This window comes from Polyodon spathula, chromosome 7 (genome assembly GCF_017654505.1).
Source record: "Polyodon spathula isolate WHYD16114869_AA chromosome 7, ASM1765450v1, whole genome shotgun sequence".
Taxonomy (NCBI): Eukaryota; Metazoa; Chordata; class Actinopteri; order Acipenseriformes; family Polyodontidae; genus Polyodon; species Polyodon spathula.
The window spans coordinates 32,849,588-32,921,676 of NC_054540.1; the positions used below are offsets into that span (position 1 = coordinate 32,849,588).

At 39.3% G+C, this 72,089-nt stretch overlaps 3 protein-coding genes across 8 annotated transcripts; all 3 read left to right on the forward strand.

The window, feature by feature from the left end:
- Nucleotides 1-7,565: 7,565 nt before the first annotated feature.
- Nucleotides 7,566-24,525, forward strand: LOC121318549 (troponin I, slow skeletal muscle-like). 6 transcript variants are annotated; one of them, XM_041255336.1, is made up of 10 exons: nucleotides 7,566-7,706; nucleotides 8,570-8,625; nucleotides 15,010-15,013; nucleotides 16,691-16,819; nucleotides 18,415-18,456; nucleotides 19,313-19,444; nucleotides 20,863-20,952; nucleotides 22,092-22,268; nucleotides 23,209-23,306; nucleotides 24,202-24,525. In XM_041255336.1, exons 2-10 carry the CDS (start codon nucleotides 8,612-8,614, stop codon nucleotides 24,203-24,205), a joined length of 690 nt encoding a protein of 229 aa, XP_041111270.1. In that variant the 5' UTR covers nucleotides 7,566-7,706; nucleotides 8,570-8,611; the 3' UTR covers nucleotides 24,206-24,525. The 6 variants fall into 6 exon arrangements, with proteins under 6 accessions (XP_041111270.1, XP_041111268.1, XP_041111269.1 ...); XM_041255334.1 differs by having other exon boundaries at nucleotides 8,593-8,625; XM_041255335.1 differs by having other exon boundaries at nucleotides 8,596-8,625.
- A 5,526-nt stretch (nucleotides 24,526-30,051) lies between these two features.
- On the forward strand, nucleotides 30,052-43,963 carry LOC121318551 (troponin I, slow skeletal muscle-like). The gene is made up of 9 exons (XM_041255337.1): nucleotides 30,052-30,111; nucleotides 31,881-31,912; nucleotides 32,051-32,057; nucleotides 37,041-37,082; nucleotides 37,559-37,690; nucleotides 38,397-38,486; nucleotides 40,792-40,965; nucleotides 41,821-41,919; nucleotides 42,882-43,963. Exons 2-8 carry the CDS (start codon nucleotides 31,902-31,904, stop codon nucleotides 41,914-41,916), a joined length of 552 nt encoding a protein of 183 aa, XP_041111271.1. The 5' UTR covers nucleotides 30,052-30,111; nucleotides 31,881-31,901; the 3' UTR covers nucleotides 41,917-41,919; nucleotides 42,882-43,963.
- A 938-nt stretch (nucleotides 43,964-44,901) lies between these two features.
- Nucleotides 44,902-56,994, forward strand: LOC121318552 (bisphosphoglycerate mutase-like). The gene is made up of 3 exons (XM_041255338.1): nucleotides 44,902-45,058; nucleotides 46,590-47,203; nucleotides 55,171-56,994. Exons 2-3 carry the CDS (start codon nucleotides 46,603-46,605, stop codon nucleotides 55,347-55,349), a joined length of 780 nt encoding a protein of 259 aa, XP_041111272.1. The 5' UTR covers nucleotides 44,902-45,058; nucleotides 46,590-46,602; the 3' UTR covers nucleotides 55,350-56,994.
- The last annotated feature ends 15,095 nt before the right edge of the window (nucleotides 56,995-72,089 follow it).

Below are 72,089 nucleotides of genomic sequence, written 5' to 3' on the forward strand. Positions count from 1 at the left end.
GCTGCCAGGCGAGGCATTGTGCTGAGGGCAGAGTCTGGAATATCCGCTTACTGAAGCAATGTGGCATTGTGCTGTACAGTGATATCATTTAGGCTTTACAAACTTGAGATTATTTATTTATTTATTTATTTTTTTGTAAAAACTACTACGATCCATTCCCTTACCTCTTATCAGCATCCTTGTAAAAGTTTACCACGGTACTTTTGCACAGTATTTTTGCACTTTTTCCATGCTTTTCTCATGGTTTATACTATGCATTGATTACCCTGATTTGCTTTGTTATTTTAATATGCTTTACCATACTTCTTTATTCTTTATAATGCTCGCCTATGCTTAACCAAGCTTTCACTGTGCTTTATTACAGTTCGCTGTGCTTTTACTATCGGGAAACATTTATAAAGGTCAGTTTACCAAGGTTTGTTTTTCAATATGCTTTACCATACCTCTCAGTGCTTTACGATTCTTGCCTGTGCTTTACCAGGCTTTCACTGTGCTTTATTAGCGGGAAACATACCTTTACCATACCTCTCAGTGCTTTACAATGCTTGCCTGTGCTTTACCAGGCTTTCACTGTGCTTTATTACACTTTACTGTGCTTTACTAGCGGGAGACAAACCTTTACCATACCTCTCAGTGCTTTACAATGCTGGCCTGTGCTTTACCAGCCAGTCAGCGTGCTTTATTAAACTTTTATAAGGGCACTAGCAACATGATCACTAACCCCCCCCCCCCCATGAAATGAGAGCGCTAACCAAGAATTTAAAATCTATTTTCTTACCACCTCTTTGTAGTTATACTAACCAGCATTTGTTTTTTTCTTTTGAAGAGTTTTCTATATTTAAAACCTGCATATATGTATTAAAGGAAACGTAACAGGCAAAGAACAAAGAGAAGATAATGTGGCTGGAAATTCAAAACACTTACCGAGTTTACCAGACAGACAGACAGAGTGTAAGGGTCAGATCCTGTTAATGCTCGTTTGTGCAAAGGTTGCTGGGAAACGGAATTCCCAAGAACATCATTCTTCTAACCGCTGTGTCTCTGATTCTAGCCAGCAGGAACTCAAGCAGGTGAAGCACGGGTGAAGCCGAAAGCAGTTCCTCCTTGATTTTGTTTTTTTGGAATTTTCTTGTTGCTAGGAAAAGCTTTGAGAAGACAGGAAGACAGACATTTGTTTTTTTGTCAAAAAGTTTGTTCACTTTTTTTTAAAGTCACACCCTTGATGGTTCAGACTGTAGAGAACATGTTCAGCGGTATTGCACCTTGAGTTTGCATGGACGCTGTGGACAGGACTGACTGTCTTGTGTTTGCTGTATTGCACTGTGAGTTTGCGTGGACAGTGTGGACAGGACTGACTGTCTCCTGTTTGCTGTTTTGCACTGTGAGTTCGCGTGGACGCTGTGGACAGAACTAACTGTCTCGTGTTTGCATGGACGCTGTGGACATGACTGACTGTCTCGTGTTTACTGTATTGCACTGTGAGTTTGCGTGGACGCTGTGGACAGGACTGGCTGTGTCGTGTTTGCTGTATTGCACTGTGAGTTTGCATGGACACTGTGGACAGGACTGTCTCGTGTTTGCTGTATTGCACCGTGAGTTCGCTTGGACGCTGTGGACAGAACTAACTGTCTCGTGTTTGCATGGATGCTGTGGACACGACTGACTGTCTCGTGTTTGCATGGATGATGTGGACAGGGCTGAGTGTCTTGTGTTTGCTGTATTGCACTGTGAGTTTGCATGGACGCTGTGGACAGGACTGACTGTCTCGTGTTTGCGTGGACACTGTGAACAAGACTGGCTGTCTCGTAATGTTCCAGTAACATAACGCATTACAAACCACTTCCATTTCCCTAACAAAAAATTATTTCAAAATCTATCATGAACTATTGTACTACTGTTGTGACTTCCAGTAGAACTTTGTGGTTTTGTCATTTTGTAGTTTCTTTGACTAAATTATGTCAAATAAAATATCTAAATTATGTTCATATATATATATATATATATATATATATATATATATATATATATATATATATATATATATATATATATTGTGACAGAGCTTATGTGTCAAACCAGAGTTTACAGGCTTTAGGGCACTGGGTTTGAGGAACATAGACTACATCTGGTAGAAGTTTTTAAAGTGGGCAATTAAAGGGTTAATGGCATAGTTAATTGTTTAAATGTGTAGCAGGGCGGTAGAAAAGCCCTGCTGTTTAATCGTATTGTTTGTTTATTTGTAGAACGGGGTCTCCCCCTCCGCCCCTGTGTTATTTTGTATTTGTTTATTGTGTGTGTATATAGATATAGATGACGGTGAACCGCCGTGCGTTTTGTTTTGTATTGTTTTGCAACGTGGATGGGAAGCCCCATCCATATCAAAAACTCGTGCAGAAGGTGGCCATCTCCCGAATTAATTAAGTGATTAATTTGTTGCTAATCAGGAGATGGTCACCTGTATAAATACCTGCAGCTCTCTGCACTCCGGGTGGGGTGTTCGAGAGGCGGAACGAGAGCAGAGAAAGAAGAGAAAGAACTAAGGATCAGTGAAGGCGATCGCTCAGCCTGACCTTAGCGTTTAGTGTTCGTGATTATTTTTGTTTGATTATTTATTTTTATGCTCTGTGAGCAGTGTTTATTTTTGTTTAAATATTTTAATAAATGGCGCACGCCGCATCTTTTTGAAAGTGCAGTTACCTGTGTGTTTAGTGCCTTCTTCTGGTCTGACGTCACCCCTCAGCCATAGCCTGCCACACGTGGTGTACAGAGGGGGATCACCAGCGCCTCCTGGACTCAGGCCAGAAGAGGTACTGCAGAAGGGTACTGCAGTTTTGTTTTTTTATTATTATAATTTTTTTTTGGAGTGAGGAAGAGGAGGAAGGATGGGAGGAAAGAGGAAGAGCTGCAAAAAGCAGCAGCAGAGGCAACAGCAGCAGCCACAGCCTAAGTGGTGGTGGTCCCAGGTTCCAACACCATGGGGACCCCCGGACTGGGCAGCTGAACAGGAGCAGTGGAGGATGGAAGGGGCTCCTATGTGCTGTGCCTGTGGCGAGTTTAGGCACGTCTGGGAAGTCTGCCCTTATGGAAAGCCCCAGTATAAAAAGGCGTGAAACCAGGGTCTGGTGGGGGATGCTGCCGAGTGGTTCTGGGCAGTGGCCCAGACACTACATCTTCAGCGCCCAAGAGGGAGGAGCCCAAACATCCTGCGCCTGAGTGGGAGGAGCCTGAATGTCCACAGCCCAAGAGGGGGGAGTCAATGCATCCACAGCCCAGGTACCCACCAGCAGAGGGAGAATACTTGCTGGTTCCACCTCCACCTCTGTGGAAGGACTGCTTGTCAGTCCCCTCCACCAGCAGAGGGAGAATACCTGCTGGTTCCACCTCCACCGCTAGGGGAAGACTGCTTCTCACTCTCACCACCAGAGGGAGAATACCTGCTGGTTCCGCCTCCACCACCGTGGGAGGACTACGTGCCACTCCCACCTCCGCCAGCAGAGGGAGCATGCCTGCTGGTTTTCCCACTGCCACCAGAAGCAAAAGAGTGCCGCCTTCGCCGCCAGAAGGGGAGAAGTCCCTGCCGCTTTCGCCGCGGCCCGGCCACAGTGGCTGCGAAGAGGGCCAAACCCCGCACCACAGCTAGGCCTGTCTCTCCTTCCACCATCGTCTCCTGAGGGTCCGCTGCTGCCCTGCCTCGCACCGCCCAAGGATGCCACGTCTGTTTAAATATTTTTGTTTAAATATTTTATTTATTTTTGTTATTAATAACCAGCGAACGCAGCGTCTTTTTGAAACTGCAGTTACCTTGCCTGTGTGTTCAGTTCCTTCTTCTGGTCTGATGTCACCGCTCAGCCATAGCCTGCCACAAAATGATTGGGGGATCATTGAATAAGAAGATATGAGTGTTGAAGATATAAGGGCTGTTAATACCAACGGGAAGTGTGGAGAGAAGGAGTAAGTGACTAAGTGTATTGCTAGAGGAAGGTTGAACTGAAAAAAAAACATTGGTAACTGTGGCAAAGTGGCTAGTGGAGTGACAGGCAGACAACAGTTTCCAGTGAAAAGGTACTTTTATTTATAATCCAGGTCTGGTGACCGTTAAATAATAAATCCCCGGCTTTACACAACAATGTGTAAAGCACGGGGATAGCAATAATAGGGCACAGTCCCGAACAAAACGAACACACGGTCACCAGTCCTGGGTGAGTGCAGACGTGCTTGTGGTGGGTGAAGACACTGTATTTCGTGACGGTTCCGTGCAGTGGTGATCCGGATTGTGCTGACCCTGGTCGACAGCTCCGGATAGGTGAGTTAACTGTCTGGTGGTGCAAAACGCAGACAATTACAAAACAAACACAACACGCAATTCCTCTTTACAACGAGAGCTCCTCTCTCGATCCTTCTCTCTCCAAGCGTTTAACCCAAACGAAGGAGAAGACCAGCGTTACCCTGGCCCCTATATGTAATCCCGCATGATATCGAGATAAACGGTTGCAGCTGCCTTATTACTTGCAGCTGCCTCTCGTTTACCTCTCAAATCAATACGGTCTTACAACAGAGTCGCGCTTCCCTCCAGGCTGACCCGCTTCCCTGACCCGGAAACGAACTGTCAGGCCAGCCCTTCCAGATACTTCTCCTCTCGTTCTTTAGCGCCCTCACAGGTTGGGAGGAAGATTCATCACCAGAACTCATCTTTCCGTCACAGTAACCCAAACTGTAGATAAGGTATTTGGACTGTGGATTGTGATTCCATTTTGGTAACAGGGGAACAGGCTTTATTGTGGCCTGGATTTAGTTAATAGAAAAAGTGTGTGTTTAAATTAGGGCCCGAGAAGGGTTAAGTTTAGTTTGTTTACTTTTGTTTTCCTGGTTAATAAAAGTATACAACAGCTTGAATCATTTGACTTTCTGGTCGGCTGCTTTTTTATTAAAGAAAATGAAAAAAGAAAAAATGGCTTCATAAGGACGATTGTGGCAAAGTAGTTGATTGTGTGCAGGCACAGGTGATTAAATAACAGACAGTCAATTGTAATCCAGGTGAAAAGGTACAAAACACGTACACAAGTCCGTTAGTGCCTGAATTAGTGTTAGTGGTGCAAATACAGTTTTATTTGTGGCAAAGGTGCAGTGTTGTCTGATTTCGTGCTGGCCCCTGGAGACAGCTCCAGAACTGTGTTAACTGTCTGGTAACGTACAAAACAAGATGAGACAATTACAAACAAACAAAAACACAACACTCACGGTTTTCAATAACAACACACTGTTACTGTCCTTCTGGCTTTAACTCACTACAAACTAATGCAAAGGAACTGATTACGATTCTCCACCCCCCTTATATGCTCTCATGAATGACCTGTTGGTAAGCGAATGCAGTTGCCTTTACAATCTGCACTTGCTACATTGTTTCCCTTCCAGGTCAATACGTTCTTGCAACGGAGGCTCGCCTTTTTCCAGACTGATCGACTTCCCAACCCGGGGAAAGAATTGTCACGTCAGCCCGTCAAAAAAACTCTGTTTAGTACTTAGTACCCACACAGGTCGGGAGGGAGATTTATAGTCAAGGTTCATTGTTTTTCTGTCACAATGATATACACACACACACATATATATATATATATATATATATATATATATATATATATATATATATATATATATATATACACACACACACACACACACACACACACACACACACACGCTGTTGTACAAAAGTCTTAGACATGCATTTTTCCACTCTGATGCATTATGAGCATCAATAATTTACTCAAAGCTTCCACTAGTGTTTTCTACTATTATAACAACACTTGCATAAAGAATGAGACATTGAGTAAAATAACTTGCATCACTTGATTTTCAAGGTGTGGTATCCAATGCATAATCAAGAAGTACAGAGAAACATCATCTGTAATTAAAAACAGGAATGAAAGACCCAAAAAGCTGTCTAACAAGGATGAGGAATACCTGAAGATAATATCCTTAAAGAATAGAAAGAAGACAAGCATTTAATTGACAACAGTACTAGCAGAAGGCACAGGTGTCGTTGTCCATCCATCAAGTTGAGTTTATTGCATGGTATACCGCTTCTGTACTGAGTATGTATATCATAATCTATACCGACTAGGAATCCCTATAGAAGTGTTGTAATAACTCTTCTCAACACTTTGGCTGGCTTGTCTTTGATCAGGTCCCATTATCTCACTCTGACACCTCCAAAAAGCAATGCTATGGTAATTCCATGGTTAGAACAAATATCGCACTTGACTGTAACATTATGTAACAGTCCTGTTGTTCTCCGTAAATGTTCACATTTAAAGCACTGTTGCTGGCTGGTTAATTAACACACCCATTATGGTTTGTTCCCATTTAAAAACAATGTTGCAGTTCCTATTTAAAAGCACTCAGACAATGCATGCAGCCACTATTTCTGGCTGTACATACCTTTCCAAGTAGATCACAGGATATTTTCAGAGTCAGACAGGGAGATCCCTTAAAATATACTGTGAAATCTATTAAAACACACAGTAAAAGTCTACTGAAATGCAGTAAGGTTTATTCAAATATAAATACACATCTAACAATATATACAGTCAAATTGAATCAAGTACACAGTAAAAACAAACAAAAAAACTATTCAGCTACACAGTACAAATCTAGTGATATACACAGTATAATCTAGTAAAATAGATGGTATAAACCTATTCAAATATACAATAAACATCTATTAGAATATACAGCAGGAGTGCCAGAGCCAGGGAGGGCCATGGCACCCACTTTTTGACAAAAGAAACATGCGCAGCTGGAAAAAAGGTGCTTGCACAGCGCGCAATGTTTCATTGCAGTTCTGCTCTGCCTAGACTTTTAGTTTGTCAGATGTTTGTTCAACATAATAGTGCATTCTCAAAATAATATCGTCATTTATTCCTGAAAACTGTTTTTTCATGCATGCTGTGGAAGACATTTTTTTGGCATTGATATAAACAATATATAAAGTGAAGCCTGTAAGTATTGGTGATCTGTTCAGTATGCAGTGCAAGACTTCACTAAACACTGTTTATCTGATTAAAGTGTGTATTATAGACCATAGCATGTAACTATTATCGCACACAATTATAATACACTTACTTCCATGGCTGGGTGCTACCTGTGGGATCAGTTTCCCAAGTATCCCAACATGGATCACAATCTGTGAAAAGAGAGGTGCCACACCCTAATAATAGTTCAGAGATCAAATTTCCACTCTTAATTATTTAATAAAGAAACTTGACAATTGTAACTTCTGTTACAGACATTTATAAATAACCCATGTTACTATACTATCTTGATATATATATATATATATATATATATATATATATATATATATATATATATATATATATATATATATATAGATAGATAGATATATATATACACACACACACTCAATTTATATTAACTATATTGCTAGGAATAGCTTTTCCTTATTCATCAGAGTGATGTGTTCACAGTGCTGTGCATTGTCACACATTGTCACATGGTTAGGGTAAGATTTCATTCACTGAATACCACTGCCCAAAATATTTCGTTTCCGTAGCACAGGTTCTATATTTATTGTCCAGTTGCTTGGCCGATGTATGTGACATTCAGAGATAAATACTGCACTGTGTATCGCGCTTCCTCATCAGAAACTACAGATATCTGAGAGAACTTGAATTCTCCATTGACAGGTAAGAGCAATCTGCTGCGCATTTACATACGTTAGGGAAAAAAAAAAAAAACAGTCTGCAGCATCTACTGTACCATGAATAGACTTAATGTTTCGTTTTTTTATAATTGAATCGTAATTTGACTGTATGTAAATATAGAAGAATTTTGTTGCTGGTATGTAAAAATAATGTCTAATATTTCTGTTTCATTAAGGTGTTAACATTAGGTTATGGGTGTTAACTTTCCATATGACCAATAAATTAAAAAAAATATATAAAAAAATAAATGTGAAATATGATGCAGATTATAAAAAAGGGATATACGCTTAAAGAATATACACAGTGGTTTGCAAATGTTTTAGAACACCTCAAGATTTGTAATTCATATCCTTTATACACCTACCTGCATTTCAATTAATGATCAGTGATATAGAAACAGTAGTCACTTATGTGTGAAAATGTTAGACCACTTTGTGCTTTAGTCAGGCATCTTAAACAACTGCTAAGTCGTTTCATGCATTTTACCGTTTGTGGCTCTCTGTTCCTTTACTATTTTAAATGAATTGCATGTGTGGCCTATTCACGTCATCAATTAAATGAGACTATTACCAATTATCCTATTTTGACAGTGTTTTCAGTTCCAGTGGTTTGATTTCGTGTGCACAACAAATCAAAACTACAGAAGCAATGGGGTGTTGTAACATATGTGCACACTGCTGTGTGTGTGTGTGTGTGTGTGTGTGTGTGTGTGTGTATGTGTATGTGTATATGATGAAATGATCATTGTGTAAGTGAATGGAAACAGTTTGCAAGCTTCAGTAAATGAATTGTACTGCTTGCTATTTGTTGTATTTGTGTGTTTTATTTATCATATACAACCCCAGAAACCATCCCTTACTGTATCTAGCAGGTGAACCAGTCCTACGATGGCCGACCAAGAGTAAGTAGCGTATTAATTTCATTACATTTGTTTTTCAGATGTGAAATATGTTTTATATGTGTTTTTAACGCTGTATGTGTGGACTCATATGTGTTAAGAATATAGATTTCTTATATATTTTTTGATATAGTGACTGTGTTGTAAGAGCAAAACAAATAACAATGATGCTTCCCGAACTGCAAATTGTGAAGCAGGTTTCATTAGAGGGCAATTTTACTGTAACTTTGGGGGATTTAAACCAACTGGAATGCAAACGAGGCTTGTCAGTGAAACTATGGAAGAATGTAGTGTACGGACACCAGCATATTCTAAACTCTGTTGGGATTACATTGAAATGCTTTTAAAGAGCTTGTCTTTTAAAGCACATTGCTATGTAAAAAGACTATGTACAATGCTTGTATAATGAGAGCTACAGTGGCTCTCAAAAGTATTCACCCCTCTTGGACTTTTACACATTTTATTGTGTTACAACATGGAATCAGAATGGATTTAATTAGGAGTTTTTGCCATTGATCAACACAGAAAAAGCCCAAAGTGAAAAATAAAATCTACAAATTGTTCTAAATTAATTACAAATACAAAACAGAAAATAATTGATTGCATAAGTATTCACTCCCTTTGCTATGACACATGTAAATAAGCTATGGTGCAACCATTTGTCTGTAGAAATCACAATTAGTTGAATGGAGTCCACCTGTGTGCAATTAAGGTGTTTCACATGATTTCAGGTTAAATACACCTGTTTCTGGGAGGTCCCACAGTTGGTTAGTACATTTCCTAACAAAAGCTACATCGTGAAGACGAAGGAACATTCAAAGCAAATCTGGAATAAGGTTCTTCAAAAGCACCAATCAGGGGTAGGATATAAGAACATTTCCAAGGCATTGAATATCCCCCAGAGCACAGTAAAGTCCATTATTAAGAAATGGAGAGAATATGGCACAACTGTGAATCTGTCTAGAACAGGCCGTCCTCATAAACTGAGTATCTGAGCGAGAAGGGCACTAGTCAGGGAGGCCACCAAGAGGCCTATGGTAACTCTAAAGGAGTTACAGTCTTCCACGGCTGAGCTGGGAGACACTGTGCATACGGCATCAATAGCCCGGGTGATGCACAAAACTGGCCTTTATGGGAGAGTGGCAAAAAGAAAGCCATTGTTGAAAAAAACTCAAATCAAATCTCGGCTAGAGTTTGCCAGAAGGCATGTGTGAGACTCTGAGACCAAGTGGAAGAAGATTCTATGGTCTGATGAGACCAAGATAGAGCTATTTGGCCTCAACGCTAAGCAATATGATTGGCGAAAGCCTAACACCGCACATCATCCTGACAATACCGTGAAGCATGGTGGCAGCATCATGCTATGGGGATGCTTCTCTGTGTCAGGGCCTGGAAAGCTTGTGAAGATAGAGGGCAGAATGGATGCAGCAAATTACAGAGAAATCCTGGAGGAAAACCTGCTGAAGTCTGCAAGACACCTGGTACTTGGGAGAAGATTCATCTTCCAGCAGGACAATGACCCCAAACATACAGCTAAAGCTACACTGGAATGGCTTAAAAACAAAAAAGGCAATGTTCTGGAGTGGCCCAGTCAATGCCCGGACCTCAATCCAATTGAGAATATGTGGAAAGAGTTGAAAATTGCTGTTCACCAAAGGTCCATCCAACTTGACGGAGCTTGAGCAATTTTGCAAAGAAGAATGGGCAAAAATTGTAGTGTCCAGATATGCAAAGCTGGTAGAGACTTATTAAATAGATTCATGGCAGTAATTGCTGCCAAAGGTGCCTCTACCAAATATTGACTCAAGGGGGTGAATACTTATGCAATCCATTATTTTCTGTGTTGTATTTGTAATTAATTTAGAACAATTTGTAGATTTTATTTTTCACTTTGACATTATGGACTTTTTTGTGTTGATCAGTGGCAAAAACTCCTAATTAAATCCATTTTGATTCCATGTTGTAACACAATAAAATGTGGAAAAGTTCAAGGGGGGGTGAATACTTTTGAGAGCCACTGTATTGAAGAACTAGACAAATTCCTACTTCAGTACAGTAATCCGTCACATTTCCACCCGTCACCTATCCGCCCTAGCCATTTATCCGCCATTATCATTCTCTTCAGCAACGTTAGTTTATTATTGAACAGAGAAGATTAGTTCAGAAATTGTAGATCCTACCAAAGTTTTCGTACACTGGGCTCTATACTCAAAACTGTCGGTATTTCAGTGTAGAGGTAAACATTTTACTGAACCATACTTTTTAACACTTCGGTACAGTCAATCAATTTAGGATTCAAACAGTGAAAAGAAAATATCTAATAGATAGGGAGTAAGAGGTAGATGGCATTCGTCCCAGGGAAAACGAAATGAAAACAGATACAATATCAACAAAAGCGATGACCTACAAGGTAACTTTGTTTTTACGAATGACAGGAACCCGTTGAGAACAATTAATTTTTTGCATGTGTCAGGATCTGGGGTAGCATTTATATAAAAAGCGAAGTCGTATATTTGTCTTCAAACCATTAATCCTGTATGAATACAGTTCTAAAATATGCTATCATTCCTGTTGTTCCTTATTACCTTTTCCCCCCATCCCCACTAGTGTAATGATTCACAAAATCTGTAAGTCAGTCGAGGAAGAGCTGTTATTTCGTTTCAGACATTGTTTATCTCAGGTGTAATAAGAGGCATGCATGCCGTATTGTTTAAAAAATATATATCTCAATCTAATATGACTGTAATATTGCACACAGTGGTATGGTATGGAATTTGATATCAAAACACGTGGATGCCATTGCCAGATGTATGGAAGCTCCTATAGCACACTGCCATTGCCATCTGTTGGTTATCCTGCATCTCCCACCCTTGCCCATTACCCCCCTGTTTCAACGAAGTCAGCCCCCCACCCCCTCTTCTTCAGTGATGGCAGTCTCTCATTCTTGCTCTTCCTCAGTGATGTCAGCTACCCCATCCTCCAAAACGGAGCAAACGTTCAACTGCTGGGGAAAAATGTATGGATGACTGTGTAACCTATTAATTGCAGGTTAATGTATTATATAAAATGTGTACAGTATTTTATATTATTTATTTATTTAGTTGGCTGACTTTTTTTATCAAAAGTATTTTTTTTTACATACAAATGCTGCTACCCATTTATACAGTTGGGTTTACTGGAGCAATCTGTAATTATGCTCCAGTAATGAGTAGTTATGCAATTAAACAGATTAGCCACAAAGTGTTTCATGCATATTATGTGTTTGAGGTCAATAAAATTTCTGTTAAAATACAACTCTGGATTGCATTGAGTTTATATCACACATACATATCTTACATACATGTTACATGTCTTAGCACATTACTAATGTGGCTCTATAATAAATAAATAAATAAATTAACAATTGAAAAATGTGCAAAAGGAAAAAAAAAAACATAATACTAAGAGTGAGGGGATGGCTATTTAAATAGCCATTTAAAAAAGCCTATATTTAGCCTATATTAGTCTTATCAATTATTTAACAATGCGTCCTGGTTTTGAGCTTTGAAAATCTGGTCACCCTAATTCACCATCAGAAGGTGTCTCAATGCCACATGTGTGCAATCAATTGCCCCCAACACTGATGGAAATCCACATATGTTATAAAACGTATCTTTCTTCTGACTCTGCTGATGCTGGTCAGTGGGAAAATTGATATAATTACCCACCTTACAAACTAACACATCTGTTGCCTGATGCAAGACACGGGACGTGGCTGGTTGGGTAATGCCAAAACTGTATCCTTTGGCTCTTTGAAATGACCCTGTTACATAAAATCCTAATGTTATTAATATTTTCATGTGCACAGGTAATGCGTGGCTTCTGGCTCTCAGGCTTTCCAATTCATTCTTTAATACCTCACACAAATCGAATGTTGCTGCCCGATCTAATCTGAAGCGTTGCATGATGTCCTCGTAAGGCAGGTTGAATACATTTATGCGTGGCCTATTCTAGCTCGCAAATGTCTTCTCATTTCGTTGTTGTTCACAGTGCAGTGCTGCGGGCTCTTGGCGCAAAGTCTGAACTCGATGCTCCTCGTTTATTACAGCAATAACGACAATGCCAGCAACAGCGGCAGCATTACCCATACATGCTACAAGACCAGCGCACAAATCCATGTTTGCAATACCAATATGCCAGTTCCTTTGGTGAAAGCGAGGCTATTATGCCTTTAGGGCAGACCAGACCTGTCAGTAAACTTTGATGGAAAAATAAAAATTCTTTAAACATTACTAAACCTTTTGTGTATTACTTTGAAATCCCTAATGACCAGTTAATGAGGAGATAACAAGCCACACTGTCCGAATTGTATTATTTCCTCAGTGTTGTGAATACTTGTGGTGTTCCATACTAAACTGTTTTGTTAAATAGTTGGCATGTGGGAAGAAGTATTTTGTGTATCACAAACATTCATTTAACATGCCTTAATCATCCTATATTAAGGCACCGACAGTTTTTGAGTGTAGAGCCCACTGTGTGTTGATATGTAAATAAATCCTGTTAGCCTGCTGGGCTTATCAACTTCAACTTCTGTCTCAATCTCTTGCCTGTCACTCAGCAGCGAATGCATGCACCCACACGGCAGACGGCTACTCTGTCAAGTATTAATACTGTAGCAATCCTGGATGGAGGGGAAGATTCAGGATAGTGTAGAGGGTGTTTGTGTACGTGCAAGGGGTTGCAAGGTGGTATGTGCGTGCAGGGGTTGCATGTTGTGTGTGTGTGTGTGAGTGCAGGGGTTGCATGGTGGGTGTATGTGTGCAGGGGATGTATGTTGTGTGTCAAGGTGTGTGTAAGGGAATTGTGGTGCAGATTTGGCATGATTGGGGGTGGGGGATTTGTAAGGGACGGAGGGAGCGAGGGGATATAAAGGGATGCGTGGAGGTATTTTGGGTGAGACGAGAGTGTGAGAGAAGTTTGGGTTTAGGGGAGATAAAGAGAAAAAGGGTAGGGTTAAGAAAGACAAATACCATTAATCATTTTATTTTCATTTTTGATTCCCAGTTCCCTTCCCTGACAGTGATTTTATTTTACTGATTATTTCTGTCAAAAATAAACGGTTTGAGCCTTCAACTCCATCACAGCCTCGTTCTCATCTTTGTCCCAAGAACCCGAATATGCTACAATAAATACTCTGTATCTTTCTAAACAAGAAATTTAGGGGAACTCCCTAATAAAAGCTGAATCTCAAAACAATAATTGTGTGAATATAGCAATTGTTACAGCTGTGTATAATGGTATTTAAAACAGGATTCATTCATTCGACTTTTTACATACAGATATGAGACGGAATGCTGTACTTAGAAAAACAGTTATGTGGGAGTTTAATATGGTTCTGTGTATATAGTCTGTACACCCTCCACACACATGTGTATAGACTGGGAGGGGGAATCCAACATGCATCTGGCTTCTTTGTATGTCACTGCTATTGTGTTTCTTTTTCTTACGCACGAACCAGCCACCAATCCATTGTAATAACAGTAAATCTAAAACTGCACATAAGAGTTTACTGATTGTGCCCAATGCTTACTAACATCCACACCATGTAATGAGCCAATAAACAACCTACATCACCAGATAGCAGCGAACGTCGTCCATTAATATGCAAGCTTAAATAAAAGGGACACCAGTCAGATGCACAGCGCCATCTAGAAACTTTGACATGCCAGGAGGTCAGCAGTCAGCTTCAATAAAGCGAACACATCAGTAATTTGTACAGGAGGTATTCAACAGTATTAACTGTATATTATATATATATATATATATATATATAAATATAATATATATATATATATATGATATATATATTATATATATGGTTAAGATGTGTGCAGACTTTTTACTGAAACTTCTCATGTCCCACAAAGATACATTTAATTTGAAAGCCACTGATCTAGAGAACCGCTTATCCAATTGCAATTAAACTTTGTTAGGACATGTTTAGCACAAAGTATTGAGAGTATCAGAATATGGGGATATAAGTGTTCATCTGTGTTTAAACTGCGTACCAGTATGTATTTGACACTAACATTTTAACACTATGTCAAAACTCTCTTATCCAGACTTGGTTGGGATTCTTTAACTGGAGTTATTGAGAGTAGCAGAATCTGGGCATGTCTGTCTGTCAATACATCACTCTTACTTTACAAACAGCCTTATTTTACAAATTTTGTGAGCTGGTTCATTTAAAGTATAATTGATTGGTGTCATGTTTCTGCATTCTTCCACAGTTTTGTCTTCTCAAGCCAGGCACACAAGATTTTATAAATGAATAGCCAAATAAGAGATGAAAGAACAAAAATACATTTTTAATTTTCTTTTTTTCTCTCCCATTTCTCTCCTTTTCAGAGAGGTAAGATCATTTGTTTTGATCAATTTATTATTTTTATATGCTGTATTAACTAACTTCAGTTTGGGAAATGTAATGGTAACATTTGGCATAAGTAGTGTCACTTAGGTTTAAAATTATTTGAGTGATAAAGCAAGTGCAGAAATGTACGGAATGAAATATGATAAATGATTACCCACAGTAACCTTGTAAAAGAGATTAGTTAGTGTTTGGTCGCACTTGAATGGAGTAACAGCTAAAGGGCTAAATTCTATTGATAATTAGTAAGATAACAGACAGACTGTGGTCATGTATGTCCTTAGCCCATATTGTGTAAATACTGGGCGTAGTGATGACACAGACAGAGAAGCCTTTAATACCTCCAGGATCATCGTGGACCATCAGTGAATCAGTCTGAGGGTTCTCCAGGGGTTCAGGTAATCCGATCAATTGCCTAACTCTGTTAATACTAGTGGCACGTATTGTAACAATAGCGTTCAATGTAGAACGTAATGTGGATATTTGGAACTAATAAATGGTTCAGATTTGAAACATGGCCTGGTCTCATGCTTATAGCATAACAAAGTAGTTAATTCCATGTTTACCCGAATTCATCAACCTTACATTGGGGGGTTGTTGCTGCACAAGCACAGAAATTGTCCACCTGGTGTTCACCTGGGGTATAGCACTGTTATCTCAGGTTTAGAAGGATGAGAATTACATTCGCAGACTTTGTCCTGGGCCAAATGAAGCAAAATAATCTAACAAAGGCGGTCTGTCAAAAGAGCAGAGAATAGTATTTCACCTTGTGGAGCTGGTGCAGTGGAGATCTTGTTGCACAGTCTAACATGCCTAGCCTTATGTAAAGGACCCCTGGGGGGTTTGGTGGAGCTCTGAAACAGGTGGCATTGGTCAGTATAACAGTAAACCTGTCCTGTCTGCAACACTGCCTCTAGTGGATGGAATGAGTAGCTGCCACTGTTGTATTATTTTTATACAATGCCCTAGTTAGACCCCCACCTAGAATACTGTGTGCAGTTTTGGTCACCTCACTACAAAAATACATAACTGCACTGGGGAAGGTACAGACAAGGACAACTCGTTCACAAACTTTTCTTATGTTCTTATGTTCTTATTTATTTCATGGTAATAATACTGGACTTGGCTTTCGGCCCAGATAAAATGAGATAGTAGTGGTGGGGACCAACCAAGACGTAGCTTTGCTGTCATATATGAGCCTTCAGTGCTTTTCCTCCGCCAGGTAATGTGGATTTCCTATTGGGCTGGTGTTGATGGCTGAAGTGTAGTGCTAGCTCCAGGGATTAACCTATTTGCGTCCTCCTTGGAGCATCAGCACACACAACAGTGGCAATGCTGTCTCCAGGGATCAAGTGCAGCCTCCTTAGCGCCTCATGGGCAGATTGTTGCAGGGAGGCAGGTTGACGGTTACACTCTGGTGTGCAGGATGTACTTATTAATTAGACATGTTTTCGAAGGACTCTGGCCACATTGAGGTTGTAAAGTTGCAAATGTCAAATGACAGAAAGTGAAAATGATTCACAAAGTGAATCTAAACAACTAAATCGAGTCCTGCTGTCTGAGCGGGCAGAGTGCTGGTTTGATAGCAGGGAGTGGGAGTGGAGGAGCAGTTTAAACTGCAGTGATCGGATGGTTCTGTTTTTCTCATTCGCTCTACAGCAGATTGAGGAGATTGAGGAGACTGAAGAGACTGTGCAGGAGGAGACGGATGCTGACCCCGAACCCCCCAAACCATCCCCCCCGAAGCAGGCAAATCCCGTCCCGACTACCAAGGCTGTCCCTCATGCTAAGGTAAAACAGAAACTATAGCACAATACAAGACTCTGCTGCATAACTTATAGAGCACCCTGGCACATCTTTGTACTGGGAAAAGTGTTCATGAAATAGTACTACCGGGACAATTAAACAATTTTACTGGTTCTAACCGGGACAAAAAATTCAAGCTGGGAACCAGGCCAATCCCAGCTTTCCCAGGATGTCTCCCTATACACGGCTGAGGCAACCATGGAAATAATTCTACAATTTGTTTTTTTTATTTTACTGTCTTTCTTTAAAATCTGTTTTTTTGAGAAAAATGGTAAATTAGACTAATGCTTGGAGGTAGTGTGTGATACAAGAATGTAATGCCCGCCAGGTAATGCCCAACTGCCTAAGTATCCCACCCTGAGGATTCATTTCTAATGTTCAGACACTACCCCATGCATTGTTTTTTATAATCTCTGCTGAGAAGCGAGCGACAGCAGCTATGTGAGGATTGGTTGGAATTCCTTTCAGTTTGACAGGAGCTCACACTGGGGTCGCTCTGTTGCTCGTGTTAATGAGCGCGGGTTTCCCGTAATAAATAAGTGAGTATTTCTTACCAGCAAGCATTTCATTTTTTTTACAATATTTCCTGTCTATCTGTCTGTTTTTCTTTCTCCTTATCTACAAACCCTACTATCTGTCTGTCAATACTGTATCTAAATCTATTAGTCCTGATTTAAGTTGACAGCACTATACCCTGGTAACTGTCGAGACAAGATATCGGAGTATCTCTATAATATATCAGCAGTATGTTTTTTACCTGTGTGTGTTGTATTCTTTATCACATGCAGTTATATTACCTGAACCTAGCTTGTGATGTGGAATCTCTAATAAAACTTTCCCAGGGGGCTCCCGAGTGGCACATCCAGTAAATGCACTCTGCGTGGACCCTATAGCCTGGAAATTGCAGGTTTGAATCCAGGTTGTGTCATTGCTGACCACGACCGGGGGTTCCTAGGAGGGGGCGGCGCACAATTGACTGAGAGCTGCTTGGGTATGGAGGGATTAGGTCGGCAGGGAATCCATGGTTCATCACGCACCAGCAACCCATGTGGCTGATAGTGCGCCTGCGGTTCTGCAGTGAAGCCATTCAGATCTGTGTTGTCCTCCGGTACTATAGGTCTGGTGGCCTCGCTGTGGATCCGCAGTTCGTGAATTGATGGATTGGCAGGAGCACGTTTCGGAGGACGCGCGCTCCAGCCTCCATTTCCCAAGTTGGGGGGGGGGGGTTTCAGCGATTAACCGGGATAAAAAATAATAATTGGGCATTCCAAATTGGAGAGAAAACTGGGGTAAAATCCATTGGCGACGACTAAATTTATAATAAATAAACAAATCAAACTTTCCCTTAGTAAAAGCACAGTGAAAGCATGGTAAAGCATAAATAAGTAAAGCTCAAAGAGGTATAGTATTATTAACAAGGCAAAACATGTTAAACTATGATAAATGCAGAGTACAAAAAAAATGGGAAAAGCATGGGGGAAAAATACTGTGCAAAAATGCCAGAGTTAACTTTTCTATGGGGTATTTTATTCTAAAGTCCTTCCTAAGGGCTGCAGTAATTGTGTTCTGTTTCTCTGCAGCCGAAGTCAAAGATTTCAGCATCCCGCAAGCTTTCTCTTAAGGTAAAGTATCATGTTTCATCTCACTAGACAACTAGGCTGATGAGTTTACATTAGAACCAGAAGTGTGTAAATGTGCTCTACTGCAAATCAGCAAGACCCACTTGATCTTTGCTCAGAAGTTCATTTCAAAGGTGTGCTCATATGGTTGGTTACTAGTTATGCAGCATTAGCTGTTTGGTTTTTTTATCAATTAAAATGGTGCATGTTCTACTGTGGTGTAAAGACTAGGGCTGCGCTGGTCTTCAGAGTAATTGTCAGCAGGTTTTAAATAAACCAAAACACACCTATTTATTAATGTGTTGATTTCAAAACAAGAAAAGTTGTCCTTCCCTCGCCTTAACAATACCAATCAATCACAATTAACTTCCACACTAAGTATTTTAAAAGCCGATTGGAAACAAATTCCTCTCAGGGATGAAGCAATTCTAAGGACACTAAGGAATGAAAAAAAAAAGATTTGATATCAAAAGGATAAAAGAAAGGACAAAATAATCACATATAAAATATAAGTGAGTTGTAGTTAGTTTGATCACGACAGCATCTATATTAAACAACAATCAATTAATCAGATTGTTATTGGTTGTTACTCAATAATTGAGCAAGCCAGGGAAACCAAGGGCCCGCATTGTTTTGTGTTGAGTAATTAACATGTTGTATTCCATTTAATTAATACCTAACAATTCAAATTTACTAAAGGCAATTACTCTGAAAGTACAAGCATCGGCACAGCCCTAGTAAAGAGCTTGATGAATCTAGTGCAGTGTAGCCAGAGAGGGGACAGTATCTAATGTTTCCAGTCCAGAGACACTGCTCCTCAGCCCAGGGGCTGACCCTGTCCCATGCCCTGCGCCCTCAGATCTTGCTGCTGACCCGAGCGAAAGAGGCTCTGGACAAGGAGAAGCTGGACCGAGACGAGGAGAAGGTCCGGTACCTGGCAGAGCGAGTGCCACCCCTGCAGCTCGCAGGACTCACTCTGGAGCAGCTGCAGGTGATCACCCCCTGCAGGAATTTCTCAAGCATTACACCCCGCAGTGATTGTAGCTAAAAACCCATATAACAGTCTCCGATAGTAACAGCAAAGTGTAGTGAAAGCATTGTATATCACAGAGAGGTGTGGTAAAGCCTAGGCAAGCATTGCAAATCCCAAAGAGGTGTGGTAAAGCATAGGCGAGCATTGCAAATCACAAAGAGGTGTGGTAAAGCATAGGCAAGGATTGTAAAGCACAGAGAAATGTTTCCCATAAACGGGTTGATTTATAAGCTCAAAGATACTGGATGGTATAATTAAGGAAAAGAGATAGCATTTTTGTTTCTACACCTAATGCTCCGACTTTGATGTTCATGTTAGGATGGCTGCAGTACCGCTTTCATGCACAACATATTGAAAATAGACACATAATAAATATATATTTTTAATTGAACATTTTATCAATTATTTTCCATTGCTTTATATGGGGAACAAATGACATATTCATCAGTGGTGAAGTCCTAAAATATTCATTATCTTAAATGATTATACAAATTTACATTTTATTTGCATATTGAGCTTCTAGTTACACATATAATAGGTAATGCATTTATCTAATTGCTACAAGTATTTCCACAAAGTGTCTTTCTCCATCTTGTCAGAATGCTTTATTTAGATATCTGTGTTTCCGTGGCTTGCTTTGTGCTTGTGTCCGCAGTCATAGTTGATGCACTGTCTGTTGCTGTCTCTTCATCAGCATTTTTAGCTTTCTTAAAGAAGTAGTTGGTAATAGAAGTTCTTAATGCTGTTTGCACTACTGACTGAAAGAGAGTGAGGGAGATGTGAGTCATGTGACTTAGATTGTCTATTATGAAAGTTCCGATGTGTTTTGACTCAACTACACCACTGATTCCAGTATGAGGCTATCATGAATTTGAGTCTTACATATGTCCCCATATAAAAACTAGAAGAGTTTTTTATGCTTCCCCATATGAGGTCACCATGCATGAAAGGGTTAAGATATTAAGATGCCACTGTTTAGATTATTAAAGTAGACGACACAACGGGTAGATTGTCAAAGCTATTTACTCTGTATCGATGTTAGCATTTTTTTTTTTTCTCAAAGGAAAAAAAAAAACAATTAAACAACTAAAACAAATAAGAAACGGCTTAATACTTAATTCTTACTTACTTCTCTGAATTAAAAGTCATAGCTGTTTATTTCTGCTTTGGTAACTCTACTGGGTGCATTTCTAATATCGTTTACCATTTGTAAGAACGTTCAGAATTCAGCCCAATGTTGTGATCTTTCAATTATGCTGGCCCATCCTGTTCTTACTGTAGACCCGGTGGTCACAAAAATAATTACAATGGCTTTGGAAGCTACTTCTCCTGTAAAGCTGCTGGCCTGCCATGAACTTGCTGTGCTCTGATTACAGAAGCTTTGCACCGAGCTTCACGCGAAGACTGAAGTTGTGGACGAAGAGCGCTACGACATTGAATGTAAAGTCGGCAAGAATGCTCGCGAGGTACTGTCATAGAGCAGGGTGCGATTGAACTTCTCACTGCCCTGGCACTGCTGAGGAAACTCAATATCTCACACACTGTCTTAGCATGTACAACACTGCCGAGGAAACTCAATATCTCACACACTGTCTTAGCATGTACAACACTGCCGAGGAAACTCGATACCTCACACACTGTCTTAGCACTGTCGAGGAAACTCAATATCTCACACACTGTCTTAGCACTACTGAGGAAACTCAATACCTCATACACAGCCTTAACACTGCCGAGGAAACTCAATACCTCAAACAATGTCTTAGCACTGCCGAGGAAACTCAATACCTCACACACAGCCTTAGTACTGCCGAGGAAGCTCAGTACCTCGCACACTGTCTTAGCACTGCCGAGGAAACTCAATACCTCACACACAGCCTTAGCACTGCCGAGGAAACTCAGTACCTCGCACACTGTCTTAGCACTGCTGAAGAAACTCAGTACCTCACATATTGCCTTAGCATGACCAACACTGGCCTGAAAACTGAATACCTCACACAGGGCCTTATCATGACTCGAAGGGCTGTATTCACAAAGTTACTTGCTCCAAATCATCAGGCCTGTCATACAAAGAATGCAGGAGAAAGTACACTCTCAACTTGATTAGAGGCAGCCACTGAACACTTAAACATATTAGAAGTCATTAAATCTAAATATAAACTGCTGGAAAGTTAATGCTAACATATTTAATCTGTTTATATATAGCTATGGCCAAAAGTTTAGCATGACCTAGAATTTTAGGATTGAGACATAATTCACTTTATTTAACATCATGCTATCAAATAAACTACTAAACAATATTGCAAAAGTCTACCGGAAGCCATAATAGTAGTGCAGTATTTCATGTCAGATTTATGGAAAACTACAAAGCTGTATGTAATTCAAGCATTCAGCAGGTTTCATTCAACTTTACGAAGCAAAATTAGTTAATTCTACAGGTTGATGTAAAACTTTTGGCCTTAGCTGAAGAACCAGTTGTGGTTTAAACATTTAGAATTTGACATTCTGAGTGTAAGATCTACACTCTCGGTGAAATGACTGTATAACTGTCGATGCTGCTGATAAGTTCCAATGGGGACATGACTTTGAATATCATTTATTTCCCTAGATCCATGATCTGAATTTGAAGATCCTGGACATGCGAGGCAAGTTCAAGAGGCCCAACCTGCGACGAGTGCGCATCTCAGCTGACGCCATCCTGCGCTCGCTGCTGGGCTCCAAGCACAAGGTGTCTCTGGACCTGAGAGCCAACCTCAAGTCAGTGAAGAAGGAGGACACAGAGAAGGTGAGGAGTGCTCTGCATCCAGGATGCTACCAGTCTACTGCTACTAGAAGAGCTGGCAAAGTTAATAAGGAGCTGACAAAGTTAATAAGGAGCTGGCAAAATTAACAGGGAGCTGACAAAGTTAATAGGGAGCTGGCAAAGTTAATAAGGACCCTAACAAATATAAACCAGGACCAGACACAGTGTGGAAATTAAGTGGAGACAGACTTAGGACAGAGGGAAGGAGATATTTCTTTACACAAAGTGTGGTGAGGGAATAGAATGGGATACACTGGGTTACAAGGGTTACCAAGCCCCATTTAAGATTTAAGAATGTCTTTCTGCAAGTGGCAAGTGGCACCACATTCACTGTAACAGGATACCACTATACTTGTGAAAGGGCTTGCACATTAACCTTTTGCATGTATTTGAAAGTGTGCTGCTTTGTGTGTATTGGAGATGCAAGCTCACTGGGCTCTACCTGAGAGCCAACCTCAAGTCTGTTAAGAAGGAAGACAAGGGGGAGGTGAGGAGTGCGCTGCAATTAGTATAGGAGCTGACAAAGTTCACCTTAACCAGCACTTTTCTGTGCAGCACAGAAACCAAGACCAAACGTTATCCATGCATTAATAATGGAAAGCCACTGGTGCCAATCTAACAGGGTAGGTGCGAACCAGCGACCCTGTGCACTGCAAGTGAGCGTCTTAACCACAATGCAAAAGAGCAGGGCTCATCTCCATTCATGCTTTTAGAGCTTTTAACCTCATCTCAACTCACGCTGTCTGTTATACCAAGACAGCTAGCACATTCACTGTGACAGGGTACCAGTGCCTTGTGAGAGGGCTTGCACTTTAAAATCCTTGGCATGTATCTACAGGTAGGTTGTTTTGGCTGTGTTGGAAGTACAAGCTCTATGGCCTCTGCAGGTTTCTCAAGCCCTGTCTCTCTGCTCTGCTCCCAGGTGCTCACCTCAGAGGTGCAGGACTGGCGTAAGAACGTGGAGGCTATGTCTGGCATGGAGGGCAGAAAGAAGATGTTCGACGCTGCGGGCCCTGGCCAGTATGTATTATAGCAGAACTGATACAACCAGCCTTGAGAGAGATCCTGCTCCAAGCACTGCTGAGTTATTCATGAGAGATCTCTAGCACCAAGCACTGTCTGAGTGACTCATGAGAGAGATCCTAGCACCAAGCACTGAGTGATTCATGAGCGAGATCTAGCACCAAGCACTGAGTGATTCATGAGTGAGATCCTAGCACCAAGCATTGAGTGATTCATGAGTGAGATCTAGCACCAAGCACTGCCTGATTGATTCATGAGAGAGCTCTAGCACCAAGCACTGTCTGAGTGATTCATCAGTGAGATGTAGCCCCAAGCACTGAGTTATTCATAAGAGCAATCTAGCACCAAGCACTGTCTGAGTGATTCATGAGTGAGATCCTAGCACCAAGCATTGAGTGATTCATGAGAGAGATCTAGCACCAAGCACTGTGAGTGACTCATGAGAGAGATCCTAGCACCAAGCATTGAATGATTCATGAGTGAGATCTAGCACCAAGCACTGAGTGATTCATGAGTGAGATCCTAGCACCAAGCACTGTCTAAGTGATTCATGAGAGAGATCGAGCACCAAGCATTGAGTGATTCATGAGTGAGATCTAGCACCAAGCACTGTCTGAGTGATTAATGAGAGAAATCTCATTCTGGAAACAGTCTTGAATTCATTCAAATCCAAGGACAGAATGACACCCATATTCTCAGCTCATACGAATATTGGTCTTTGGAAAGTGATTTCTGAATTCAGTTGTTTATAGGTGTTTGGTGGCTGCCTCCCGTCAAGTTGAGTGTATATCGTGCGCTCTTTGCTGTGTCAGGCTGTCATACAAAGAGTATTTGCACTCAAACAATACCCATTCCTCTTCGTTTTTCATCACTGTGTTCTTCTTGTTTTCAGGTAATCTGTGTGAGATACATGAACTGTTCCGGTTGCATCTCCATGCCTCCGTTTGCCTCCATTTCTGTAACTAGAGTCCTCTGTGCTTGAACTGTGCAGAACGAAGCACCGCTTCACATACTGACAGCATCCTAAGTGCAAGCTTGTGTGTGTGTGTGTGTGTGTGTGTGTGTGTGTGTGTGTGTGCGTGTAAGTGTATGTGAGTGTGTGAGCGCCATCCTGTGGACTGACAACAACACACGCGCAACTGGTAAATCAATGCTTTAAAATCCTTTGTTTGTTTTTTTTTTGTTGTTGTTTTTTTTACCAGCATTAGGAACAATATTATTGCCCACCTGCCCTTTAAGGAGTGGTAAGCAAGGTTTTTAAATCAATTTTCGTGCCTCTTGTTAGCATCAGCAACATTACCACTGATCCACTTTAAACAAGTGCTTCCCAAGGTTTTAAAATAAACATTTTCTAATTAAAAACGGATACATTGACATAATAGAACTTTAAAATAAAACAGCTACATTTTACTAATAATTTGTTGATTTCCATTTACTAAAACTATAGGACTTTCGTGCGTGTTTCTGCACAATGCAAGCACCGAGTTTAATAAAGCATGCTTAGTGTGAAACAAAAGCAGCAGTTATTTAACTTCAGTGTTACCTATAGCACTTAACTATATATATATATATATATATATATATATATATATATATATATATATATATATATATATATATATATATATAGTAAAACTGTAACTGTTTTATGTACTTTTTATGTACTTTTTAAATGCTTAATTTGTTCTTGTGTATCAATAAATCTTTACAAAAATGTTGTGGCCTTCCATTCACTATATCTGTCTCAAATGTGCAGCTTCAAGAGAAACACATGTCATAGTAGTATGTTTTTTTTGTTTTTTTCATTTTAAAACAACATACAGTATGCTGCTACACCAGGTTTCATAATTTTGTTTGCAGGCAATGCTTTCAGTTAGTGTTGCACCTCCTTGGCCACCTGGAGAGTGAAACTGTCCTCACCCCATTCAACACCTTTCCTGTCTTAACCAATCATCTGCTTCCCCTGGTGACTGGCATGCTTTGCACCCAGTAACTGGACACCAAAGCTGGAATGACCTAGATCAGTGATTCTTAACCCCCAGTCCTGGGGACCCACTGTTTCTGCTAGCTTTCATTCCAACTGAGCTCTCAATTACTTAACTAGACCCTTCATTGAACTGATAATTTGCTTAATTAGACCTTTTTTAACAGTTGTAGTCTAAGTTACTTATAAAATGTTACAGCTAACTTGAAATATGCAACAGTTAAGAGCTGAAAACAATTTAAAAGGTCTAAATAAGCAAATCATTAGTTAAATTAAAGGTTTTGTTAAGTAATTGAGAGCTCAGTTGGAATGAAAACCAGCAGACACAGTGGGTCCCCAGGACAAGTTTGTAAAACAAGTAAAACAGCAACAGGCTGTCTGAGAATAATGCACGGAAAATGAGAACTTCGTTTAACCTTGTACCAGATATCATGGCATCACACATAAAGTTATGGGCAGCCATAGAGAATCCATAATGTTCAGGCAGTGTGTCGAATTTCAGCCTTCAGAGAAATAAGAGGACTCGGGCCAAACCAGCATAGCGCGCATTCAAACAATGCAGGAACAACACACACGTTGAAGGATAGCGTTAAACTCTACCTTAGATCTGTTCTGCTATCAGCCAGCAGGTGGGCTGACCAAGAAATACGTCTGCATTCTACTGTGTCATCACTAGATGTCACTATTTAACCAGCATTGGGTTTGTACTGGTTCTCTACCCACCCCCTCCACTTTAACAAGCAGAGATTTCGGAGGTGCAGACATGCATATATATTTGAACTGTTTGGACCAAAAAATGGAAATGGGATTTTTGTTGTTGTTGTTGTTGTTGTAAATGTCCACTACCAATAGGACTTATGCAATACGAACCCTGTATAACGAATGAAAGAGCACGTTCCAGTAGTAACTCATCGCGCTTAATTGCCCTTGATTGACCCTGGCAGCATATCAAATACTATTAAGTACTAGTTTTTATGCACGCCATGAATTAAATATTTAAGACGATCTGAGTCTACAGCTGTGGGCAAAGGTTTAGCATCACCTAGAATTTTAGATTCGATTGAGACATAATTTTAAAAAAACAAAACAAAACAAAAAACAACAACAACAAAAAAACAACATATGAACATAATTTAGATAATTTATTTAACATCATGTAATCAAAGAAACTACAAAATGATGAGTGTCACATTTTTCATTTTTAGTCAGTTTTTCAGTATATTGAAAACTACAAAGTTGTATGTAATGCAATATGTTAATGCAACAGTATTCAGCACGTTTCATTCTATACAGTGGTGCAAAACTTTTGACCATAGCTGTGCAGGCATTTAAACCAGAGAACCTCCGAGTGAGTGGGATCAGATTTTGAGCCCACTGTGTGAGGATCTGCTTAAAAATCAAATTGCATTCGTTGTACACAAGCAATCCATTTTAATATAATACACAAGATCGCGTACAGAGAACAGCGGGGCACCGCTGAGTTTATTTTAATCGTATGCAGGCATACTTGATTGATATCGACCTTCCTCGTGCACACTAGCTCCATAAATACATGTGCTTAAAATACAAAGCAGTGATGTGGCAAGGAGTCATTGTTAAAGGCTGCCTGCGTCTTCATTCAGTAGATCTTGCAAATAGTTTATTAAATGAGACTGCTGACTATTACTAGCTTACTGCACGTCTGCTTTATTACAAGTGCAGTATCAAAAGCAGTTCTCCGCCCCGTTTGTTGTGCGCATGTGCTCAGCAATCTTTCTCCTTGTTACAACACGTGCCTGTTCATTTAATCAAAGCGGGTTCCCGGCGATTTTGAATCTTCCACGGGTACGCGCAGAGCTTGTCATTGATGTTACACTCCATACTCTTTTAGTGATTCAGCAGAAATAAACAACGTGACATAAAAAGAGCGTTTTTTAAGTCGAAATGTAATATCTACGTTTTCTAAATAAACAGCTCCTATAAACACTGCGTTGCCCATAATTTGACTATTATATTAAGAAAACAAGGGAAACCGTATTTGCTGAGGAGCTGAATTTGATACTACACCTGGCTTACCTGTATGTAAACCAACAAGGAGACTTATTCCGAATTTAAATTATTACCCATTCTCAGCACATTCAAATACATCGTCTTAGAGTCCCAGCCAAGTGCCAGTCCGAGTGGACCCGTTTGTGCGTCTGAGTTTATTAACAATTTTAACTTGCATAATACTTAAAAGGATGCCGCGTACCGAATAAAATATGAACTGTAAAACATGAACTGCTTGCTGTGTGAGTGTGTGTGTGTGCTTATGTTGATATGGTTAAATAAATAGCATTACACTCGCCATTTCAATGGAAGTCCATACGCTGTTGAGCTTTTTAACACTGACTGAAACATCTTTCTGCAGTTGCACCTGCAACAGGTATCGTGGCCAAACGCACCAGTAGGTGGAATACAGCAGGATACAACAGTCCCGGGTCGTGTTCTTTACAGACCTTCGTGAGTGCTGGCAGACATTGCATTCGCCGATTGCCGAGCGTTAAAAATAGGCTCAATGTGGTGTTCAAATAAATCGTACTGCATTTCAGGAACTCTGCATTGAAATTCTTGATTCAGCTTCACACGTGCTTTCCCTTTAATATATTAACAGTTTTCAACATAGGACGCGGCTTCGAGTATTTATGTACTTTTCTGATTAAATTGTCTGTCGAGCTCACTTATTACAGCATCAAGCGCAGGAAAAAAAACAAACAAAAAACAACTTTATATTTCTCTTGCAAAGGTTAAAGAACATAGGATTGTTCCAATGTTTTTGCCTGGCGCCTTTTCCTGAATGTTGTCATTTGCAGATTCAATTCATTAGCAAGACATTTACTGCACTGGCTAAATCAAACAAGTGCTAGCATAAACAGCATCATTTACTAATTGTGCTGCAGCTGGACACAAACATTAAGGGGACACATGCGCCAGTCCTTAACTGCACGTTATGGGGGGAGCGTATGCAAACCGAGTACACGCACGTCCATAACTGCACGTTATGAGGAGGTACGTTCAGTTTGTGAGTGTCAGCGACAGAAAGTGCAAACACAATACATTGATAAGCAGATATCAATATTTTGGAGATGATTATTGGTGGGACCAGTGCCCCTGCTTGCGCCCCCCCCCCCCCCCCCCCCCCCCCCCCTTGTGTACAGCCCTGTACCTGTGTATATGACAAATGTTCTCTGTTGTTATCTAGTGCTGTTTCTACATAGGTCATTTACCAGACCTACTATTCCAGCAAAGATATCCTGCTTATGAAAACACTTTGTAAGCGCAGCTGTAATTTTTGTCCTGACATTATCCTTTTAATAATTACAGGGAACAGTTGCTTGCCACTGTTACAGAAATTCTGGTATTTTTTTAAGACGACACACAAGCCCCTAAAAAGTTTTATGTAAATCTGGAGTAAAGGCCTTTGAAGATTTAGCCCAATGTCCTTTTGAACATGGGAGAGTGGTATAACTGTCTGAATCACTTTGCAATAAGCTCCGACTGACGTAGTGTTCTTGTCATTCTAGGGTGTTGATCTTGAATTCTGTAGCTAAGTGGCATGGCTATATGGGCACACACTCCAGGCCACAGTACTTGAGTTACAATAGCGATGTCTTATTCATCCATGTAATACATCACAGCACAATCTGCTGAGCAATGAGATCAAACCAGGTGATCAACTTTAATAGACAAATAATTAGTGCCACATTGTCAGCAGGGTCTAGTGCCACCATGAGCTGGCACTGCAGGGCAGCGCTGGTTTGACGTGGCTGCTGCAAGGGGATTAGAGAGTAAGAAACTGATTCCATAACTCTTGCCTGTCGTGCTCTTCCATTTGTTATATAGGATTTGTTCTGTAGAAGCTGTCTTGGGAGTGGATCTTTACTCAACATTCCCATGTCCATTCTTTTGTCCAACCCTGGTGAGTATGGTGTGACACACTGGGTTCAGTTTTCAAAACTTTTTACATTAGCACAATTTGCATCTGAAAGAAAAAAATATAACCACATGGTTAACACTTTACATTAAATGTCTCTAATTACTTTGTTTTTACATAGTAACTACATGTGTACTTACACATAATTACAATCCTAACCCTAACCTTAGCTAGATCAGTCAAAGTATCTTTATGAAGACAAGAGCCATCGTCATATAGTGACCTGCCACTTTGGATCAGGTTTGGTTTTGCTGGCAATACACCAGCTGTGCACTAGATGGCACTGGTGCTTACTAATATAAAGACACTGATCTAGCCCACATAAAGCTAATCTATGGCAGGCAACTAGACCTGAAGATCAGTTATAATGATAGTCAAAACACCTTAACACAGACTCATCAAGAAATAAAAAAAAATCACATTATTCCACTCTGAATGGTTTCGAGCATCATAAAAACATGAAATGTGAAAGGTGACCATGTAATGTGAAGCTCAAGTAGTTACTCCGGACCTGTCTTTAAAGTTTGACCATGTGATTGATAGATACAGTAAGCCTGGTGTTTCGCATGATAGAAGTGCAGTTCAGGTTGTGTTTTCCACTGTCCCACGCCAGCTCTAATAGACACCAACTCCCATATTAGGGAAGTCAATGTTGAGCTGGCAATGGAGGCAAGTAGTGTAGGGGTTACAGTAGTGTGGATGTTATGTACTCAATGTCAGGGCAAGGCTTGTCATAGGCAGGAGCTATTTTAGTGAACCATTCACGTGAGAGGCACAAGGGGAAGCGAAACAATAAATTTAAGTGACCCCCCCTTCCTCCAACCTCACTGCAACAGGCTCTTTCATCGTCCTTTCCTCATCAAAAGGTAAGCCACAGTAAACAACGAGCAAACTAACAAGGATTCTTTAGCACTGGTAGGGTTAATCTGCCTGTTTTCAGTGTCTTGAAATTTTGTTCAGCAAGTTTAAAATATCACAATATTCCTTCTTATACGTTTCTTATTTTTGTATTGATATTATATTGTTCGCAATATGCTTTCCCTTATTATTGTATTTTTGTGATCCAATATTTTTTTTTTCGTTTTCTGATGGTAGAACATTTAAAAATTGTGTTTTTGTCATTTTGATATTCAGCAGTTGATAATAAATAAGGGTAGAAAGCTAACAATTAGGGGTGGGCAGAATTAAAAATCAATGAAGGCATTTCGTTTGGCAATGCAGACTGCAACTGTCAGGTTTTATTGAAGTCCAAGCATGACTTGGACACATTTATATAATTAAGGTAAGTTAGAAACCAACTGTTTCTTTTTTATGAATGGCTCAATGGCTCAACACCTGGTGGGTGCTGTTTCATCAGTGTATAGGCACGACTGATACTGCGTGGATCAACTTGTAAAACTACATCGAACCAGATGGGTAAGGTGTGGTGCTACCCACCTCCCAGGCCATTGAGCGCAGCGATAATCTGAGGAACAACTACAGAAACACTCAAGTACAGATCCACCAGTTTGAGGGGAATGCCAGCATCCTAGCAAAGCCTAGTCCAGCGTATGAGAGCTTTGAGAGGCAGCCATACGAACGCAGCCTGTCTGATGTACAGGAGCCCCTTTCTAGCATTCTCCTGCTCTACAGCAGTAAAGTCACGGTAGAGGTCATGAGATCACTGTGACTGTGTTATACAGCAATGAACCTAAGCAGAACACTTTACAGGGGTATTGAGATTTAGATGCGATTCCTTAGGAAGATACGGTTTTATTTATTTTGGTCACTTTTTATTTTAAGAGGGCCACAGTTTTTAATTTATTAACTGTTAATAAACATCTTACTAGCATGTTAACAAATGTTGTAAATTGGTTGGTTAATATAAAAAATATTAATATAATATTTGTATATCAGTATAAACAAAAACAAAGGCCATAAATCATTAAAGCCATGAAATTATTGCACTTTTAAAGATGTTATCATTGTAATATGAGATCAGGATTTATTTGATTATGTTTTTTCAATAGTTAATAAATATGTGTTATATATTAATTATCTGTTAACACCATTTGCTAAAGTGTTAGTAAACTGGTAATTAACAATAAACTAAACAAATTATCTATTGAATTATCAATAAATAACAGTTTGAGAGTAAGAGATATATTTTCACAAGCTTTGATGCAGTTAAAGCCTATTTTTCCTGCCACAATCTGTAAGTTCACTTCCTTCCTGTGTAACAACTACTATGTCCCCCCTGAGACTTGCAGTGCTGTTTTATAGACTACACAGCCCAGAAGAAACTAGGGGAGGTCAGGGAGGTCCCCATTACCTGTGACACAGGAGGTGAACTTATGTGAGTGGGCTTTCTCTGAGTCAAAGTAGAATCTGGATTTTAACCAAAATATTGCGAAAGAAACAAACACATTTTAGGAAGAGGGAGATATTTCACCTCCAAGTATTGTTGGGTAAAGTACATTTCTAGTTTTGTCATTTTGGTTTTAGAAATAAAAGATTCTGTTTATGTTTAGGTGTACTGTAGAATGATTGATAGCAGAGTACACTTATATAAAAATGCAGTACTAGTATTTAAAATAACAGACAATTCAAAATTGTATTTATATTTTATTAATAGGAATCTTTTTTTCTCTTTTAGTGCTCCAAGCACAACACAACCATGTCTGAAAGGTAAGTTGAATGTCTTTTCATTCTAGAAGTATTTATTTACTCATGTTATATAGGGTTATACTTTAATAATCTTTCCCTGCATAGTAAACTTTTCTTTTTCACTGTTTTTTTTGTCTCTTTTTCCATGTTGTGTAACAGCGGAGAGGTAAGTGAACTGAATGTTTCCTACAGTAAATATGGGATTTCAATACAGTTTGAAATGTGTATTAAAAAAAAAAAAAAAAAAGATTGTTAGACTGTCAACACACATATTGCTAAGCAATGAAGGAAATGAACATTCAGCTAGGAAGTATATTTCAGTGTGATAAGGAACCTGACTGTGGGACACAAAGACTTTAGTCCTACAGTACAGTATTTGAAAGCCCAGTCAATCCACTGTTCTAACCCAAAGCACAAAGACAGTAACTGACTTTTAAGCAGACAAAGCCAAAAGTTTTCTTTTGTTTTTGTTCGTTTGCTTGTTTTTAATTGCCCATGGTCATAACATTACAATAATAGTATCCATGTAACGTAAAAAGCATAGCATACTGATTTTGGAGGACAGAAGACAATACATTAAATCATGTTTAAAATGAGGATCATTGGTATGCTTGACCTAATGTTATGAAATTGATAATTTATGGAAAAAAAACTCAAAAACAGAAATGGCATAAACACAGTTTATAGTCTATAGCAAGGATGTCAAACTCTAGTCCTGAAGGGCAGCAGGGTCCTTTAGTTTTCATTTCAACTTAAGTGCTCAATTAACATAACTGATCTAATTATTTGTTCAATTCGACTTATTTAATATTATTCAAGTTTTTTTTTTTTTTTTTTTTTTTTTTTTTTTTTACAGTTGATGGTTTTAAAAATGCACTTGATTTAAGGTACACGACCTATGAAACATTAAGGCCTGAAGAGAAGTGTTAAATGTGTCCAGTTAATTGAATAATTAGATCAGTTAAGTAAGTGAGAGCACAGGTGGAAGGTAAACCAGAAGACACTGCAGCCCTCCCGGAACTCAGATTGACACCCCTGGTCAATAGCTGTGAACAAAAGTATATAATTAACTAGCTATTTTTCAAAAATTAAACCTGGTGATAATGTTCCGTTAACATATTGAATTGCATATACTTAACAAAAAACTGACAAAATTGAAAAATGTGACATTTTAAAATCTTAAATGAACTACTGTACTACTGTTATGGCTTCTGGTAGAGTTTTGCGATATCATTTTGGAGTTTCTTTGATTAGGCCTACACGAGGTTAAATAAAAGATCTATATTAAGTTTTTGTTTGTTTTTTTTACACCTCAACCCTACAATTCTAGATGATGAAAAATGTTTTGCCATAGATGTACAATACCTGCAAAATATTATACATCGTCTAATTAACAAAATCTAATTGCATTGGAACACAGCCCTAATTATCTCAATCAGCGCGTTCAGAATCCTCTCTGACAACTGCTAATTGACATTGCATGTCCGCTACAATCCAAAGACAACACATTAAAAATATACCCGGCGTTAAGCCTAATAATAGCGACAGGATCACATGACAAATAGCTTAACAAGTTATCATCTGTTGCTAATGTTCGTGGTATTTACGATACTTGATTAACAGCCTGCCGCGGTACTAAGAACACAGGTTTCGTTCACGAAGATCATTCTGCGCAGATTCTGTGCAGAATCTGACCAGTTTAGACAATTATGTGCTAAGAATGATCTCCGTGAACGCACCCATTGGCTAAATCGGTCAGATTCTGCGCAGAATTTTCTCCGAATTACTGCGCCAAGATTGTAAAATACTTGTTCTTACCCCTTATTAGCACGAGCAACATTATCACAGCCCCCGTTCAAATGAATGCTGAGCAAGGCTTTACAATATAGCTCCTACCTATATCCTCATTCAGTCACGAACTTTGTATTCAATGTGTCGAAGTTTTAAAACAGTTTGTGTGAACTCTATAGAGTTCGAGAAGCTGCCCTGATATAACTTAAAAACAAAACAAAACAAAAAACAACAACAACAAAAAACAACAACAACAACAACAACAAAAAAACCACATATAAGCATGAAAAAATAGAAAAATAGATAGGAAATGTAACATGTTGCTACTTTCTGGTACCTAACCACTTCCTCTGCTGCAGGTCATTTAACACCAATGGAGAAATCAGGTTTTTTTTTTTTTTTAAATAACCTAATACTGTACAGATGAAAGGAGAAATCCCCCAAACCGAGGCCCGCTGAGGAAATTATAGACAGAGAGGGAGATAGATGCCATACTGTTAATAGCATACTGTTCATACTTTAGTTATTCTGACAAGTCAATTAATTGCTCATTATTAAAAGCACTCCCCACGTTAATAGGCTCTGGTTCCAAATTTACCAGAAGGACAGCATGCTTCTCAGTCTCTCATGCGTTTACTGCCGTCAGTTTCTGACGCAAGTCAGGCACATTTGTCACATGCTTTGAATTGGCGCGAGGATTCGGCTCACAGCTTTCAAGAATGCGCTATCATAGTCCATGTCACATTTCATGACACTGGCCTCTATATTCAGAAGTGTCGGTACCAATATGTTTTAATATGGAACGTTTATGGCTCGTTTAAAGAATATTTGCGATACTCAAAACACTCCTTCCCACATTCCAACCATTTATGGAAACAAATACCGCTGTTTTTCACAATTCCGACAATTGCAAAAATTCCCACACTTTGGCTTGTTATCTGCTCATTAACTGGTCATGTAGGAGTTCGAAGTGATACACAAAAGTTTTAGTCATGTTTAAGGAGACTTTTTTTCTGTAAAAATTTACCAACTGGTTTGGTCAACACTAAAAAGCATATTACCCATATTACCCTAGCGTTCTCCATAGGAACTAGTATTTTGTCCCGGTAAACAAGAATTTGTGCTGTTGTACGCTCGTGTTGTAGCATGTATATGGGCAATGCTGCCACTTTTGCTGTCCTTAAAGGGCCAAGCAATGTAGTTGCTGTCTGGAAAATGATTATTACTATGTTATGTGTACTTATTTACTGCATTTACTTGTTTGAATGACTCGCAAAGCCAAGCATTACTGAAGTATGAAAATAATAATGATTTTGGGGGATTTTATACAACAGCAGGGTTTTTTCAAATAGCCAAAGGAGAGATTTGTTTGTCATTCCCCGTGTCCTTCATCAAGTAACAGTTACTTCATAAGGCAGTTAATTCTATAAATATTCTCTTCACTGACATCAGCGTCAAAAGAAATAATGCGTTATAATATTGGCGAATTTCCATCATTGCTAGGATTGCTCATAGCCACATGGACACCTTCTGATGGGGCCGCAGTGTGAATAGAAAGGGAACACAACTCTGAGATGTATTTATTGTATATGGATATCAATGTATGAATAAAATACCATGAAGGTCTATGTTAAAAAAAATAAAAAATAAAAATATTGTATTCACTTAAAAATCACCCTTAAATTAAACATGTTGGTGATTTTGCTGTCAATACGCCCCAGAAAGTACCCACTGCGCAGTCTTCATTATTCTACCACCAGCGGATGGAAATATAAAAATTTTATATCAGGCAAATGAAGTTTTTAAATTATTTAAAAAAAATGTATTTTATTTTCAAGATGTTTTTTTTTTTTTTTTTTTTTTTTTTTTTCCATTCTAGCAACCTTTATTTGTGTACATTGTAGTAGTTCAACATATTCTAATATATAATTGTTTGTATAACAATACGAACCATGGACGTACGTGCTTCTATTAAACTTAAGATAAAAAGCCCTATCTGGATGTACCTACTGGCTTAAACCATTGCACTGGTGGAGATGGTGGAAAAAGGTGCGCAATGCATAACATGGGATGACAGGAATTAGCAATTCCAAAGTTTAGATGGAATATCAGAGTATGAAGCTGAATCGTAGTACATCGCTTTTGCTGATCTGTTTTCGTCTTGTTTTCCTGGGAGGAAGGCAATCTACCTGTCAATATACATTTTGTTTTCACGGATTGAATTCTGAATTGCGTGATTGTACCAAAGGATATAAGAGTGATCGTGTGCTCACCGAATTCCCTTATTTTAGGGGATTTTGTTGAGTATCGCTTCGATTTTACACAGTGCAAAAAAAAAAAAAAAAAAAAAATGCGTTCGGAAAAATGTTTACCACAACACTGAAATACCGACACCTTCGAGTACAGAGCGGAGCCCATAAGAAGAGACTATAAGGATTTCAGCAGTGTCAAACTGTAGTGTATTCATTAACCCATTAAGTTCCATTATGCTCATTCATTTGAGTACAGGCTACTTTGGGCGTTTTTAACTGGCATCTATCCCACCTGTCATTTTCTAATTTCTAATCCACTCTAATTTTGTTGACCCACAAAAGTTAAATCTAAATGTAATGTATCAGGTTACATAAATACAGCTTGTGTTGATTTTTCAAAGAAAAAAATATTTGGGACTTAATGGGTTAAAGCAGATTTTGTGTGTGTGTGTGTGTGTGTGTGTGTGTTTTGTTTTTTTAATAGCCAGCAGTAGTTTTCACGTGTGGTTCTTGCAGTCGAAAGTGTTTTCAGAAATTGACTCACACACTATTGTAGAGGTTGTTGAGGTTGTCCAAGATTCATTAACAGATTGATATGGCATAAAGGCTATAGCCTATAACCAGGTCCATTATCTGTAACACGGGGAATGGAGCTGCAGCATGCTGGCATGATACATTTGCTTCACATCAACCAGTAAATGTTGTACCAGTCTTGCCAATCACAATGGCTGAAGCATTTATTTAAAGCAGTGAGCATGCTTGACCACTAGATGGCTGTATAAATACACATAGTACTTGGACCAATAAAACATACACGTTCTGTATAGCACATAGCAGACTAGAATGGATAGAATGCAAGATGACTTTAAAGTATAATCAGTGGCACTGGAACCATTTTTAATGTGGGGGTGCTGAAAGCCATTGAACAAAACTGTAACCCCTGTATATGATGGAAGCCATGCAAAGCCAGGGGGTGCTACTACACCCCCAGCTCCCCTAGTTCCAACGCCCTTGAGTATAATCAAAATGTATGTAACACAGCAAAAAGGATATAACCCATGACAAACTGAACACTATCTCTCTTTAACCATCTTTCCTTTCCACAGAAAAAACCTAAAATCAACGCGTCTCGCAGGCTGATACTGAAGGTAAGTTACAACCCTCTCCATTCAAGGAGGCAATTTCAGACTTCAAATGCTTTTCCCTCCAGGGCAACATATTGCAAAGAAATGACCCTTTGGTAAATACCGGGAGACGAATAATTCTGCACTCAATTAAAAAAAACAAAAAAAACATATGGTACGGTAGTACAGCTATGGCCAAAAGGTTTAGATTTTGAAAGCTACAAAGCGATGTGTAACTCAATATGTTAATGTAACATTATTCAGCACATTTCATTCGACTTTATGATCAAAATGAGGTCATTCTATAGAGTGATGCAAAACTTTTGGCCATAGCTGTATGCTTGGTAAATCTTTGATTTCTTTCAAAATAACACATTTAAGACACACACAGTGAGGGAATGGGCAGGAAAGGGAGTTATTGTTAAGGGAGCCTCTATAAACACTGTTTCTGAAGCTCTCTCTGATTCGCTGTACCTGCAAATGTCTGAACCTCCCCCCAGTCACTCATGTTGGCGAAGGCAGCCGTCATGCTGGAGAATGAGACAAAAGAGAAGAAAGATGAGAAGGTGAGGATCATGGCAGAGCGGGTCCCTCCTCTGGACTGTGGGAGGATGTCTCTACAGGAACTGCAGGTAAACTTGACTCCTGAAGTGCTCCGCACCATCCCTCTCAAACACAGCTTTAAGCACCATCCCAATCACTGGCTATTAAAACACAGCTCTCAGCATCATCCTTCTCAAACATAGCTCTCAGCTCCATCCTTCTCAAACATAGCTCTCAGCTCCATCCTTCTCAAACATAGCTCTCAGCTCCATCCCAATTACTGGCTATCAAACATAGCTCTCAGCACCATCCCTCTAAAACACAGCTCTCAACTCCATCCTTCTCAAACATAGCTCTCAGCTCCATCCTTCTCAAACATAGCTCTCAGCTCCATCCCAATCACTGGCTATCAAACACAGCTCTCAGCACCATCCCTCCAAAACACAGTTCTCAGCACCATCCCTCTAAAACACAGCTCTCCGCTCCATCCCAATCACTGGCAATCAAACACAACTCTCAGCACAATCCCAATCACTGGCTATCAAACACAGCTCTCAGCTGCATCCCTCTCAAACACAGATCTCAGCTCCATGTTTGTACATTTTAAACCCTGTTTCGTGCAGCTGATTGCAAAAATTAGAAAGTTAGCATCATTGTTATTTGTGAGACACACATGTGCCTTCTAAGGGGTTAATACTTTTTCACTTTCCCCTGAATGCCTTGCTCAGCACAGTCCTGTGAATCTACAGCGCTCCTGTATGCTACATGTTGTATCACTGCTTGTGTTTCGTGCAGGAGCTGTGCAAACAGATGCACCATAAAATCGATGTGGTTGATGAGGAGCGTTACGACCTTGAGGTTAAAGTCGTCAAAAACAACAAGGAGGTAATTAGAATCATAATCATAATCATAAACTTAACTGTAAAGTTAATAACCCATTGAGGAAAATGACACCCTTATTATGTAATGTGTATACTACTACTACTACTACTACTACTACTAATAATAATAATAATAATAATAATATTATAATTAATAATAATATTATTATTATTATTATTATTATTATTATTATTTTTATTATTAAAGGAATACAGTATGCACATCTGTACACTATATGGGGGTTAAGTTCATCAAGGGGTTTCAGTGATGGAGTAAACCCACAATAACTCAATTGGATGATCCTTGTCACCAGAACCCCAAGATGTCATTTCAATACATACTACATCATATAGAGTACCAATACTACAGTGTGCACATGTATTTGAACACCTCAAGGTGTGTCATTGACATCCTTTGTATACCAACCTGCAGAAAAAAAAAACTCAGGGTGTGAGAATTTCAGTTTCCGCTCAGTAATCAGTGATATAGAACAACTTCTAAAAAGTCTCATGCGTTTTACCATTTGTGGCTACTCTATGTGTTCCTTTTCTCTTACTATTTGAAATGAATTGCATGTGTGGCCTATTACAGTCAATCAGATAAATTAGAAAAATTTGACAATTTTCCAAGATTTTCAGTTCAGTGGTTTGATTTCATATGCATATCAAATCAAAACTACAGAAGCAATGGGGTGTTCTAATATATGTGGACACTACTGTATACTAAAGTGTATGTATGTGTAACATTGTCTTTGGTACAACAAATGGTAAACTTGTAGAAAAGGAGAAAGAAGAATCTTCTCATATTATGTTATTTTTATTTTCCACCTTGTCTTTTTATGACAAGTGGTCCAGTTGCTCCACTATTGGACTGGAGTCTGTTTCCTCGGTATCAGAATCCATGAGCACGGAACAAGAAAACACCCTAACTTCTCACCAACATCAACCTCAATCATTACTAACTGACACTTGTGATCACCCTATTTATACACCAGTGGCTGGAGCCATTATTTAATCACTTACTCAATTCATGGCTCCATCCACATTGCCATGCCACTCAATATCCCTCCCCCCAAACACACAGAACAGTGAACCCTCCTGAAAACGAGACGGTGTGACGGTCTTTCCCACTGCCATGATTATGATACTAATACTTTATACAGGCATGTAAAAATGTCCGTAATTTACACTGTAAAAAATGTCCGTAAATTCAACGGTAAAATTATGGTAAACAGTGAAGGTAAATTGCCTTCTCTTATAAAATGACAATTTACCTTAAATTTAACAGCAAATTACCTTCATACTAAAAACAAGAAAAGATGTTTATTTTTATAGAACATTTCCTTTAAAAAAAAAAAAAAAACGGGGGGGGGGGGGGGTTTACATTAAAAAAGTAAAAACAGATATTTTCCGTTGTTTTAACAGACCACATTTATTTAAAAAAAACATGGGCAGCGATGACGGTTAAATAGACTCTGAGGCGCGATTGATCGTTGAAACTTGCTGCGGCGGCGGCGGCATTGTAACGCATATAAACTTTTTTTTTTTTATTAAGAGTTAATTTGCTGAACTTTACCAATCGTGTGTTTTTATGGTATTTTATTATAAATGTATGTTTTTTAAATCTCTAAAAAAGATTACCCCAATGTATGTGAAAACATGAATTATGATACTATTTTTACACGGTTTTACCGTAATAACATTATTTATACGGCAATTCGCTCACGAGATAACATTTTTTTTTACAAATGTACAAATGTACAAATGATGGTTATCAAGAAAGTCTTACCGTAATATGATGTACTGTGATACTGTTTTTTATACGGTATATTACTGGCAACCCAGCTGCCAGTTTTTTTTTTTTATTTTTTTTTTTTTACCGTAAAATCAACAGTTTTTTTTTTTTTTTTTTTTTTTTTTTTTACAGTGTATGCTTAGAAACACTGAACTGGAACCCCAGACCCCCTGTCATGTTTGAAATAACTAAGGCTGTAATTTGTTTTACGGTTACAATAGATTTCAAATGTAGTTCCCGGTAAAAAAAGATTATGTAAATGTACATAATTTTTACCACTTAAAAATAAATACAGCAAACATTTGCCTCACTGACGCACTACCTGTTACACTGCATTTAGGAACCTGGCAGCCAGTTTAGTTTACTTCTGGTAATCGTGAACTGTCTTAAAAATTATATTTTTAGATTGTTGAAATGCAATGAAACATGCCATTTTAACGTGCAAAGAAATCTATCTCCAGTTCTACCCTCATTTGTACAGTCCTGTACTCATTTTTCGTCTCTTTGGTGCTAGATCGAGGGTTTGTCTCAGAAGGTTTTTGACCTGAAAGGGAAGTTCAAGAGGCCCAACCTGAAGCGAGTGCGTGTCTCAGCCGACGCCATGCTGGGGGCCCTGCTGGGGTCCACACAAAAGGCCTCTCTGGATCTGAGGGCCAACCTTAAGTCTGTGAAGAAGGAAGAAGAAAAGGTACAGCCCTGAGCAGCACCAATAGAGAACACCTGTACTTTACTATCGAAGCCATGTCCCTGCTAGAGCCTAGCAAGAGCTGCTACACTATTAGGATCGCAGATTACATAATAAATCGCATATCAGAAATATTAGCCAATCATAGTGAAGTATTTGAAACTATTGGCGCAGCCACATAGGCACCAAATTTCATCAACTGGAATGCTCGTCCAGACTATATGCTGGGGAGTTTCCTTGAGAAAAGGACACTGATTAATCTGACCTAAATTATTAAAATGACATTTTGAATCAATAAAAGAAAGAGAAAACAACATTGGTTAATTTAAAATGATCTAATTTACAGCTTGAATTAAGAACCCATCAATGAATGAGTGTACATACAATCACATGCTGATAACGACAAACCTTAGTTTTTTTACAAACCCATACAATTATCTTATCAGTTTTATACAATGACTTTGTACGTGGGCCTAGAGGTTTTAATGTCAATTAAAAAATCTGCAGTTTTAATTGGTAGCATGATTTATAACAATGATTATATCGTATTCATTTATATTCATATTAACCACCCGTTTCACTTTCTCTAAACTTAAAGTCAATAAAATAGAAGTATTCCTCTTTCTTCATCTCTGATAGTGTTAAACTACCGGCAGCAGACTTTTTGTGGTTTCTTACTGGCAGTAGAATTTGTCCTGGTAATTGGAAACCCCAGAAAGTCTGCTGCCAGGATATATTTGACTGGTCTTAATCAGTGCAATATATTAAATACATCTCTGAAATACATCTCTAAAATAAATTGAAATGAAAGTGAACATGTCGGTCTGTGTGTGTTAACCCCTCTCTCTTCTGTCGCAGGAGAAGGAGGTGACTGACTGGCGTAAGAATGTGGAGGCCATGTCTGGGATGGAGGGCAGGAAGAAGAAGTTTGACTCTGGTGCGCCAGCACAGTAAGAGGTAAGCAGGCCCCTTCTGCCTCAGAAACAACATTTATTACTATCAGTAGCCTTTAGGGGGCGGAGCAGCATAATTCACTCTGCTTTTTTATGTTATTTATTGATATTTATAGAGAAGATTTACCCATTGAGACTGAGGCCACATTTACAAGGGGGTCCTGTTAGACAATAAAACTATTACAAATACAAGCAACGCAATAAATACATGTGTGGTTCAAACTTAATCAGTAGCCTACAAAAAGAACAATATAAATAAGACACACCTCTATGTTAATGTGGACTAAAGGGAAAACAATGACAAGAAGCTCTAAGCAATTACCAAATACGATGATTATAGCCATTTGAAATCCGGCTGCTCAAATCAGTGAGTAAGTTTGGTCAGTTTCCCATAGTAAAAGCATAGCAAAGTGTAATAAAGAATATGAAATGCATGGTAAAGCATAGGTAAGCATTGTAAAGCACAGAAGGGTATGGTAAAGCATATTAAAAAACAAATACTTTACACAGTAAAAGTTTCCCCTAGTAAAAGCATAGCAAAGAATTATAAAGCACAGTGAAAGCATGGTAAAGCATAGGTGTTACACACATTAATTTGTAGATAGTTGTTATTTCTTTTCATCAGTATTTTTGTTTTGCTGTCAGTTTTGTATATCAGGCATATGTCATTGTAAGTGATTACGTCACCTACCAGCCCTTGAATATATTGAAACACATGGCAAGCCATGGAAATGTACTGTGGTAAACTTTTACAAGGTTACATTTTAGCTCCACAGTGTAATACATCTCAAAAGAAACACCACACAATTCAGCACAATGCTGAGAGAGGCCCCAAACCTGTACCGTTGCCAATAGCGCTTTATTCCTGTTTGTTACTCCAGTTTACATAGTGATAATAAACTATTGGAAAACTGATGCATACAGTATTGTGAAACTAAACAACACATTTCTTCATTTCTTCTTTAGGAGTGGCAATTGAGAAGGTTCATTTCCTACAAAGAGAAACGTCCCCTGTGCTCCTCAGGGTCAGCGGATTGAAAAGTTGACAGCATGTAAAGAGATGACCGGATGGACAACACTTCAAAATGACTAGTCTAGCTTTGTTATATGCTATTTACATGAACAGCAAGTTGTAACTTACCCTTCTTCATTTTATTTTCAACAACCATATAGTTTCTTGTTTGAATTTATTCCCCTTCATAAGCATTTTGGGTTATGTGAATGCCAGCTAATTGCATTGGTAGGATTTCCTATGTTGATATTCTACAGTATTGATATACTATCACAATCCAGCATGGAAATAAGACTCCTATTACATAGGAGTTTCACCCATTCCAGGTTTTAAAATCAGCTCATTAGGGGGTCCCCGAGTGGCTCATCTGGTAGAAGCGCAGCCACGTGGTGCGCAGGGAAAATCATGCAGCATAGGTTCACATCCTGGCTGTGCAAAGTAGGCAGGTCTTCACTGGGGACTCCGAAGAGAACATCACATTGGCACTGGCACTCTTGTGGGTTAGGGAGGTAAAACCAGCAGGGACTGTTTCTCCTTATCCCTCTGCAGTGAACCCTGCTTGCCAGGAGCCCAGTCAACTCAGAGCAGGCACCTGCAGGGCTGGCCTTTGTCCTCCAGAAGTGGGTTGCTCGCTGACATCTGCTCTTGAGTTCCTGAATGAAAAAGGAAGCTGGCTTGGTCGTGGGATTGGAGTACACCTGCTGAATCTTTGAATCACCTAAGATATGTGGGGAAAAGCAATTGGGCATTCCAAATTGGGAGAAAACCGAGGTTAAAATTATAACTAGACACACTAACCATGGTGTTTAGGTAATAAGCTCACATGTTTCTTATTAAACTCCTAGTAAAACCAGGAACGGATCAGACTGCTATGCAACGGGGGCCTTATTCCATGTGTCTTCAGCTGACACCATTCTTTTCATGATGATGCTTTTTGAGTTAATACAGTTTAATTACATCAATTAATTTACATTTCAAAATCTAACATGAAATACTGTACTACTATTCTGGCTTTTGCAATATATGATTTTGTCATTTCTTTAATTACATAATGTAAAATAAAAGATCAAAATTATGTTTATATAAGTTTTTTCTTTTTTTAAAAAAAATTATATCTCAATCCTACAATTCTAAGGGATGCAAAACATTTTGCCATAGCTGTAAGTGCTTTTGTATATGAGGTGTTCTAGAGGAACTATAGAAGAATGTGTGAATTATTTCATATTGATCAAGGAGTTATTTTATTTTGTCAGAAAATGACCTTGGATGGCCTGGGATGATATAATGTACAAGGCTTTAATATTCAGCAAATACACATGCATCTGAAATATGGTAAATCATTCACTTGGTATTGAAGAAAGGTAAAGGGTTATCTTTCCTTGTGTCAACAAATTTACAGTTGGGTACCAAACCTAGTATCTCAAATAGTTTTTGCCCTTATCATCCAGAAACCAAAGTAAAAATATTTAAACAGTGTCAGACTCTGAGTCCCTGATAGACCATGGAGGAGTTCCAGAGACAAGGGGCCAAAGACCAAAAGGCACGATCTCCCATAGTTTGTAATTTTGTTCTTGGCAGGGAAAGGAGATCATTTTTAGCTGACTGCAAGTTGCCTTGGAGGATGTAGCAGTAAAGCAGATCCTTGATGTAAGATGGACCCATGCCATTCAAGGCCTTGAAGGTCAGCAGCAAGATCTTAAAGTCAGTTCTATATTTAACTGGTAACCAGTGGAGAGATGATAAAACTGGTGTTATATGATCATGCTTTCTTTTTCTTTAACTCAAGCAGCAGAATTGTGAACGTATTGCAGTTTCTCGGCATCAAACATTGACAAAATGTATTTTATTTGGGTCAACCACTTCTGACATCACACGCACACACACACACACACACACACACACACACACACACACACACACACACACACACACACACACACACACACACACACACACACACACACACACGTTTGCATTTGTGGGGACTTCTCAGTGACGTACTGTGCAGTGCCGTTATCTCTATTGGCCAGGCACCGTGTCACTAACTGTGCAGTGCTGGGCATTGTGTGCTAGTGTTTACAAGTCGGAGAGTAAAGCGAAAACCGCACCGAATAAGGGAAACACTGTAAGGGTAAGTCACAATATAGCGGCAGTTGGAATTCAAAGACATACCCGTTTTGTAATTTAAAATTCAGACCAATTACAGGTCATTTTTATATTCTCATGTTATTTATTACTATAAGAATACAGTTGTAAGCAAGGCTAATCAACCACCGCAGTGCGGAAAGGTGGTCGACAAAAAGTAAAGGTGAACGAAAGCTTTTTACGTGGGCGAATAGAAGTAGCCTGACAGCAATAATATCTCTGATAATACAGTAGTACCGGATCCGCGGAATATATTAATTCATTAGGGTCTTTTCGTTTTGTATTGGCCAGAACTGAATAATTATTATTAATAGTAATGTAAAAGATAATCTGTAAAAACGTTAATAATAATAAGGAGAAATATAACATATAAATAATGCTCAGGGCCAGTTTAAGTGTGTTGACCCTTAAGGTAAAGTTAGAATTTAAGGATATATGTCATATGAAAATGAGTGACGTAATACCTTAGCACATATACCAGTAAACCAGGGTGTACAATCACAGCCCTGTCGGGCCATTCTCCCGTTTAGTAGGTAAAATGAGATAATGAACTACCTGTATTACCTTTTTTTTTAAAAGCTGGGTTTTGATTAGTTAGAACTGGCAGATTATGAAACCTTTTTTTTTTCTCCAGCAGTTTTAGAGGTGTTATTTATTTATTTTAAAAAATATTTAAAGCACTGTTTCTAAGAGAATTCACACTTCAAAAAACATTTCTTGTATGTCAGCTTGTATTGACAGCATGCTTGGCTTTCTCTGTATTTGAAACCTGATGGCTACCATTGCGCTATTATGTGCAGTAGTAGGAGGTTATACATTGTATTTCAAGCTGTTTATGGTTGACCTTGGACTTACATGCTCTCTCAACACACCTCCTTCCCTGCGATGTGAAAATACAGCCATGCTTCTATAACTTGCACGTTAGCTAGCTAAAGTGCAGGAAGCAAAATAAATATTAGTATTTGTTTTGCAATGCCTGGTTTAAAATCAGTGTATCAATTTTCAAAACAGTCAATGCATCGACAAAGTATGCATACTTAACGCTACATTTGTAGATGTGGATAGTTCAGTAGTAAGCTAAGCATTAGTACAATACTGAAATGTACTAAAATCATGCATATTACCAATGGCAGTGGTCCGTTTGCAGACAGGAGCTAATCAGATCCAAGATGCAAAAAGCGAAAGCCGTCTGTGTTTTTATTTAAATCCTCTACATGTGCTACAGTAGCTACTGTTTTTCATTATTCTCTTCAATTTCAACACAGCTGAGCTTAATAGCACTAGAACTTGAAATCAGCTTGAATGCAGAGTTAAAAACAATGCACATGATTACTAATCAATAGTAATCAAACAATCTGAGGTATTGCTGTATCCATGCATCACCCCAGCCTTACACATGCAGTAATTGGCTACTTTTTTTTATTACGGATAGCTCAAACTTTGCACTGACAGCCGCTGTGGGGGACTCGAATGTTACTGACAAATGAACTGATCTTGTCTTGTTTATATTTCAACAGGGTGCCTGCCAGCATGGCGAAATGCATGCTAGTTCTGCTGAGACATGGGGAGGGGGCGTGGAACAAGGAGAACCGCTTCTGCAGTTGGGTGGATCAGAAGCTGAGCTGCGCTGGGGTGAAGGAGGCCCAGGACTGCGGGAAGCTGCTGAAGGAGCTGGGCTACGAGTTTGACCTGGTCTTCACCTCCATCCTGAGCCGCTCCATCCAGACAGCCTGGCTGGTTCTGGGGGCCATGGGCCAGGAGTGGGTGCCAGTGAAGAAGTCCTGGAGGTTGAACGAGCGGCACTACGGCGCCCTCATCGGGCTCAACAGGGCTGAGATGGCTCTGAACCATGGCGAGGAGCAGGTCAGGATCTGGAGGAGGAGCTACGGGGTCATGCCTCCGCCCATTGATCAATCACACCCTTACTTTTTCGAGATCTACAACGACCGGCGGTACGAGACCTGCGACCTGCCCAAGGACAAGCTGCCCCGGACGGAGAGTCTGAAGGAGGTGCTGGACAGGCTCCTGCCCTACTGGGAGGAGGTGATCGCTCCGGAGATCAGAAAAGGGAGGAGGGTTCTCATCTCGGCACATGGGAACAGCACCCGGGCTCTGTTGAAGCACCTGGAAGGTACAGTGCTGGCATACTCCTATATGAAAGAGAATACTCAATTAATTCCTGCCTTGGGGAGAGTCCAACGAATAGCAACCAGACTAATCCCAGGGTTTAAAGGAATGAGCTAGGACATAAGGTTGAGGGAATTACATTTTTTTTTACCCAGAACAAAGAAGATTATCTGGGGGCAGGGGGCAGGGATGGAAATGACTCACATTGCATAGCAGTCTGATCCATTCAGCAGTTCATCACTGTGGAACAGACCACTCTCCATTGCTTTTGCCATTGCCTCACATGAAGTGCTTGCATGCAGCAGAAGAAAAAGGTGCTTTTCTTTTTAACCATTAACGTTTAGCTACAGGATAGTTTGTACTGCATGCATGTAACATATGAAATGAAAGGCCACAGAATTTCCTTTCACAGTATGTAACAGGATCAGGCATACTACATATATATCTATATCTATCTCTCTCTCTCTCTCTCTCTCTCTCTCTCTCTCTCTCTCTCTCTCTCTCTCTCTCTCTCTATATATATATATATATATATATATATATATATATATATATATATATACAGTACTGTGCAAAAGTTTTAGGCAGGTGTGAAAAAATGTTGTAAAGTAAGAATGCTTTCAAAAATAGACATTTTAATAGTTTATATTTATCAGTTAACTAAATGCAAAGTGAGTGAACAGAAGAAAAATCTAAATCAAATCCATATTTGGTGTGACCACCATTTGCCCTCAAAACAGCATCAATTCTTCTAGGTACACTTGCACAAAGTCAAGGATTTTGTAGGCATATAGTCAGGTGTATGATTAAACAATTATACCAAACAGGTGCTAATGATCATCAATTCAATATGTAGGTTGAAACACAATCATTAACTGAAACAGAAACAGCTGTGTAGGAGGAATAAAACTGGGTGAGGAACAGCCAAACTCAGCTAACAAGGTGAGGTTGCTGAAGACAGTTTACTGTCAAAAGTCATACACCATGGCAAGACTGAGCACAGCAACAAGACACAAGGTAGTTATACTGCATCAGCAAGGTCTCTCCCAGGCAGAAATTTCAAGGCAGACAGGGGTTTCCAGATGTGCTGTCCAAGCTCTTTTGAAGAAGCACAAAGAAATGGGCAACGTTGAGGACCGTAGACGCAGTGGTCGGCCAAGGAAACTTACTGCAGCAGATGAAAGACACATCATGCTTACTTCCCTTCGCAATCGGAAGATGTCCAGCAATGCCATCAGCTCAGAATAGGCAGAAAACAGTGGGACCCTGGTACACCCATCTACTGTCCGGAGAAGTCTGGTCAGAAGTGGCCTTCATGGAAGACTTGCGGCCAAAAAGCCATACCTCAGACGTGTAAACAAGGCCAAGCGACTCAACTATGCACAAAAACACAGGAACTGGGGTGCAGAAAAATGGCAGCAGGTGCTCTGGACTGATGAGTCAAAATTTGAAATATTTGGCTGTAGCAGAAGGCAGTTTGTTCGCCGAAGGGCTGGAGAGCGGTACACGAATGAGTGTCTGCAGGCAACAGTGAAGCATGGTGGAGGTTCCTTGCAAGTTTGGGGCTGCACTTCTGCAAATGGAGTTGGGGATTTGGTCAGAATTAATGGTCTCCTCAATGCTGAGAAGTACAGGCAGATACTTATCCATCATGCAATACCATCAGGGAGGCATCTGATTGGCCCCAAATTTATTCTGCAGCATGACAACGACCCCAAACATACAGCGAAAGTCATTAAGAACTATCTTCAGCGTAAAGAAGAACAAGGAGTCCTGGAAGTGATGGTATGGCCCCCACAGAGCCCTGATCTCAACATCATTGAGTCTGTCTGGGATTACATGAAGAGAGAGAAGCAACTGAGGCTGCCTAAATCCACAGAAGAACTGTGGTTAGTTCTCCAAGATGTTTGGGCCAACCTACCTGCCGAGTTCCTTCAAAAACTGTGTGCAAGTGTACCTAGAAGAATTGATGCTGTTTTGAAGGCAAAGGGTGGTCACACCAAATATTGATTTGATTGTAGATTTTTCTTCTGTTCACTCACTTTGCATTTAGTTAATTGATAAATATAAACTATTAACATGTCTATTTTTGAAAGCATTCTTAAAGCATTCTTACTTTACAGCATTTTTTCACACCTGCCTAAAACTTTTGCACAGTACTGTGTGGGGAGCTGAGCTTCTAAGCTTTCCAAGATACAACCCCTTTCAGTCTAGCTGTTACAATGATGGAGCTTTTACGCTGCCTTAATAATATGTGCATAATCTTCAGTGCACCGGCGCCCCAAAATGAATGGGGCTGAGTGTACTGAGTTTCTATAATCCTTAAAGATAGTGACCGAGAATCACGTACAAGAGAATAAATTCTTGTGACACTTAAAATATCCATCACTACTTTTATGTATTTATTTTAACTAGAACTACTCAGAATGCGGCTCATAGTGCTTTCTTCACTGACACCCACTTTAGAGACTGTTGTAGCGTTTCAGGCATTCTAAATTGGGGGGAAAATACAGTAGCTTGGTGTCTTCAAATATCTCTGTGGGATTGTCCTGCATTGAAAGTTGCAGATATGTGGGAGCAACTTGGAAAATGTGCGATCCCTGCAATCCTGTGCTGAAATTCAAGCCCTGGCATTGTCAAATCAAGTTCCAATTAAATCCTGGAATAGGTGAAATTGCTATACAATAGGAGTCTTATTTCCATCTCTGTCTAAATTCTTAAAAGGACTTGACTAAGTTAACCCTAACCAGTACATTAAGCACTGCACAGATACTAAGACTAGAGGAAATAGTTGGAAATTCAGTGGTTAAAGACTTAGAACAGAGAGTGGTGGTTTAAGAGAGTGTTGAGGGGATGAAATGGGTTACTTGACAAAGATTTGAGATTAACCAGCTACTGTGAACTTGTGGAGCACTGATTGGCCGAATGTCCTTCTCTCATTCTTGGGTTCTTATGTTTTAAAGGAGTAAAAAATTGTGTTCAAAATTACCCTTCAATTAAGCTACCCCAGTTTAAGGAACACTGTGGTATGAAAATAGATTTAAGAGGGAAATTAAACTTCCTAATTTTTAATTAGAGAATGTGCGATTATTATAGCATAACTTTATGATCTTGCTGAATGTAATAAGACATTGCTTTCCATTCCAGCATATTGCAAGAAAACAAATACCCTGCAATCCCTTTAAATGAGTTCTAACCAGAGCTTTAAAATCTATTTTCTTTTATCATTAGCACTGGTTCGCCTTTTTCATGTTTGTTGAAGAGTATTGTATAGCCTACTTAAAGCAGGGATGGAAAATAAGACTCCCATTGCATAGCATTCCAGGTTTTGCTATGAGTTTAATAAGCCTGAGCTTGTTACCTACACACTCTTGTATTAAAGTCTGGAATGGGTGAAACTGCTTTGCAGTAGGAGTCTTATTTCCACCCCTGTATTCAGGACTAACTCCAACGTTGGAGAATGATTTGGATAGCAGTCCACAGTTCTTGTGGTTTACACCGCATTTAATTTGAAACGCACTGCATTTTCCTTAAAGAGGTGTTTGATATTCTAGCCTTTTCCAGAGCCGGCACTTCGTTAGCATCATGCGTTTGTGTTTATAACAAGGTGACCCAAGGTAACAGTGGATGTATTGGAAATATTTATCATAGCAAATGCAAGCCATGGAAACAAACTTATTATACAGCACTTTAGCTAGTTAAACATGTGGTTGATGAACCATCCACTGTTTCAGTTTCCTCATTCTTCCAATGATTGCATTACTCTTGCTGTTGGATAACCCCTGTATCCTTGCAAGGCAGTATTGTTAAAACAGTTTCTTAGCTATCATTAGCAGAATGCATTTAGGTATTTGTTTTCCAGATTTCTTTAGTCTTCTTTTGGAGGAATTTGTCCTGCAGATACAATACAGTAAACTGACATACCTGACCATACATAGTTTTCTATGCACAGTATGGCGTTGGGGTGTAGGGGTGTGCAATTTTTAAAAGGAACTTCTTGTCCAAGGGACAAAATGCTACAAAAATCTACTTGTTCTTCTGAAAAATCTACTTGCCCCCTCACTGTCCCTCAAAACACATGCACACAAATAGAATATAATTTTGCTTTTATTAAACAATGAGCACAATCAATTTGCGATTATTAATAATGTTTGCTTCATGAAATCAAATAAAGAAAACGTAATTCAGCCCAAACATACTTGCCAAAACTGAGCCCATCTCATTTGTGTGCATTACACCTAGCAAAACAAAAATAATAATTAAACTAAAAAGATTCAAACTACGTCAGACTTTACGCACCTGGCCAATAGTAATACCTTTTATTATGAGGTACAGCATTTCAGTATCTTAGGTTTCGTGTTCATATATTCTCTGACTTTAAAGCATAGCATTACCGGACAGCATACTGAATTGCTTTACATAACTATAATACTTACCGACCCAAAAGAAAAATAATATATTTTTACAGATGTTGCTGAGTTGACAGAAATCTGATGGTGAACTTCTTCACATTACACCCTGTTAAAACAATTTGGTGTAAAATGAAAACCAGACACGGTACTTATCAAATTTGTTCTGATCCTACTTCATGAGAGTTGTGGCTATCACTGATATAGTTACAGTCTTTAGGTCGGAGATCACAAAATTACACTTACGGAGACATTTCTACAGGAAAATAAATCTTTAAGTTTTAAAACTTATTTTTTAAATTCAAACTTGGTACTCGTAGGTTATATTTCATCATAGAGTGAAAATGTTCTTAATAATCTTCAGGTTCAGCTGTTTAGAAAGTCAGTTATGTCAGTCAGATCTCAAACAGGTAGAATGTTCACTGGAGAAGAAGGGTTAAAGGATTGGTTTCTAAACTACATTACCCAGAAGAACAGCGATGGCACTGGTTTCCTGTATTTCCATTGGATAAAGAGAAAATATTTTGTTTTGTTTTGTGGGCGTTGAGCTGTCGGTCTCACAGCGCAAAGTTGTATTCAAAATAATTAGTCAAGGTATATCTTTACAAACCTACTGCCAACCACCCGATCAAGTAGCTTAATACTTAATACATAAATACATTGCTAAACCGTTACATATAAAAGTTTTTGTCATTTTTTTGTTAAATCAGCAATCAGCCTGGTGCCCTGGTGTAACCAATCACTGCCTGGCCCGCAGCTAATCGCATAGGAATCGCTTCGAGTATGCGCAGCTACGCTCTTCATCCAAGATGGCCGACTTCCTGTTTCCACCCACCGTCGAGTCAACCCATCCATGGGGAAGTGTACCACCCTTACCCATCGCCATTTCTGGTCAGAAGGGAGCTTTACAGCATTGATTCTTTCTATCATTATCACAAGCACTCGAACATGTTTTAATCACTAAGCTTTACTACTATCTGGTTTTGTACTAGCACTTGATTACTCCAGTTCTGGAGCACTCAAACATGTTTTAATTCACAATCCCAACCCTGGATTGTTCACGGCAGCATATTTAAATGTGTTAAGGTATTGGTTAGTCCGAGCTGCAGCACTAGTTTTGATTTGGCACATATAACCCAGACAGAAAGGCTAGACAGTTTGTGTTACAGTAGGCGCTCTGTAACAGAATCTGTCCTGATATTTACAGTCTGAGGTCCTGTCCTGTATATAGTACAGTGGTTGCTCAGGGTTACCTAGCATTTGGATTTGTTGACCAGTGTGAAGGCCGGCATACACTCCATTGTTCAACTGTCTCTCAACTAAAAACTCAAATTATCACCCGATCAATACACTGCCATTACCCATGAGCACACTGTAAATACACAGCCTGATCAACACATTGCTATCGTCCATCAGCAAACTATAAACACACAGCCCGATCAACACACTGCCATCGTCCATCAGCAAACTATAAATACACAGCCCGATCAACACACTGCCATCGTCCACCAGAGCATTATAAACACACAGCCCGATCAACACACTGCCATCGTCCATCAGCAAACTATAAATACACAGCCCGATCAACACACTGCCATCGTCCATCAGCAAACTATAAACACACAGCCCGATCAACACACTGCCATCGTCCATCAGCAAACTATAAATACACAGCCCGATCAACACACTGCCATCGTCCATCAGCAAACTATAAACACAGCCCGATCAACACACTGCCATCGTCCACCAGAGCATTATAAACACACAGCCCGATCAACACACTGCCATCATCCATCAGTAAACTATAAACACAGCCCGATCAACACACTGCCATCGTCCACCAGAGCATTATAAACACACAGCCCGATCAACACACTGCCATCGTCCATCAGCAAACTATAAATACACAGCCCGATCAACACACTGCCATCGTCCATCAGCAAACTATAAACACACAGCCCGATCAACACACTGCCATCGTCCATCAGCAAACTATAAACACACAGCCCAATCAACACACTGCCATCGTCCATCAGCAAACTATAAACACAGCCCGATCAGCACACTGCCATCGTCCACCAGAGCACTATAAACACACAGCCCGATCAACACACTGCCATCAGAGCACTATAAACACACAGCCCAATCAACACACTGCCATCGTCTATCAGCACACTATAAACACACAGCCGGATCAACACACTGCCATCATCCATCAATGCATTATAAACACACAGCCCGATCAACACACTGCCATTGGCCATTGGCAAACTAAAAACACACAGTTTGATCAACATCCATTTTTAGCATTTTATCACCTGCCAACAAGGTCAGCGATGAGGTCAAAGTTCAGTTGATTTGAACTCGCAGTGACGCTGCCAGTGACTGTCATTTTCGAATAGGAGAACGTGCCAGCAATGATCACCTAGTTCTTAACAACGGTCGAGCAATAGACTATAAACCAGCCTGACTAGATTTTGCATTTCAGTGGCCGTTTCCCTACTCTCTCCTCAATTTGTTTTAGTGCAACCCACCTTTTTCCATCATTTGAACCTGTAACCAAATATTTTTTACATTAGACCCCACTGATGTGATCCCAGTGAATTGATCCCAGAACTGCATCGAGGATCCCAGTGAATCAGCAAAACAACATGTTTTAATGGTAACCAGTGGTGTAGTGGGAAAAAACAGAAATGGGTAAACTATCCTATTTAATGTTCCAGGCTGGGCAGTGGCATGGTAGACACTAAGGGTGTGCAGAGATGCCTTTAGATTACATGCATGTCATTCATGGTGGATGTGCAGAATTGTGGGGTAAAGGTTAATCAGAAAATATCCTGCCCATCACTAAATGCACCCAAGTCGCTTTATATAATACATTGGAATATGCCTTGGCTTCAACCCTTGATGTAGCCAGGATTTGCTTATCACAGGAGAGTAGAAGTGAGTAAGCACTTTATTCTTTATATGAGAAGTGGGTAAGCTCAGTTTACACGTGTTTAAGTAAACCGTTCCATACACCACAGCTGTGTGCCTGTCTCTACTGCACTTCCAAATGTGTCCTCTGGTCCTGGTCTGTCTTCTGTTTGAAGCAGTGACAGTGGTTGATCCTCTGCTGGGTATGAAATGGGTTATGTAGTCATGTTATTGAGGCAGAACCCCCCCCCCCCCCCCCCCCCTTTAACTCAGCTGACCCTTGTTCATATGTGAGTCATAGGAAAAGCAGTTGTTGTTATTTAGAATGAGAGTTGGAGTCCTCTAGCTTTGGCTCTGCTCAGTAAACAATCTCTGCTTTCAGTGTCTCTGCCCTCATCATGTGACTTCTCAGAAGTGCAGGACTGTTGGAGAGTGTTGGGTTGTGAAATGTGTAGAATAAAAAAAAAAAAAAAAAAAACCAACAGCAACAAATATACTTTTACCATTATGTGTGCATTTGTCACGTAAGGAAATTTGACACTTTATAAATTGATGCTAATTCATATTGGGTAAGATTAACCGGAATGAAGTGGAATACAAAGCTGGGATGTGTCTCTTTACGGAGCATCCTGTTTATTTTGTCTAGGTATCTCAGACGAGGAGATTTCCAGCCTTACCCTGCCCACCGGGGTACCTGTTGCCTTGGAACTGGATGAGAACCTGCGCCCCACCAAGCCTCACAAGCTGCTGGGAGACGAGGGGGTGATTCAGGCAGCGATTAAGAGAGTGGAGGATCAAGGGAAGGTCCTGGTCCCAGCCCAATAGAACCCTGTTGCTTCATAGAGACACTTTTTCTTTCTGCTGTTAAATTAATATATTTACACATATACATTAGTTTGTATGTGTGTGTGTGTGTGTGTGTGTGTGTGTGTATATATATATATTTTTTTTTTTTGACATGGTTACTGTAATAATGAATCAAATACACAGCAGAGACGCTGGCTTATAAATGACATGTGAAAATAAACAGAGCGCTTAAAAAATCCTTTTGGCTAGAGAGTAACCTGAGGATGAATGTGGTACTTTTTCACATATTTGAAGCAAGTTATGTGAGGTGGACTGTGGAGACCCCTGATCAGATGGAAGTGGAGGGAGAGAGACTGCTTGTGCTTCGATTTCAATGCAAGTCTAACTTTGCAAAGCTTGCCTTTAAACAAAAGTTAGGAGAGTGTCAAAACAAAAACTAAGACTATGCAAAAACATTCTTCGTTTGGTACAGATAACAACCAATACTTTTTTTTTGCCTATAAATTGTATTTCTAGCAGTCTTTATTTCAATATTCAGAAACATGCCGCTATACAAAGATATAAGACTTGCCTTGCATTACTTGCTGTAATTCATGTTTGTGTCTAGTGTTCAGGGTTTTTTGTCATCATTGCTGATAATAACAGCTTTTGCTATGAGAAATTGAAGTCGCATTAAAATATGTTTTACAAACTTTTAAGAAGTTACAAAACCAGAAGCCAACTTCTCATTCGTCTTTGTTTACTTTTAATTGAAAAGCTACTAAAAAAGCAACGTTGTTTAGAGCTAAGTTATGTGTATATGTGTTATTGTATGTTAAGTATATTTCTGAAGATAGAAAGATGGTTTATTTAATTGCACAGCACGGAGTCATTGAAATGCAATATTATATGCAGTGTTATGGGATTATGTAGGGACATTTTTAATTTAACACATCTACATCAGACAATATGAAGAGTGCACTTACTGTTAATTTTAACACTTTCAGGAACGTTGGTACCTCCTACAATGAGCTCAGTTGAAGAGATAAGGTCTTCGAGAATTACTTGAATTTATTTATTTATTTATTTAAATTATAAAAAGTTATACAAAAACACTTTGTTTCCATGCCCTAAAGGTAGCTTCAGCCACATGCACACAAGTTTCCGTGAAGCTCATTGTATTAACTTGCAGCAGGGGGTGGTTATCAATACAATCTGCAAGCTCGGCTGAAGCTTAGGAAAGCAAAAGAAAAATGTAAACAAATGCCAAAGGGAAAAAAAAAAAAAGATTTTTCCTTTTTGTGGTTGGTGCTATTTTGATAGCTCTATTTGTATCAGAATGGGTTCACAAGGTACAGCATGCCTCAACCTTTTGCAAAACCTGGGAGGGAAAAAAACTAATGTTTTGTGGTGTTTTTTATTTTATTTTTTATGCTAACATCAGTGTTTTTTTAAAAATATGTATTTGTGTACCTCTGGTTATGAAGTAAGCATTATAAAATTGTAATAGGCATGTAGATATGTTGGACTCTGGCAATACTAGATGAGGTTTATATCTATATATATATGTGTGTGTGTGTGTGTGTGCACTTTGGTTTAATGTTCATTGATAAAAAAAATGCCCTTGCTGTCTAATTACTGTATTGTAATGCCCATTTTATTAAAGCAAGACCAGTTGATGCCTCTTCAGTTTTTTGTGCGTTTTGTTTATTGGGGTTACTGTTTTTTTAAGCTTAGTACGTGGTGTGCATGGTGTTACTCATCTTACAGACAACTTACTAAGGTATTCTGAGTCCCAGAAATGAACTTCTATTACACATAAAAATGGGTTTTTGTTTTTTTAACTGTAGACCTATGCTGTATGTTATATTCAGGGGATCCCTTAAAAAAGTTCCCCACAGTAAAAATACAGCAAAGTGTAATAAAGCACAGTGAAAGCATAGGTAAGCATTGTAAAGCACATTTAAAAAACAAACAAACAAAAAAAAAACATGCTGAACTAACCTTTATAAAAGTTTCCCATAGTGAAAACACATCAAAGTGCAATAGAGGTATGGTGAAGCATATTATAACCATAGCAAATACATGTATACACCGGAAAAGATGTTCTGGAATCTTGACAAATCCTTAACTGATCATTTTATTTAACTTATTTTGAATTCACAGCAAACTTAAGGCTAATTCATTCTTAATTGCCCTACAAAGCTTGCCATTTTGCATACAACCAGTAGAAGGAGCCAAACATGCATGCTTTTCCTATTAGAGAGAAGACGTGTTGGTGCTGCAGAAGGAATGTAGATGCTTGAAACAAATTGCACCAGCATAACATGAAAGATCACTTAAACATCTGGCTGCCCTGTTCATGTTAAACACCAATATACAGTAAGACTTTCCTTCTGTAGTGAATGTTTGAAGACCCAGCTGTGCAGAGCAGTACAGTGTGGTTCCCACGTGTGGAGTGCAGTTTCACAAATGGATTCCTATGGGAAGGGGATAGCATTTCCAACAGCTTATTGACAAAAGAATGAAAGCGATCCTGCAGAAACAGAGTTGTTTTTAAAGCGACACAAGGGATTTTGCAAATGGATTGTAGTACAGTCGTTATAAGCATAGCAAAGTTTAGGTAAGCATATTAAAGAAAAACATGGTAAACTAATCCTTATAAAATGTTCTATTGTAAAAGCATTGCAAAGTGTAATACAGCACAGTGAAAGCATTGTAAAGAATAGCAAAGTCAAGTATAATAATAAACATGGCAAACCAGGGTAAACTGATAAATGCATAGTATAACCATGGGAAAGGCAAAGGAGAAACAACGTAGGTACTTCAGTGCTTGCAAGTAGTCTTAAACTGTTTCGTATTTGTTTTAAACTTGTAATTGGTGTTTTTTTTATTACAGAAAATAATTGCATTAATGACAATATGGGGGCCTATGTACTAAGCGTTGTGCATGTGCAAATATCAAGTTGCATGTGTGCAAAAATTGCGACATGTACGCCTCCACAGTAAGCTGTTCCAGGGAATATGCAGGCAGGTCATTAGCATCTCATTGACCTCTGATTACATATGCAGCACCTGTGCATATTGATATGTACATATTCATGATGTACAGTAATTGAGATGGTTTAACAATGGTAATGAAAATTAATTGATAGTTATAAATTAAATAAGGGTGTTTCATAATTGTTTTAAATGATACGCAGTAAGCAGTATAATGCATTTGCATTGCAGGGTGTTGAACGAAAAAAAAATAATGTGTTGAAGTGAAGTTTCTGTAGCCATGAGAACAATCTGTTGACTATCATGATCCCTTTGCCTGTGTGAAAGGGTGATGACAGCATTACAACTGCATCGATTACGCAATTTCGTACTATGTGAATGGGTATTTTAAATCATTTTTTAACATCTCCTAGCCCACACTGTTCTGATGCGCGGCGCATTCACTTCATTTAAATACTCCGGCCCTCATCCAGATGCACAGCTGCAGTTTTCAACACTCCTCAGTTAATACATAGCCTGCAACCTTTGAGCTGTGCACTTGCACAGCTCAAATTAAATGTGCACCCGCATCTACCTATGTGCTTGTTGGTTCTTAGTACATAGGCCCCATGGAATATAGAAACTTTGAGGACGTACCCCAGAAAAGCCTATATATGACCACACAAACACATGAAGAACTCCAATCTGCCAATTCTAAAATGCGCCAAATGTTTGAAAAAAAGCTTAAGCAACATTCCTGTGTTCCAAAATCCATTCTTTTAAAAACAAACAGCCTTCTGATTCGACCCTGGGAGAACTGTGTGCTGCAGGCTTGCCTAGCATGTTTCTTTGTTTAGACAGGAGCTTCCTGTTGACTGGGAGACAGTTCCCCTGGGCTCAGTGCAAATAAACAGGACAGGGGTGTTAAGAGCCCCCTGCAGCCCAGTAGCATTGCAATCCAGAACCATGTTCATAGCAAGAAACAAAATTCATAAGAACATGAGAACGTGAGAACATAACAAACTTCCTGAAAGAGAGGAGGCCATTCGGCCCATCTAAGATCATTCAGTTCCTAGCAGCTGATTATATCAGAACTTTTAAGTTAGATCTTAAAGGATCCCTGTGATTCTGCATCAACAACATGTATAGGTAACCCAAGATAGCCCATTCCATACCCTTCCCTCTGTTCTAAGTCTATCTACTCTTAATGTCCAACTGAGTCCTCAGTTCTTTAAGCCCCGCTCTTCTTTAAACTCTCCCCAGGGCCGTATTTTTGGTCCTGTGGTGACCAGAACTGGACACAGTATTCCAAGTGCGGTCTCACCAGTACATTATAGCCAGTGTTTCCCAATCCTGGTCTTGGGGGACCCCTGTATTTGCTGGTTTTCATTCCAACTGAGTTCTCAGTTACTTAATTGAACCCTTAATTGAACTGTTTATTAGCTTAATTAGACTTTTTTAATTGTTTTCAGCTTTTAAACAGTTGGAGATTTCAAGTTAACTATACAATTTTATAAGTAACTTGAAATTGGCAACTTTTTAAGAGCTGAGAACAATTCAAAGGCCTAATTAAACACAATATCAGTAATTGAGAATTCATTTGGAATGAAAACCAACAGACACAGGGGTCCCCCAGAATTGCATTATACAACCTCATCATAACCTCCTTGGATCTGGAATTCATACATTGTTGAAAGAGTTGTTTTGCCCTGTTCATCAGGGTAATAGTGATAGCAGACTTGAAGAGTCTATACTGTTTACTAACTGGGGTCTGCTAACACTAGACCTCAAAAGTCTCTTCTTCGTGGGAAATTATCATTGAAGGCAAGTGGAGTTGAGGTTTTGAAAGCTGGTGCTTGTATAACACAGTTAAAAAACAGCATCAACTCCTCGAATCTTATTGTAAAATGATTCAATAATGGACCTTCTGATTAAAGTTTATTGCAGTGTAACAGCTCCAGTAAAATCCTGTTTGAATCAACAAAATATCACCTGTCTTTTTTGTATTAAACATTCAGCTTGTTTTTTTCCACTAGATAAAGTTGCTGCAGGTATGAATCCCAGGTGTCTTGTTGTTTAGGGAGGCTTTTTATATCATGTTCTGATATAAAGTTTAATGTTCCTGTGGCCTCTAAGGAGCTCTCAAGTCTTTTTTGAGCTCTTGTTCAAACGGTTTCTTCTTAAAATACATTTGAGAGTGTCTCAAGTTTCACAAGGAGAAATCTGCCAATTTGGATGACCAGATTCAACCTGCCAGTACATTTTAAACCATGTTTTGTGCATCTCATTGCAAAAATTAGAAAGTTACCCTTGTTATTTGTGGGACACACATGTGCCTTGTACCTTAAAGGGTTAATACTTTGTTATCTGTCACGTTCCCCTGAATGCCTGTTCAGTGCAGTCCTGTGAATCTACAGTGCTCCTTTACTCTACATGCTGTATCACTGCATGTGTTTCATACAGGAGCTCAAACACTTTCTCTCTGCTAAAAATCCACTGTTAGGGAATGCTCTGTATTCTTGGAGGTACTGCTTGCACTCTTCTTGAGTGCTCAGTCTTGTTCAGATCAGATCGATGGCCCTGCTCCAGATCAGTGCTGAAGGAGGGGGCCTCTCTCTTTCTCTCAGGAAGCCAGCTGAAGGAAGGGAGGGAGAGAATCATATCCTCTGCTGCCAGTCTCACCCAGCTGGCTGTATGGCAATCAGAGCAGAGCGCCAACAATGCAGTGCTGAAACACCCCAGCATCAGGGGGCATTGTGCAGCAAGCAGGGGAGCAGTTTACTAAAAGCAAACCATATGTAAAGTGTACCTAGAGAAGCTGGAATGAAGGCATCGCCCAAGACCACCACAATCCCTGGATCTCAATCCAATTGAGCACGTTTGGGATGGACATGAACACTTTGTCATCACAGTCTTCAGCCTGCATGAAATATTCACGACCGAATGTTTCAACATACCTTGAGACACCTTCCAGCACCTTGTGGAGTGTATTATTATTATTATTATTATTATTATTATTATTATTATTATTATTATTATACATCGCGTCAAGACTGTGATCATTACCAGCGGTGGCCTGGCCCGATATTAGGTACAGGTCAGTGTATGTTCATGCAGGTTAGGCACTGTTACAACCTGCATTATTATGGCACATGAGGAGGGATAGTACAATAACAAAGGCATTGAAACATTCTAGTACTACAAGCAGAGGAAAGAGGAAGTGCAGGACCAGCAAGCAGGAGAGAGCACCGAGGAGCAGCACAGAGGACTGCACACAGAGATCTGAGAACCGGGGTCTGAACTCAAGCAATTACAGCAAGACCGAGGATTGTTGCTCTCCCATCAAAGGCAGTGCACTGCAGTTCTGCTGTTCTTTAGCCAATCCAGATTGATTACATGGCCTAGAAATGCATTACAGTCACAGGGTTGCAGGTCTAGCTAACCTGGGGCTACAGGAATCTTTGGGTGAATTAGGTTTTCAGCATCGTTGTGTTGTGATGTGTTCTCTGTGTGGTGTACCCTCCAATGCCCGCAATCAAAACCTTTATTTATCCAGAGGAGTCAATTTGGAACAAATTCTCATTTTCAATGATGACCTGGCAAGAGGCTCACACCATCACAGCAAACAACACCAAACTCAATAAATAAGGAGTAACAAAATACGTAAGCAATCATAACACATAACACATAAAACTCAGCAGCAACTTAGCAGGTACACGGACACACCTGTCACAGGCTGCTGCTGTCTGTCACCTTGTTTGTAGAGAGGGCCAGTTAATCAGATTGTAAAGGTCACAATGCAGAGTTCTGCGAGTTTCTGTCTGACAGGCATGAATTATACAGTTTTCCAATGATGAACTTTATGAATAAAAAAAACGTGTTTTTTGTTGCAAACAAGAGCTCTATATACATTACATAATAAAACAAATAAAAAAAAAACACTTTTCTGTTCCATGAACTGAACGACAAGTGTCCTGTAAAGATATACTGTATATATGAGCAAGAAAATTACTAGTTTTTGTTGCACCCCAAACAGCAAAAAACTATCAGAAAAAAAGGTCAGGACATTAGGGGTTAGATGTGAGTATAGGCGCAGTGCAAATAATTGCAAATGCAAAATTCAAATTGCATTGCGGCCAGGCGACTATTTTGCACTGCGCCCTGTGTAAGCTTAAAAGTTACTCAACACGCACAAATAACGATCTGCAATTGTGATAATGAGGGTCTCATTGAGCGCATCGGTCTATTTAGCAGCTGCACTTGCAGAGTTCGAAGTACAGAGAGCAGAAGTCGCTGTATGATATTAGTGGAGCACAAAAATACAAAGCAAACAAAATAAAATGTGCCAGAGGAAGGGCAGGAAAGTCCTCTTGGTGCACAGAAAAGAAACTAAAAGTTTTCTGAGATGGAGCTGAGAGTCCTTAAGGCTGAGGTCACTCAGCATGAAGCAGACTTGTTTGTAAAAAGGCTCAGCCAACATCAGTTATGATAGTGTCCTTAGGAAATGTGTCTAGCACTCTGGAAAAGGTGGTTTGGGCTATCCCTCCAGACAATCCAACTGTGAAAGGAACCAGAGGCTAAGTAGTGCAGAAAACACAACACTTTTACATGTGCAGGGGTAGCGGAAACTAGATTGATGCTGTGGTCTAGCTCATCGCTCAATTCAGCTATTAAGTCTAGGATGGCCTGCGAAGTGAGACGATAATGCTTTAGCACCACATCCTCTGGCATCCCAAACAACGTGACCCTGGGATTAACTATGCAGGGTCTTCTTCGTCTTGCCCTTTTCCTTCCAATGTGTTTTTGCTTCTCCTCAAGGATGTCACCGCAACAAGCACAGCAGCCATCCTGAACCCAGTGACAGGTCTCTGCAGGTGTGTGCTTTTACTCGCTTCTACAATGGTTTGCACCTTGTAAGAAGAGGTGTACAGTTTTTGGAGGGTCAGCAATTGCCTAAGTGCAAGGCAAAATCCTTACATTACATTAGAATGTTTGCGCTCGATTAGTATCCAGATTCCACCCAATGCCATGCTCTTTTCTTTATTTGAATGTATTTCAATATAATTGTAATGGCTTAATGATTTCAAAGTAATAGCAGGTCCAGAACGCCAGATGAACAGCATTCTTTACTACCCTATTTAAGTCTCTTCATTAAAATCTTTAAACTACTGTGCCCTTTGACTTTTGACTACATAACCCTATGTGTATAAGATTCGGTACCTTTTTGATTGCAAATGAGTTTGGGGCCCTGCACCTTGAGAAAGATGTGCAGACGGAGATCAACGCCTTTCTAGTTTCACTGGTGCGATTGGGAAACAGTGTGGCTCCTTGCCGAGTGAATATGTGGTTTGTTTTGGAAGCAGGCAGTCCCCCACGGTGTAAATTAACTTTAATGTTTAAATCTTCATTCTGTGGTAGGGTTTATAGAAAAGGGGCTGTTTGAAATGGTTAAATTGCTAATTAATACGGGGTAAGTTGTTTTCTGTGAAAACTGAGTTTGGGTGTTTTGCTTCTATCTGGACTGGTGTGTGCTGTGAGTGTGTGCCAAGAAAGTGCACACCTCCACAGATTTTGTTTGTTTGTTTTGGAAATAAAAATAAATGGGCACCAATATTCAGACTGTGTTATTACAGTTAGCTTTGGTTTTATATAATACAGGAGTGGAAATAAGACTCTCATTGCATAGCAGTTCGACCCATTCCTTGTTTTCCATGTTTAATAAGACACCCGAGCTCTACACTGTAACTAATGAAGCTTTTAGTAAAGCCTAGAATGGTGAAACTGCCTTTCAATAGTGTTTTATTTCCATCACTGTAATACATTATATTTTGGTTGAAATTGTTGAAATTGTTTCCTCAATTTGTTAATACTTTAGTAATCTGGACAGACGCAAAAAAAAAAAAAAAAAAAAAAAAGTAAATTAGAGAATGTAATCAAAATTAAAAAATGTGCCATGAATGCAGATGTATGTCATGTGACGTGTCATGTGATCCACTAGACCTTCTAGAGAGAGTTATGTGCAACTATTCTGCAACAATCATGGGAATTGCAACCCAAACCACCCAAGTGACCCGCACTGACATTAAAATCTGCAGACCTGCGACAGTCGTGGTACAACCCACAGGAAAAAAACCCCCAAAACTTCATGTAAGATCTTTAATTCTATGTCTGTTCTTTATTTCCTAACCTTTCCAACAAAAAATCTGCCTTTCCAATCAGTTTTGATTTCTGCATGCAAAGTGGCTGGGTTTCAGGCCAATGCATGACGTATCGAGCATTGCTGAGGATTCAGAAAACATGTTTCAGCAATAGCTGCATTTACTCTTTTTAATGACTGGAACTGTTATCATAATATTTGACTTGGAGTTTGCTGTAAGTGTTCTCCCTTGAGTGAGAGGCACAACCGCAGTTGGAATTGCCCTGGCTGATTGCTTCAGCGTGGCCAGCTTACCACTCAACAAAGAGAGCTAAAAAGAAAAAAAAAAGAAATGGAAGAAACTGTTTTGTGGGGAGAAAAACCACTTCACATGCAAAAGGAGAATGAAACGGGGAGGTACTGCTAACAATTTAGGATCTGTAGTCTTGGATCGGGAGTCCAGCTTGCGACTATAAACAGAAAGGGGAGGAGTAAGTGTTAATCTCCAGGGTGTTTCACTTACAGATCGTATAAACTGCACGGACATTGCCTGCCTGCCAGGAACTGACTCTCAGCCTACGCTTTTATCAAATGCTAACATGCAGACTGCTTCCATCTGCTCAGTCCCTTCAGCAAGTATTGGGGCAGACTGCAATACAGGCGGATTGTTCCTCATTCTTCTTTTTTTTTTTTGTTTTGCATCACCCTATAAAATGAACTCATTTTGCTTCATAAAGTCGAATGAAACCTACTGAATAATGTTCCGTTAACTCATTGAATGACATACCACTTTGTAGTTTTCCATATACTTACCAAAAAAACTAGCCAAAATTGAAAAATGTGACATTTCGAAACCTAACATGAAATACTGTGCTACTATTATGGCTTCCGGTAGACTTTTGCAATATCATTCTGTAGCTTAGCCATCCAGTTTATAGTAAATGACTTGCAAAGTTTAGTTTAGCACTTCTGGAAGGAGTTAGGCGTTTGTTTGTTTTTGTTTCTTTCTTTTGAATAAATACATATACAGGTACAGTCTTGTTTGTAAAATATCTGTGGTCCAGTGTTCTTTTACACAAGAAGACAGTGTGAACGGTCCTGAAGAGTGGCAAAGCTTACCCTACTTTGCCACAATACATATATACACAGATACAGGAGGGTGGATCGAAACATTCTGAGCCTAATATAGAAGGAAACACCAGAGAGCACTGCTGTTATGCCCATGTTCAATATACTCAAACAGCCAAGTCACAATATCCTAGATACTTCCTTAATTATGCTGTTCCATTCTAAGCCTGTATTTGGTACGCTCTAAAACTTGAGGCAGTGATGGTCTCAGCAGCATTAAATTCACACAGTACCTTTGTTTTAACTCCAGAAACACGTCATTGTGCTTTGAATGAAGTTAAGATTATTCATTGTAAAAACACATAGGGGAAACGGGACTGGATAGCACACCCTAAGCTTGTATTATTTTGTATCCTCAAGGAATTGAGGCAGTGAGGCTCTCGCAGGTATGAAATTCACACTGTGCCTTTGTTTTAACCACAGAAACACATAAACACGTTTTGAATGAAGATACACATATTTACAAAAGTAAAACAGGATTGACAGGAAACAGGATCAGAGTGACCAGTATTTCAGAAAGCCAATCTCACACTGTTTTGGTAACATGTAATCTATCGATCGATGTGTATATAAGATGTAACATTGTATATATATATATATATATATATATATGTTAAGTCATAGGGGTACATTTTGTGTGATTATTATATTAGCCATGCATTTATTAGTATAAAACATTAAAGAAAAAAATAATGTGATCATGAACAGGTATGCAATCATGAATTACACATTTTAATAAAAAATGAATTTAAAATTGAACAGGCGTGCAATTGTTTTCTTGTTAACTGATGAAACAGATCTATCACTTCTTAATGAAGGTTCATAGCTATGATTGATTAGACCAAACAGTACAGTTCACATGCTTCAGATTAATTTATATTAATTTTTCTTTACTCTTTCATAATACACAACTGCATTCATTTTTATTAAAAATTGTAATTCACAATTGAATGCCTGTTCATGATCACATTGCTTTTTAACGCTTTCTACAAATAAATGAATGGATATTATGATAATCACTAAAACTTTAGGGGATACTGCATTGGATAGCTGAGTATGGAGATAATGCAATTACTCTGCATACTACTTCACAATTAACATTCAGTAAAAAAAAAAGTTGTAATCGTTTTCACTACCTTTTTGTTGAATCAAGTTCTTATGGAAAAATTATCATGATAAGTATTATTTTGTTGTCTATGTAAAGGGCTATCTCTACAAGAGAACACAGAAAAACTGTGTAATTTTCTATACTGTGAGGGTGATGTAAGGATAGGTGCAAAACGATTTGTGGGTGCAAAACCATTGTAAAGAATGATGTTCACCTGGCTTTCTGCACCCACTATCAAATTTGCATTTGGCCATCATTAATCCGTTACAATTATGTTGAAATGCATTCAATAGGGTGGGAACTGGATACCAAGGATTTTGCCTTGCACTTAGGCAATTGCTAACTCTCCAGAAACTTTACACCTCTTCTTACAAGATGCAAACCACTGTAGAAGCGAGTAACTAAGAGCTGTATAAAAGCACACACCTGCAGAGACCTGTCATTGGCTTCAGGATGGCTGCTGTGGTACACTTCCTGATGCGGCGACACTTGGCTCTTGTTGAGGAGAGGCAGGAACATGTTTGGAGGAGAAGGGCAAGATGAAGAAGACCCTGCATATTCAATCCCAGGGTCACTTTGTTTGGGATGCCAGAGGATGCAGTGCTAAAGCGTTATTGTCTCACTCCGCAGGTCATCCTAGACCTAATAGCTGAATTGAGCGATGAGCTAGACCCCAGCGTCAATCTAGGGACTGCTACTCCTGCACATGTGAAAGTGCTGTATTCTCCACACTACTTAGCCTCTGGCTGAGGCTTTTCCAAACAAGTCTGTTTCATGCTGAGTGACCTCAGCGATAAGGACCCTCAGCTTCTTCCCAGAAAACATATTTTCTTTTCCGTGATCCAAGAGGACTTTGCTGCACTTCCTCTGACATTTTATTTTTTTTTGCTTTGTATTTTCGTGCTCCACAAATATCACACAGCGACTACTGCTCTCTGTACTCCTAACTCTGCAAGTGCGGCCGCTAAATCGATGAGCTGTGAGACCATCATTATTATGAGATCATTGTTTGTGCATGTTCAGTAATTTGCATTGCATCCGCAATATACTTACATCACCCTCTGTATAGGCCTTATTTACGAAGCGTTCACTGTACCGCGCGCAGTTCTGCCACCGGCATATTCACTATCAAAGCTACAGGGCATTCTACTTGTCAGTGTATTGCGTCTGCACTTTCTGTCACTGACACTCACAAACTCAGCGTATTTCCTCATAACGTGCAGTTAAGGACTGGCGCGTGTGTCCCCTTAATGTTTGAGTCCAGCTGCAGCAGTTAGGGACACAGGGGTTGGTTGTCACACAGGTTGGTTGTCACGGTGCTCATAGCTATGAAACTAGATGCCGCAAGCAGGTTATACTAACACTGAAATGTGTGTTCTATTGTCTGGAAGTCAACCATCTTGTAATTTGAGGTCAATTCCATCTAACATAAAGGTTAGAACATATTTCATTTTTTTCATACCCAAAGTGAAAAATGCATATCTTGTTATTTATGTTATAACTCTTAGTAGTATTGGAGTTTGTTTGAACTGGTTGATATGTTAAATAAAACAAGATACTGACTATCTTTTGGTGTAAAAACAAAACCAGTAGGTTCTCCCAGTAGTACTGAGAGAATTAAATTATCATGTAAAATCTGGTTGGGGCAAGTTGTCACATAGTTTTGGGGGTTGATTTTCACTTGTAAATCCTATAGGAAGAAGTCTTCTATTTTTTCTTTCTACTTTTTTACACCAAAACGTGGGATATGTCACCATATAATACTTATTTAAATTATGTACTCTTGTTCTGTGGAGGCTGTGATATTGTTTTGTAGCATAGGTCAACATTTCAAATATATATAGGTCTGTATTTTTTATGTTCACATAAAAAGTAAAAATACAACCTTTTCTGTCATTGTACACAGTAGAAACTTTATGTTATTTAGAAAAAAAAGTTGCAGTATTGTCTACTGTAAAAGCAAGAACATATGTTGTGACAACCAACCCCAGTATGGTGCATTTTCAGCCGTCCAAATATCATATTTGGAATAAAGTTATGCTGAAATAAAAAACATCAATTTGCACATGAAGAGTTATTATTCAGTATAACGAGGAACAGAACCTCACAGCATGCCACCAGATTGAGGAAAATAATAAAGAGTAAACAACCAACCCTGGTCTCCTCTACAATTAGTGGAAAAACCGCACATTTTTTAAATGATGCTGTTTTATGCTAAACTGAAAACCTGAAAACTGTTAATATACTAAAGGGAAATCACTTGTGAAGCTGAATCAAGAATTTCAATGCAGAGTTCCTGAAATGCAGTACAATTTATTTGTACACCACGTTGAGCCTATTTTAACGCTCAGGAATCGGACAATGCAATGTCTGCCAGCACTCTTGAAGGTCTGTAAAGAACACAACCTGGGACTGCTGTATCCTGCTGTATTCCACCTACTGGTGCTTTTGGTCATGCTACCTGTTACAGTTGCAACGGCAGAAAGATGTATCGGTGTTAAAGAGCTCCACAGCGTATGGACTTTCATTGAAAGGGCAAGTGAGTGTAATGCTATTTATTTATATAACCATATCAACACCTACACTTATATATACACACTGAGTGTACAAAACATTAGGAACACCTTCCTAATATTGAGTTGCACCTCCTTTTGCCCTCAGAACAGCCTCAATTTGTCGGGGCATGGACTATACAAGGTGTCAAAAGCGTTCAAAAGGGATGCTGGCCCATGTTGACTCTAATGCTTGCCACGGTTGTGTTAAGTTGGCTGGTAATGGATCTCTACTCCAAATACCTCGTTCCATCTCATCCCACAGATGCTCAATTGGATTGAGATCTGGTGACTGGGCAGGCCACTGCAGTAAGCTGAATTCACTGTCATGTCTGTGGAACCATTCCTGGACAGTCATAGCCTTGTGGCAAAAAATCCAGCCTGCTGAAAAAATCCATTAGCAGATGGATACACTGCTGTCATGAAGGGATGCACCTGATTGGCAATGATGTTCAGATATCCTGTGGCATTCAAAATTTGCTCCACTTTTATCAAGGGGCCCAATGTGTGCCATGAAAACACACCCCACACCATCACACCACCAAACCACCAGCCTGCAATGTTGACACCCGACCTGATGAATACATGTACTCATGTGGTTTTCTCCATACATTAGTCCTCCCATCAGCGTGAAACGGCAGAAATCGGGATGCATCAGACCAGGCAATGTTTTTCCAATCCTCCAGTGTCCAGTGTTTTCGTTCCTTAGTCCACTGCAACCGCAGTTTCTTGTGTTTTGCTGAAAGAAGTGGCACTCTGTGGAACTACCATACCCCGTTCAAAGGCACTTAAATCTTTTGTCTTGCCCATTTACCCTCTGAATGGCAAACATACACAATTCATGTCTCAATTGTGTCAAGGCTTAAAAATCCTTCTTTAACCTGTCTCCCCTTCATCTACACTGATTGAAGTGGATTTAACAGGTTACATCAATAAGGGATCATAGCTTTCACCTGGATTCACCTCGTCAGTCTATTTCATGGAAAGAGCAGGTGTTCCTAATGTTTTGTACACTCAGTGTATATAAGAGATATATATATATAGAGAGAGATATAGAGAGAGAGAGGAGAGAGAGAGAGAGAGAGAGAGAGAGAGAGAGAGAGAGAGAGAGAGAGAGAGAGAGAGAGAGACACACACACAGTTGTAGTCAAAAGTTTACATAGTCCAATGGAAAACTATAATTTTAGGGAAAATCTTTTGTAGCAAAGGTTTTGCTTTTGTGGATGAGAAAAAAAAGTTACAAGAAGTAGATGTCTACAATTATTTATTTCACCATTTTTTTCTGCAAAGCTCCAAAAATGCTAATTCAAAAGTATTCATACCCTGACCAGGAAAAGAAAAATTAATAGCTAGTTGAGGCCTTTAGAAATAATAGACCTTGAGTTTATTCTTCTTTAACAATTCTGAAGTAGATTTTGATGTGTCGTGTTGGAACATCCAATTGTGCTTTAAACCAGGTTTTGTAGCATAGGGTTTCACATGATTGGCCCATATATTTTGGTATGTTATGGAATTCATCTTACATTTCATTGGAACAAAATTTCCTGTGCCATTAGAGGAAAAACAGCCCCATAGAAGGATATTACCACCTCCATGCTTGACAGTAGGAATGGTGTTCTTTTCTTTGTGAGCCTCACCAGACCTTCTCCAAACGTAATGACTATCAGAGTGACCTGTTTCATCACTCCACAAAAACTTTGACCAGAACTCATACCCATCATTCAAATGCCATTTTGCAAACTTTAATCGATTGTCCTTGTGATGTTTATCTAAGAGTGGCTTTTTCCTTGGCCTGCAACCATTGAGACCTTCACCATGGAACACTCAACCTATGGTTGAAATGGAAACCCCAGTCCCACTTGCAGCCAGTTCACTTTGTATGTCTTTGGCAGTCAATCTGAGATTGTTATGAACCTTCCTCACAATTCTTCTACTTGTTCTTGGTGTAAGAACCTTCTTTCTTCCAGACAGAGGGAGTGTTGTGATAGTACCATGAGTCTTGCACTTCTTTATAATAGTTAAAATTGGGATACTCATATGCTAGGAAATCTTCTTGTATCCTTCTCCAGCTTTAAGACAATACATAATATTATGCCTAAGGTCTTCAGATAGCTCTTTACTTTTTCCCATATTGGCTTATTGTTAATGACAGAAATCATCCTATGCCTAACCCTTTTATACACTCTAAGAATGTTCACCTACAATCCAGCGTTTTCTAGATTTTTCTAGAATTAAGTTCTGCATTATCATATTGAAATTTCTACTGCTTTGTAGACAGTACTATTATATCATCAAAGGGTATGAATACTTTTGAAATAGCATTTTTGGATTTTTGCAAAAAAAAAAATGCTTAAATAATTGTAGAAATTTATCTCTTGTAACTTCTTTTCCTCATCCAAAAAAGCAAAACTTTTGCTACAAAAAAAAAAATTCCTAATATTGCACAGCGGTTTCACCCATTCTAGGTTTTACAACAAGCTTAATTAGCCCCAGTGTGAACAAGTTCAGGCTTGTTGTAAACTTATACTAGTAAAACCAAGAATGGATAAAACTGCCATACAATGGGAGTCTTATTTCCACAACATATATATATATATATATATATATATATATATATATATATATATATATATATATATATATATATATATATATATATATATATATATATGTATGTATGTATATGTATATGTATATGTATATACTGAACTTGGTGCTGACAGGTGGGGGATGGTGGTGTGCCACCCAAGGTCACATATCACTATGACAGCTCCAGTGTCTGGGTCCCAGGGACCTGTCAGTGAGGTCGACGTTGTGCACAGTCACTCCTGACGTACAAAAGGTGGGGGGCTCACAATCTCCAAAGAGGTGTATGT

What these genes read in the sequence shown, in the direction of transcription:
- LOC121318549 (XM_041255333.1), top strand. An exon ending in AGGCTGTCCCTCATGCTAAG is followed by an intron (nt 16,820 to 18,414) that starts GTAAAACAGAAA and finishes GTTTCTCTGCAG; the next exon opens with CCGAAGTCAAAGATTTCAGC. An exon ending in TCACTCTGGAGCAGCTGCAG is followed by an intron (nt 19,445 to 20,862) that starts GTGATCACCCCC and finishes CTCTGATTACAG; the next exon opens with AAGCTTTGCACCGAGCTTCA.
- LOC121318552 (XM_041255338.1), top strand. Translation starts at nt 46,603, where the DNA reads ATGGCGAAATGCATGCTAGTTCTGCTGAGACATGGGGAGGGGGCGTGG. An exon ending in TCTGTTGAAGCACCTGGAAG is followed by an intron (nt 47,204 to 55,170) that starts GTACAGTGCTGG and finishes TATTTTGTCTAG; the next exon opens with GTATCTCAGACGAGGAGATT.
- LOC121318551 (XM_041255337.1), top strand. An exon ending in TGTCTCTACAGGAACTGCAG is followed by an intron (nt 37,691 to 38,396) that starts GTAAACTTGACT and finishes TGTTTCGTGCAG; the next exon opens with GAGCTGTGCAAACAGATGCA. An exon ending in TGAAGAAGGAAGAAGAAAAG is followed by an intron (nt 40,966 to 41,820) that starts GTACAGCCCTGA and finishes CTTCTGTCGCAG; the next exon opens with GAGAAGGAGGTGACTGACTG.